The 70,062-nt window shown below is 46.0% G+C and overlaps 2 protein-coding genes across 10 annotated transcripts; both read right to left on the bottom strand.

The window, feature by feature from the left end:
* Window positions 1-10,652: 10,652 nt before the first annotated feature.
* CBX6 (chromobox 6) lies at window positions 10,653-32,491 on the bottom strand. Of its 2 annotated transcripts, none has more exons than XM_034776369.1 (5): window positions 32,340-32,491; window positions 32,180-32,223; window positions 31,901-31,966; window positions 31,707-31,773; window positions 10,653-19,783 (listed from the first exon to the last, which is right to left on the bottom strand). In XM_034776369.1, exons 1-5 carry the CDS (start codon window positions 32,406-32,408, stop codon window positions 18,818-18,820), a joined length of 1,212 nt encoding a protein of 403 aa, XP_034632260.1. In that variant the 5' UTR covers window positions 32,409-32,491; the 3' UTR covers window positions 10,653-18,817. The 2 variants fall into 2 exon arrangements, with proteins under 2 accessions (XP_034632260.1, XP_034632269.1); XM_034776378.1 differs by having other exon boundaries at window positions 10,653-19,729.
* Window positions 32,492-34,363: 1,872 nt separating this feature from the next.
* CBX7 (chromobox 7) lies at window positions 34,364-54,273 on the bottom strand. 8 transcript variants are annotated; one of them, XR_004646508.1, is made up of 8 exons: window positions 53,972-54,272; window positions 51,588-51,631; window positions 47,592-47,657; window positions 46,919-46,985; window positions 46,166-46,276; window positions 44,691-45,033; window positions 43,464-43,592; window positions 42,442-42,565 (listed from the first exon to the last, which is right to left on the bottom strand). XR_004646508.1 is itself a non-coding variant. In XM_034776317.1 (7 exons), the coding sequence occupies exons 1-7, from the start codon at window positions 54,038-54,040 to the stop codon at window positions 42,408-42,410; spliced, it is 855 nt and encodes a 284-aa protein (XP_034632208.1). In that variant the 5' UTR covers window positions 54,041-54,273; the 3' UTR covers window positions 34,364-42,407. The 8 variants fall into 8 exon arrangements, 5 of the variants coding, with proteins under 5 accessions (XP_034632208.1, XP_034632199.1, XP_034632226.1 ...); XM_034776317.1 differs by lacking the exon at window positions 43,464-43,592 and having other exon boundaries at window positions 34,364-42,562; window positions 53,972-54,273; XM_034776308.1 differs by lacking the exon at window positions 43,464-43,592 and having other exon boundaries at window positions 34,364-42,565; window positions 53,972-54,270.
* Window positions 54,274-70,062: the final 15,789 nt, after the last annotated feature.

The following is a 70,062-nucleotide window of genomic DNA, read 5'->3' as shown; positions in this document are numbered from 1 at the left end:
GGGGGTGCAGGGGTGAGGTTGAGGGTGGATTTGGGGTGTGGCCGAGGATGAGGGTATTGGGGTGTGGGAGGGGACTCAGAGCTGAGGCAGAGGGTTAGGGTGCATGGGGATGACGGCTCTGGTTGGGACTGGAGATGAGGGGTTTGGGGTGTTGGAGAGGCTCAGGGCTAGGACAGAGGGTTGGGGTGCGGGGGGATGAGGGCTCTGGCTGGGGGTGTGGGCTCTGGGGTGGAGCAGGGCTGGGGATGAGTTTGGGGTGCAGGCAGGCTGCTCTGGGACTGGAGCCAGAGAGGAGGACTCCCCACAGCCTTCTCCCTGCTGGCAGCAGCGAGCTCTGGGGTAGGGACCCCCCTTCTCCCCCCCGGCAGTACATTCACCCCCACCACTGTCACTGCACATGCTCCTAGGGCCCCTCTCAGGTCCAGGAATCCCCCTCGCCTCCCCTGTGGTGGGTGCCATGCTTGGGGGGGGGGGCTGCTATCACATGTGCGCTTCCTCCCCTGCTGCTGCTCCTCATTGCAGCCTCATTGGAGGTGGGAGATGGGGCTGCCCCTTGCCCAGCATGGGGCAAGAGCAGTGACTGCGAGCAGGGCAGGCGGCTGTACTGGTGGAGGGTCCCACCAGAAAATGAAAGGGTCTGATGGGGAAGGGAAGCCTGCCCTGGCAGTGGGGGGGGGGGCACTAGGACCCTGCGGCAGCAGTTAATGCAGATAGGCAGCATGGAGCTTCAGGGCAGAGACACAGGGAAGCTCTGCTCCAGCCAGATGCATGGGGGTAGCAAATGGGGGCTGGGGCACACTCAGGGGAGGCGCAGGGGGGCAGCAGGTGGGGCCAGGGGGGAGACCCGGCCCTGAACATTCGTGGAGCTGGGCCCCCGGACCCTCGATATTGCTGGAGCCAGGAGGAGGAGTCAGAGAGGGAGAGAATGCTCCATTTTTCTTACTGGTCCTCCATACCTGCCCGGCCTGTACAGGCTTACTTTCACCTCTGGCTGCCTCATCTCCATCTTGTCTTCAATCCCGCTTCTTGCCTCTGGAGGGACTTTGCTACAAACTGAAGCTCTGAACAAAGAACTGAATGACCCATCCCAGCTGTGGATGTACTCCAGAGACTTGATTTGAACCTGCAGCTTACCTGCTACAAGCCCGAACCAAGAACTTTGCCATTACTGTATGTAATTGATTCCATTTAACCAATTCTAGCTCTCATCTATATCTTTTTCCTTTTATGAATAAACCTTTAGATTTTAGATTCTAAAGGATTGGCAACCGTGTGATTTGTAGGTAAGACCCGATTTGTATATTGACCTGGGTCTGAGGCATGGTCCTTTGGGATTGGGAGAACCTTTTTTTCTTTTACTGGGGTATTAGTTTTCATAACCATTCATCCGCTTGTATGACTTCTAGTTAGTCAGTGGGGTGAAACTGAAGTCCTCTCTGTTTGGCTGGTTTAATGTGCCTTAGTAATGAAGGAACCCCAGCTTTGAGCTGTAACTGCCCTGCTCTAAGCAATTTGTCCTGAATTGGCACTCTCAGAAGTGTCCCTCCAAAGCCAGCATCATTACAGCATACTTAAGCAAAAAGCTAACATCAGCTGAGCAAAATTATGCAACAATAGAGAAAGAATGCTATGCAATTGTGTGGGCTGTTAAGCAATTTATACCCTTATATTTGTACAACAGAAGGTTCAGCATATTAAGAGATCCTGCACCTCTCATATGGCTGCATAGAGCTAAGGGAACCAATTCCAGGTTGCTTTGCTGGAATATAATTCATATTAAAGGGAACAAAAATGTAGTGCAGATGCATTGTCAAGAATGGGGAAGATGCACCCAGCAGTGTCTGGGACACCCCTTTCTGCATCAATTTTGTGTTGGGGGTGTGACGCTGGCAAACCAGGTCAGGTTGAAAACAGCAGACCAAATAACTTATGTATGAACCTTAAAAGTATCTCAGGAGACACTGCAATATAGTCAGGCCAATTGTCTCATTGTGTATAAGTAACAAAGGGGTGTGAAATGGGCTGGTAAACATAGGCCCATTCACTTGCGTTGATAATCAGGAGTAAATGCTAATTGTATTTGTCTTGTATTTACCTACATCTTGTTAGAAGTGTATCAATGTAACCAAATTAGCTTGTAGTTGCTAAATCCTTTTCATGTCTTGTAACACTACATTACTGTACTCAATTGTTTCTAGATCAAAAAGGATGTGTTGGCATTCAGATGAAACTAGTGAAGTACAAATTTTATTGTCCTCATCTCTCTTTGAAACTTGTGACTCTACATTGTGGACCACCTGCAAACCATCGCAGTAGCTTGAATGGCTATTACTAAGTGCATTTTCTTTGAATGGTTCATTGGATAAGGATCACAGACTGTGGGCATTTGTTTTTCATCAAAGCCCATATGGTGAGGATGACTGTCCAGCTTGTCAACCTGTTTCAACTATAAAAGAGAAACCTTGGGCATGAGCCTGCAGCTCTGATCTTTCTGGGTGCTGTCAGAGGGCTATTCCAGAAGCATGACAGAACTCCCCAAATCCATTTAGGAAAAACCCTGAGGAACTTATGAAAGAACATTACAAGACTCATGCAGAATTAGCAGACATTATGTCTCTGCTAACCACAGACACCGACTTTCCACTGTGCCGGGGAGGTGCTCGACCCCCGGCTCTGCCCCATACGCCACCCCCACTCCACCTCTTCCCTTAAGGACACATCACACCTCGCCCCCACCCCACCTCTTCCCACCCCATTCTGCCCCCTTCCCCGAGCGTGCCTCATCATCACTCCTCCCCTCTTCCCTCCCAGCCTCCTGCATGCCATGAAACAGCTGATTGTAGGGGGCAGGAGGAGCAGGGAGGGAGGGGGAGGTGCTGATAGGGGGGCTGCCAGTGGGTGCTCAGCACCCACCATTTTTCCCCCATGGGTGCTCCAGAGCACTCACGGCGTCAGCGCCTATGCTGCTAACAACTGGACTCCTATAGCCTGATTCAACTTTCCTGCTTTAACTTTTTAATAATTCTCATTCCTTTTCTTAATTAATAAATTTTCATTTTAGATTATTAAAGAATTGGCTTCAGATCTCACAAAATATAACACTGGAGTATATTTTGACCTGAGGTATGTGGCCAGCTCCTGGGAGTTGGAAGAACCTACTATATGTGATTTCTGGTTTTAATAATCATTTATCACAGAAATCCAGTTTGTCTGGGTGGTAAACCAGGGGCTGGGTTACTCACACCTTCTTGTCAACTGTTTGAAATGGGTCATCCTGATTATCATTACAAAAGTTTTTTTTCTCCTGCTGATAATAGCCCACCTTAATTGATTAGTCTCGTTACAGTTGGTATGGCAACACTCATTTTTTCATGTTCTCTGTGTGTATATATATCTTCCTACTGGATTTTCCACTGCATGCATCCAATGAAGTGGGTTTTAGCCCATGAAAGCTTATGCCCAAATAAATGTTAGTCTCTAAGGTGCCACAAGTACTCATTTCATTTGTTGCTGGTTTTGTTAAATCTAATTGTAGAATCTACCACCAGTGTGGGTTTATCTGCCCTATTTTCTCAGTCTGTCCTGAGTTTGGCATTCTCAGCTGTGACCTGCTCTAGGCACCATGACAGATGGTTACAGAGAAAAGCCTGGAACTATGAATTGAGTGCAACCTAAATGCTCAGAAACCAGGCATCTAAAAAGAATCACTTTAATTTTATTTATTTATTTATTTATTTATTTTTGCTTTAAGCCACTCTCATGATTTTTTGAAAGGAAGGGTCCTGACTTGTGATTTTTAACACTGGGGTGGGGAGATAGCAGCTCTGCAACCATCCACACCCGTAAAAAGAGATAAGCCAAAGGAGGAATGAACCCTGCTCTGATACACAAGCAGGACCAGTGGGAGCCATATATCCCAGTCATGTTGAAATGGGACAGCATTGAAATAAATTGATACGGCTAGGGGTTGTGTGGAATAGCACATACTTTACATATTCCCTATGCACTTATTTCATGAGCACCGGTTGTAAAATTGGTACCAGGGTATGTTAAAGTAATATTGCCAATGTAGGTTCTACAGCTTCCTGGCTAGCTGAAGGAAGGCCAGCTGTAGAGCTCTGTTATCTCTTACCACCATAACTCAGAAAAGCACCTTCCCAACTAGATTACCTACTTTGGAAAGGAAGAGGAGGGGGAGTTTTTGCAAGATGAGAGGGCAAACAAACCAGTGATGATTGTGGGATGGAACTTCCATCTAACAAGGAAGAGGTTAACTAAAGCAACTCAAGTTGTTCATCTTCTATGGTGATAGGGGTGTGGAAGGAGCCATCACAAATTAAACGGAGCTGTGCCTGGTCAGCGCTTGAATGAGAAACCAGTGGAACAGCAACAACTTTCAGCTAAGACTTAAAGCCAAAGTCCTGACCGCTTATAGCAAATAGGGGGTGTCTACACTGCAAAATTCTTTTAGTGGCAGATAGTGTACATACACACATAGCCCCCCAGCACAGGTATACATAGCGCTAGCAGCATAGACAGTAAGGCATGGATTAAGCTAGTAAAGACATATCTGAAGGGTGTAGATACATACCCGGAGTACATACTCTACACCAGGGGTCAGCAACCTTTCAGAAGTGGTGTGCTGAGTCTTCATTTATTCACTCTGATTTAAGGTTTCGCGTGCCAGTAATACATTTTAACGTTTTAGAAGGTCTCTTCCTATAAGTCTATAATATATAACTAAACTATTGTTGTATGTAAAGTAAATAAGGTTTTCAAAATGTTTAAGAAGCTTCATTTAAAATTAAATTAAAATGCAGAGCCCCCTCGGACCGGTGGCCAGGACCCAGGTAGTGTGAGTGCCGCTGAAAATCAGCTGGTGTGCTGCCTTCGGCACACGTGCCATAGATTGCCTACCCCCGCTCTACACTTTTGCTACTGGCCAAGCAGTGCCTCCTATCTGCACTGCTATTTTTAGCAGCACAGTATCCTGCTGCCTTCTACTACTGGAGCCTTTCACCTCCTCCGGAAGAGACTCCGACAACAGGGAAAGGTTCCAGTAGCAGAGAAAGCTCTAGCAGAGGAGGCACTGAAGGAAAAGGTTCAGGTTTTCCCCTGCCAGAGCCTTTTCTTGCTGCAGTGAAAGGCTCTGGCAGTAGAGAGTGGCTAAAGCCTTTCTGACACTTGTGGCTACATAGTGCAGTGTGAACAATGTGCTTTTTACTGTGGTGTTGCCTGTACAGTACACCCTGCTGAAAGTAGGGTGTAGTGTAGACGTAGCCTTAGATTACATAACACTTTTAATTCCCAAAGTAGTGTTACTGCGGGGTAGCAATCACTACTTAAATACCACCAAGGCACAGAGAGCCCAGCCCCCAGGTCAGGAATACTGATTGAAATACCACTCCAAGGGGATGGGGCAAGTCCACTTTGAAGAGGATTGGCTGAGCTGTGGGGTGGGGCACCAGGCAACAACCAGCCAGAGGGTGTTACTCTCTCTTGAGTCCCTCTAGTGTTTTTATGTTTTGTAACTTCAAGCAAGATTGATACCTATGTCCAGTAGCAAGGGTGAAGCCTGGGACATGGATCAAACTCTGCCTTCACAACTGGGAAACTGAAAGAGGCAATGCTATTATGATCAGTACCACCAAAGCCACCACCTGCAATGCAAGCTGACATCTCCCAGCGTTCTCACTCCTGAGTGGCGCTACAAAATCTAGATGGCTGGCAAGCAGCTCTATGACATAAATCTTGCATCTAGTCATCCAGGATGATTTGCCGAACCAGGACCTATCCTCTTACATCTGGTTGTGCAAGGTAATCTTTGAAAAGACACAGACTAAGGCCATGTCTGCACTACAAAATTATGTCTACCTAAATTACATTGGCATACAGCTATTACATCGCTTGTGCATGTGCACAGTGCTCCTTGTATGGATGCAGAGTGCAGTGCACCATGGATAGGTATCTTACTGTGCAACTCACCGCCATCCAATGCAGGGTGTTTTGGGAAGTTTTGCAGTGCCTCATGGGGCCAAAATGAATCATGCAGGGGTGACTGGGAGCATGGGTTCAATTTCCATAAGGCAGTGTTCTCCATCCCGTAATATTTCACACCTCTTTTCAAAATCCTCACACACCTGTGTCCCCCTCCTCACTGGCTGCCATCTCTGACAGAAGCATGGAGCCTGCACAGCTCTGCACTATTGTCATGAGTGTTGTGAGCATGGGGCACTTGATCCTGCAGCATTTGCAGAGCTGTCAGAGGATCTGCAGGAAACATGATCATTATTTGGAGCCTAGATTGCTGTGGGACATAGAAAGAAACCATTCAAGGTTGTTGGCAGCATTCACAGAGCAGCTACAGATGGTGGAGCGACGGTTCTGGGCCCAAGAAACAAGCATTGACAGGTGGGATCGTATTGTCAAGCAAGTTTGGGATGACGGAGCAGTGGTTGCAGAACTTTTGGATGTGCAAGGCCACATTCCTAGATCTGTGTGCCAAGCTCACCCCAATCTTCCAGCACAGGGACACCAGACTGAGAGCCGTGCTGTCAGTTGAGAAGCGAGTGGTGATTGGACTGTGGTAACTTGCAATACCGATTGCTATAGGTCACTCAGGAAATCCATCACAGGGGCAGTTGTCACGCAAGTGTGCAGGGCCATTAATTGCCTCCTACTACACAGGACTGTGACTCTGGGAAATGTTCATGACATAGTGAATGGTTTTGCAGCAATGGGCTTCCTGAACTGTGGTGGGCTAATAGATGGCACACATATCCCTATTTTAGCACCAAACCACAGAGTACATTGACAGAGAGGGCTATTTTTCTATAGTAATGCAAGCACTGGTGGATCACCAGAGATGCTTTCCTGATATCACTGAAGGCTGGTCAGGGAACGTGCATGATGCACACATCTTTAAGAATACAAGACTGTTTAGAAAGCTACAATCAGGGACTTTCTTTTCCAACTGGTGGATTATCATCAGGAATGTTGAAATATTACAGTGATCCTGGGAGACCCAGTCTACCCCTTGCTCCCATGGCTCATAAGGCTGTACACCAGATACCTCAACAGCACCAAGGACCATTTGAACCACAGGCTCAGTAGGTGCAGAAGAACAGTTGAACGTGCCTTTGGTCGTCTGAAGGGTCGCTGGCATTGTCTATTTACGAGACTGGACCTCAATGTAAAAAAATCCCAAAGATTATAGCTGCCAGCTGTGTGCTGCATAATATCTGTGAAGCAAAGGGGGAAATGTTTCCACCAGGTTGGAGGGCGGAGGTGGAGTGAATGGCTATCTGCTGAATTTGAATAGCCAGATACAAGGACTATAAGAACAGCTCAACATGGAGCTATATGGCTCAGGGAGGCTTTGAAAGACCATTTTATTAGGGGCCAGAGTAGCGTGCATTGCTGTATTGTGCTTTAGCTGGCCTTGCTCTTTTGCAGCCCAGTATGAATCTTGTAGTGAGTGCTGTGTGTGCAGTAATATAACATTGCCAATGCACCTTGTAATACTGTCTGAGAATGATGTGGGTTCTGAGACAAAATGAAGTAACAGGAAATTGGTGAGTGTCAGACATGCTCATCACCAGCCAACATATGTTGTGAATGAATAAAGATTTTATTCTGTAACATGAACCAGGCAAATTATTAAACATTTAGAACTTTATAAAACTTGATAAATTAAGGGAACACACTTTACGAAGGGGAAAGAACTGTCATTTTATATTTCAGGTGCACAAACCCCAACCATGTCTTTCACAGGTCAGTGAATGTGCAGCTGTGATTGTCTTTAATGTCCCCGAGATTGGATTGGTAGGGGTAGTGCAGTGGTCCTTGATGCTATGTGGAACGTAGTGGGGCGGTGTAAGGAGGTCTCAACATTGAGTTGTCTAGGGGCTGCAGAGGGAGGTGAGCCTGGGATTCTTGGACCTGCAGGTCTACCAGTCTGCAGGATCTGTTTGCTGCCTGAGAAGCACCATTATGCTCCGGTGCATCTCCCTATCCTCTCCACTCCATCCTTCCCCAAGCTGTCTGCAAGGCTCATCCTCCAAGCCCTGTTCTCATTCTCTGATGCAGCACAGACTTACAACATCTCCTAGAACATATGATCCTGAGTCCTCTTCTTTCTCCTCCTTATCTGGCTCAGACGTTCTGTGGGTATGGAGGGGGAGACCCTAAAGGCCACACTAGCAGCAGCTGCAGACAACACCCAGGGGTACCATTGTCAGTGTATTCACAACAGAAATCAAACCTTAGGATACTGGACTCACTCCCCTTGATTCCCAAAAGTTGTGAGCACTGCATTCTCACTTCTCCTTGGGACTGATACAGCATTGCGCCAGATACAGCACCAGCCATGGTGAGTATGGCTCGTGGGCTGGAGGGATGGTTGGGGAAATGAAGGAGGATAGCTCACAGCTATTAATATAGTTGTATAGGGCAATGGAACTGAATAGTGGCACTGTTGTCCACCGGCAGGGGTGATTTTAGCAAGTATCTCACTCCTGAAGGTAAAAGAAGCAGAGAGGACAACAGCTACTGCTGGCATCCTGATGCCACCTGGGCCCGTATGCTGCTAGCCTATGTACTGCAATGGTGCCTGTTGAAGTAATCACTGAGTGGCATGGAAGAGTGTTCTACTGCGGCGGAAGAAATAAGGCAGTGCTCCCCAGAAACTTTCAGCTGAGGAGTGCAGAGTACCTCCATCACAGTTTCATCACAATCTCTGTGGAGGATTCACAGGACATCTTGGAGAGTATAAACAAACTGCTCTGCATGGTCCCTTCTGCCTAACTCTAGAGGGGGATGAGAAGTGGATAGCAACTCTACGTCTTTTGGTTGTTTCACTACCTCTTCTAGCATAAATAAGAGAGTAAATCAACAGATGTGTCCTGCTAGTTTGGGGGTTCCATCACTGTAATTTCAAAGCAAACCGCATCCTTACCAGAGATTCCTTCCCCTGCACCAGGCTCGCTCTTGTTCGACTGTCAGAACTGGCTGGACTGCGCTGGAGTCAAAAACATATCCTGGCTCACTGTGCAGCTGGATCCCCTGGTTGCCTGTCCCCCATATTTCTCTTCGCTGTTTATGGCAGGGGCCTGTGACTTGGGCTCCTCCAAAGTATCCACAGGGCTCTTGGGTGTGGGGTCTCTCCAAAGGATGGCATGGAACTCTTTGTAAAAGTGGCAGGTCTGCAGCTCCGCACCAGATTGATTGTTGACCTCCCTTGCCTTCTGGTACGCCTGCCACAGCTCCTTGGCATTCATGTGGCATTGCTGCTGGTCCCTCTTCTAGCCCTTCTCCTGCACGCCCCAAGCAATCTGCTCATAGATGTCAACATTTCTATAGCTGGATCGGAGCTGTGCCTGCACTGCCTCTTCTCCCCACAAACCCAGGAGGTACAAAACCTCCTCTCTACTGCATGTAGCTGGCATGGGCAGATACACATAACAATGGAGTGTTGCTAGGTGTTTGCCAAGCTGAGCAACCAAGAAAAGGAATTTCAAAAATTTGTGGGGCTTTAAAGGGGAGGAACAGCTTCCTGTCCATCTGGCCCCTGAGAAGTGGAGTTCACAACGACGACCACAGTGATCACTGTGGGGCATTGTGGGACAGTTCCTGGAGGCCAGTAACAGTTGACATAAGTAACAGTATTTACATTGACACTGCGTCGACCTAATCACATCAACCTTGACTCTCCACCACTCAGGGAGGTGGTGGTGGTAAGTTGCCATACTGGGGCATTTATATCGGCAGGAACAAAATTTAAGTGTAGACACATCCAGAGCTAAGTCGATGTAAGCTGCCTTGTGTTGACCTAACCATATAGTGTAGACCAGGCCTTAGTGGCCAGATCTGGTGCCCACAGGCTCTTCTGAGCCAAACTGCAGCAAGCACTGAAGACAAAGGGAGGGGAAATAGATGATGAGAACAGACTTGTCTTGCCCCAAATCTAGATGGGTTTTTAATGTGCCTCTCATTAAGAATTTTAAATAGAAGGCAGGAGTTGGGCATTTCCACATCATAACGCTGGGATTGTTGTTTTGCTTTTAGCAGAAAAAGGGCACGAAGCTTCCAACTCCTCTTCTTCTAGTTATAATAGATTTTGAAATCCAAGAACTACGTATGAACCAGTATCAAGAACAAATAGCCGTCAGGTTTGTCCAGGTAGTTAGCAAGTCACTTGTTGCCACAGTCATATTGGGATTTCAGGTGAATGGATGGTTCCAGAGGAGAACATCGGTGTGTCTGTCCGTGTCCCCTGCCTCTGACAGCAGCAGTCCAGTTTCTTTTTTGGGCAGAGGCTTGGCTCTAGCTTTGTTCTTCATTTGTATTTGCTGCTGTTTTGTTTTGTTTTTAAATATGGAAACTACCTAAAGAGCCAAGTTAACAGCTCTGCTAGTCTGTCCCCAATTACTTAAAAATTAAAGGGCAAAAGACCTGTTAAGACCTCTAGTCCATTTTCCAACACTCCTCGTTAGACAAGACTGTTATCTGCAGTATATTCTCCTGTGCTTTGGCCAAGCTAGTTGTAAGTAACTTTGTGATGGGGCGAACACTGCTTCTCTTGGCAGGTTAAAACATCACCACTCACCTTTGAAAATCACAGTGAGTCACATACACACAAGGCAGGCAACAGGTTTTGGAATGTAACAATTTATTGGGGTTAATAATTTTCTTTAACTCCCCATTTCTGGCATCGATACAATACTCAAGAGCAGCAGAAAGAACAAAATGTACAAGAATACAAGAGTAATTAGCACAAACCGCCCCCAAACCCAGAGCAAACCATTTTTCCGCTGGAAATGCCAATGGGAGGGGGATCCTATCGCCCCACCCCGCATCCCATCCATCCACTCTAGACAGAGTTTAGCCAGCTGGGAACTGGATTAAAATAAACAAACGCAAACACTATATTTAAAAATGAAAATTACAAGACAAAAAAATATATAGATATACAATTCATTCGTGCATGATTCTTTAATTAAATGCATTTTTCAAAATAAAAAAGTTACAAGATATTTAGGTTTATTTTAAATTAAAAAAGAGTCACCACCTCCCCTCTCTGGGTATGTCTCCAGTTGGCTCCGGGTGTGTGATTCCCAGCTTGAGGGGACATACTTACACCAGCTCTCACTGAGCTTGCATACTAAAAATAGAATGCAGCCATCGTGGCACAAGCCGCAGGATGGGCTAGTTGCCCCGAGTACATGCCCGTCTGAGACCCCAGAGCGGCTAGCCTGTCCCGCAGTTCGCACTGCCACAGTTACACTCTGTTTTTAGTGCGTTAGCTCAATAAGAAGTAGTGCGAATGTCTCCTCGAGCTGGGATCACACAACCAGCTTAGAGGGTAGCCATACCCTGTATGCCAAGTGTGGGGTGGGTAGGGAGGGTACATGGGTTGCATCAGGACCATCACCATTATAGAAATTACATTAAAATCTCTCTCTGGGATAAAGAATAAGGCCCTGATCCTGCAAAGACTTATGCACATGCTTAGCTTGAAGCACCCAAGTACCTTTAGACCTCAGGGAAACTACTCGCCTGCTTAAAGTTAAGTACTTGCGTAAGTCTGCAGGATTTGGGTCTCAGCTTGGCACCTGGGGAGGTGGAGGGAAGAGGCAGATGGGCAAGCCCAAATTTCCCACCACCACCTTGCAATTTTCCACCCAACATTTTGTTTAAAAAATGAGAATCCTGTACTGTTAAAGGGGAAGAGGGGCATGGCATGTAGTTTAGCTCCAAAATTTAGATTTAAAAAATTATAATCGTAGATTTTATTTATTTATTTTCAGAACTTGAATGAAGTTTCCTCCCCCCACAACAAGGAAACCCACCTGCGAAGAGTCAGGGCTACTCCCGGGGAACCAGGAAGTGATACTGACCAAGCTATTTTCACTATCATAGCAGAAGTGCAAAGAAGAAAACTGCAATAATGGGGAAAATTTACTTGGATTTATAAAGATACATTTCCTGTAGGAGGCCCCAATTCAGAAAAGTACTTAGATCCATAACCACCCGCTTTAAAGTTTTGTGCATGCTTTAAGTGCTTTGCTGAACAGGGATGGATTTAAGCATGTGCTTCAATGCTTTGCTGAATCGGGGCATCATGGGGTTTTAGTTAACACAGGGATTAATGTTTAAACTACTTAACCTGCCATTGCCCCCCATCAAATTAATCTCTCTTGAATCACCCACCACTGCCAATATTTAAGATCACATTACTCTGATTTCTCTTACCGACGCTCTCCTTTGGGGTATCACCCTGTCTCTTTCCTCTACCTTTTTCACACTATTTCCCCAGTTGCAGCCATATCTCAATACCCTCTTCCCCACAGCAGTTTTAGATTGGCCAGAGAGGGCAAAAGTGGAGCACTTCACCCCCCAGACGGAACATGCTGTCTGTGCAGAAGATCCCAGACAGCACCCCCTTGAGGGACATGAGAGGAACATCCCTAACAGATGGAGGTATCCTGTTTGGGTGGAAGCATGTCTTGGATGCAGTTCTAGATCAAAGACAGAACTTTGGACGGTCTTGTAGGGTTTCATCCTGTGCTAGGCAGCAGAAGGTGGGAAGGACAGAAGAACTGCTAGAGGTACAACCCTAGAAAAACTGGTATCTTCCTTTGTTACCTGACTGAGATGTTGGGGGGGGTGGGGGAGGGAAGAGAGAGAAGGAACCAGGAAGTCCCCACTTCTTGTAAACCAATGAGGGCTATCTCAACCCTGGAAGTGTATAGCATGTTATAATGAGCGCATATATGACCACATAGTGTCAACACAACTGCCTCACTGTGGGGGAGGGGGCGACTAGGAGCAGCAGGGATGCCCAGATCTGATGTTGGATAACTGACGTGGGGAGGTTAAGTAGCAAATGGAAAAATAAGGGTGGGGAAGAGGAGATGAGAGATTCTGCTCCTCAGAAATGTACACATTGGACTTTTGAAGGAGGGCCAAAACGCTCCCTCGTTCAAAGCCAGAGTGACAATGCAATGAATTTATAAAATATCTGGGAAGAAATGAGTTGGTTATGAAGCAATACTCAGCCCTTCTATAGCTCTATACGCACATTACTAAATTTAGCCTCCCAGCATCCTCTGGGCATTGTCCCCATGGTACAGACAGCGGAATGGAGGCAAAGGGCAGAGAAGAAACTTGCACAAGGTCACAGGAAATCCAAGAACCCAGGAATGCCTAGCTCCCAGCCCCAAGAGCAACCCTCTGAACTATGATGCGTTTGATACAAGGATTGGGACGGATTATGTGGGGGATGCTTTTATAAATATATTTTTTTCATATAAAAAGTAAATAAGATCCCAGCTCTTGCATGATTATTGGGCAATCCAGAAAGCAGCAAAGCAAGCAACACTGGAGCAAAGGATACATCAGGCCAAACAGTGCAAAGCCTCAGAGTTAGAGGTGCAGGGGTGGGGGACGGACAAGCACTCCTCCAAAAGGACATGGAGCACTTAGCCAGACACCCATTCTTGGTTTGTTACACCTCCCTGGCCAAGCCCTGGCTATGGAACTGGAATCCCACACCCGCTGGCGAGAAGAGTCACCCCAGTTGGCTACACTACCTTCTCCTCCCCGCCCATACCACATCCACAGATGCCACTGTTGATGTGGTGTGGAGGGCGGGAGTGCGGGAAATGACTCCCTGCTCCCCACCCCAACCTGTACTTTAGCTTGGATATCCACAGGGAGTTCCCACTCTCCATCCGCACTGCTGTCAGGTCCATGAAGGAAGTTAGACTGACTGTTGGGAATATTGCAAAGCGCCTGAAACTTTCCTTAACAGCAGAGGCGAGGAAGGGGATTTAACTCCCCAGGAAGACTCAGCTCGGACAGTACCCATTTGGTAAAGGAGGTAAGGTACCTTACCTCCATCCCAGTTGGTGTGGGAGGAGAGGGGTGACTGAAGTACAAGAGATGCAGAGACACTCCCCCACCCCCTGAAAATACACAACAGTGGCTCACCTAAGATTAGAAGGCAGAACTCCCCACTGGGCCTACATACATCCTCCCATCCCTGCAAAGGCTTTGTATCCTTGTCAGCTCCATGCCCATATGCTAGCTTCATTCAGTAAGACCAGAATGGCGTGCTGGGCAAAGACAGGAGATTAGTATATATGCTCAGTTCAGGACTGAAGCTGTAGGTCAGGACAGAGGAGCACTGTCAGAGCTCAGGGGTAAAGAGTGGAGAAAATGAGTTCCCAAGAACAGCCCAGAGAAGAGGAAATATAGTTTTGTTTTGTTTTTTTTACTCAAAATGCACAGAGGACAGACATCTTAGAGTCCCATATCTAGTAACTTATTACATTCAGACCCAACGTCCGGTTCCCATCCTCTTTCCTACAATCACCGCAACACAGCAGATGAACAATATGCAGCAAAGAGACAGTGCAGCCTTGGCTGGGAAAGCTCCCTCCACCACTATGGGACAGTCACACCCCCCCAGTCCAGAAGAATACAATCCTGCTCTAGTAAAAACTCATCGATGCCACCCTGGCTCTTACCCCAACATGCACTTGATACACCCCAGCCTTCCCAAGGAGAGGGTGCTCCCCACTTGTCCGAAACTTCAGGTACACGGGGGGGTTTCTGCCTTCCCCTGAAGATCTGGTAGTGGCCATTGCCAGAGGTGGGACACCAAACTAGACTGGGCTACATCGGGTTCTGCTGTGGCAAATTCTGTATTTAAAATGCCATTTCCACTAAGCATTGAAATCAGTGAGCTGATAATAAGACAAGGAAGGGAGCTCTGCCTTGTTCTAAGTGAGCATTTATTCCGCTCTTGGGGTGGTTATCTGGCAAGAAAGGTGCAAGCCAATCTGAGATCTCAGCAGCTCCACTCACATGCCATTTCCATTTTACCAGCCTGGCCCAGACCCCATCAGGTCAGGATTTACCATTCTGCAACAACTTTGGCACCACTGTACCTGTGAAGGGGAGAAAAATACAGAGCCTCCATCTAATTTCTGGAGAGGGGGTGGGGAAGGGGAATGGTAATGCTGTTGGATGGAACTCCCTCCAACACTTGGGCAGGTGGGAAAGAGAAGGGTAAATTATATGGGTTTTCTCCAAAAAAGGACTTGCCTCTTCAAATCAGAAATTGCTGGTTACCCCAAGGACACCCTCCTCCAGTTCAATGAGCCAAATACCATCCCAGACACACACTTCAACACTACAAAATACTCTCTTCTCTAAGAACCATCTAATACCACTACAGTTTGTGCAATCACTGCATTTATTATTCATTTTTAAACTCTCTCTCCCACTATAGAAATTTCATTTTTTAAAAACTTCTCTTTTTTCTTTTCTTTTCTTTCTTTTTTTTTTTTTTTTTTGCAAAACTATTCATTTCACTTTTTCCACTTTCCATCATAAAATCTCCTCTAAAAACACAACAACAAGAGAATAAACATGGCACAGACACAGACTGTTTCCCTGGTTTGGGGGGAATGCTTTTGAATACTCCCCCCAACCCTATGCCCTCTCTGAAAGCATGGATGGGACCTCCCTTTTATCTTCCTGTAGGGAGGGAGGAAAAAATAAATCGGAGATGGAAGGTGAGCGTAACCCACATTCATACCAGTGTGGAGTTTTGTCAGCCTCTAGTGGCTGGACCACACAAAGATTTATGAGACTACTACTGCCTGGTCTTTAAGCTCAAGCAATAGAGACTCATGCTTTTAGATCCAGAGGTTCAGGGTTCAATCCCCACAGGTGACCCACCCAGGAGGGTGGTGACACAAGCAGTCAAGCTACTTGCCCTGTCTGGATTGCACTTCCTTCCTACAGAGAGATGATCTATGATACGAGTTCCTCCAAAGCCCAGTGCTCCTCTCCCCTCTTTATAATTCCAGGAAGAAGGGTCACCAAGCCCCCATGCAATCCTCCTGCCAATGCTCCAGAGGAAGGCGAAAACCCCTCATTATGAAAACAATCCAGGAACACCAAACAGACAGCAGGGGGGGGGGAGGGAAACCTCTGCCAAGTGAACATTTCTTGGCTAAAACATGTCAAGAGTTTCCTATTAAAGTTCCCTTTTTTCTCCCACTTAAACTTTTCAAATATTTCTGAACTTTATTACCACGAAACAAGAACGCCATCACATACACGCCAAGAGTAACCAAGCAACCTAAAAAAAAAAAAAGTGACTGGCTGGCATGCATCTACTCTGTAAAATAGTTCCTCTTATCTTGCAGCCTCATAAATTAATTCCTTTTTAAAATCATCTCTCTTTAACACAAGTCTCTTTGTTATTCTCCCAATATAGATCTCCCACATTTCCCCAGCCTGCTTGTTTCTGAAGCTGCAGCCATTAGAATAAGTTACCATGAAATAAGAGAACCCTGCATGCGCAAGGTGAAGGAAAGATGCAAAACAAAGCAAAGACAACAGGCAGGTATTAATTCACATACACACGTACATATCCAACAAATTACAGGAAGCCTTGGACTGATGAATGAATGGGGAAGTCTCCCCCACCCTGTAACTGGTTTTGAAATATGCTGTTGGATTTTAAAAGTTTTGTTTAAAAAACCCACAAAAGATGGGCAGGTGGGGGGGGGGTGTTGTGGTTGTGTGGGAATACAACTAACCACATGCGGGATCATCTCTCAGATTGGCTACACACAAATTGGAACTAAACTCGTTTGAATTCACACCTTTTTAAAATTCTGATGCAAGTCTCTGTGTGGACATTTATTTTGCAATAGGTGAGTTTTAAGGCTGGTCTACACCTAAAAATTAGATCGAACTAGCCACATTGCTTAGGGCTGTGAAAAATGTTGTGCCCTGTGCAATGTAGTTAGGTCAACCTAACCCCCACTGTAGGCGCAGCCAGGTCAGTGAAAGAATTCTTCTGTCAACCAAGCACCGCCTCTTGAAGCGGTGGTTTTACACTGACAGAAAAACACCTTTGTCATTGTAGCAAGTGTCTATGCTACAGTGACGTAGCAGCAGCCGTAGTGCTTGTAGTGTAGACATACCCTTCAAATCCAGGGTGTCTGCAGGCAAAACCACAAAAGGGGTGAATTCCACCCAATTTAGTTATTTTGGTGGCAGTGTGTGTGTGTGAGAAGAGTCCTTAGAGCTGAGTTCCTCTTTCCTCCCCGCCAGTACGCACACACCTGTAGGCATATTTATTAATTATGGATCCCACAACAGGCAACATCCCCCTCCCCCCATTTTTCCCCATGGTTATGGAATCAAGGCAGATACTCACTGCAACACTAATTTAGACTGAATTTATCAGCCTCTCTTCCCCACACCGCAGTGTTTCACAGATTCAGCAACAGAGGAGTGGGGAAGTGAGGGAGGGGTATCTAGCCACAAAGCTCAGCACTGACATAGAATTAAACAAGCCATGGAATGGCAAAGAAGAGCGCTTTTGCACCTTGGACAATAAGAGCATGTCTCAAGGAAGTGGAGAAAGCCACATCATTGCCTGCTTCCAATTACAGAGGGTGGTGGCGATTCCAGATCCAATTTCACACTGAACATGTAAAACCAAGGAATTGGGGGTGGGGTGGGGGGCAGGGGAAGGAGAGGCAGGCAGGCAGGCAGGCACGCACGCGCACACACACACACACAAAAAATGTAAGACCTGGTAATTCTTACAACAGGTTCTTAGCACCTTTGGTTGACAATTGTAGAGGCAATTTCAGATCCTGGAAATGGTTGTGGTGAACTCTCTCCAACCCACCCACCAGAAAGAGATGAAACTGAGCAGGAAGAGTAGCAGATCTTCCTTCGCACACACAAGGCCTGTGAAGTGATTCAGTGGAGCCACGGAGGCTTATATTTTCCCTGGGAGGTAAGACTTGCTGACCTCATCCGGCTGGGGTAATGTCATGCCAAGCCATTGCTCCTCCTGAATTGATGGACGGACGTGTGGCTTTCCCACTTCCATTAGAAAAGGCTTAGGAAGGGTACGGCATGCCTCAGACCCGAGCAAGTGCAAATGACGAACACGAGGAGGAAGATCCAGGCTGGAAGTGACAGGCCCAACAAAGCTGAGCAGACTGGAAGATCTGGAAGGGAAGGAGCAGAAGGGAGGAGGAAGGGCCCAGGTGGTCTCAAAGTGCCCATACAACTGCCAAGTTAGCACCACTAGTAAAAGCAAGAAGGAAGTGAGCCGGGGGCATGTGTTGTAGGGGTACAACCCCCCCACTCAGGCTCTGTTGCAATCTCGTTCTAGCCCTGATGCTTTACCTTCTGTTCCACCCCCACACACACACCCCGATAGTGTCCCTCTCCCAGAGATACAGCCACAGCTACTGAAGCTGGATCATAAGAGACAGCCATCCCATGCCACAGAGAAAGGAGAGGGTCAGAGCTGCCCTGGGAGAAGGCAGGGTGAAGAACTGGAGAAGTGGAAGAGTGTGTACACAGTGCAGGGCAGAGGGGAGGGGGTGGGGGGAGCACAGCCCCTTTCAAATGCCTTATCCATCTCTCCAGTAGCAGGAGCTTCTCCATATCTTCAGAAAAGATGGGGGGATCCTTCCCCACCCAGCCCCAACATACACACAACCTGTTGTCGTCCAGGCTCCATACCAGTTTGACAACATGTTCTTTGAAGACAAATGATCATTCCCCAGCCCAACCCCTCGCAGCTGTGACATCTGGGAACTTCAGACACCTCTGCCCTCCAAGTCCCACCACAGTCTCCGAGCAGAAAGAAAAAGAACCGGGGAAGGGGAGGGGGGAGAGTAGGAGAAAACTAACAACAGCCATTCACACCATGACTTCTTCCAGCAGAGCCTCCCCTACCCCCCCAAAGCAGGGAGCCAACTTCTCACTTGCTGCCTCCTCCACCCGCTGCCACCTTCTCGAAATCCTCTGCGTTGCAGAACTCCTTGATGGTGACGGTCAGGAGATTGCTGGTGACATCTGTGACCACCACGTTGGAGCAGGGGGACATCTCGGGGCGCCAGTCGCCAGCTTCCTGCTCCGGGTCAGAAGAGGAGAGGGACGATGAGGGTGTCTGGCCCCCAGCACATCCCCTAGGGGGAGAGCGCTTGCTGGTGGCCGCTGATTCCGGTGGGATCGACAGGTCTAGGACCTCCGACTCGCGCCAGTCAGGGATGGCGGGGCTCAGGGTCTCGGGAAGCAGCTTTGGGGGAGAATCATCTGGGTCGGAGGAGGAGTGAGGGGTAGGAGAGGGGCAGCCTGAGGAGCTGGAGCTGCGGGCATCATAAGGGGTGGAGCCCATGATCAGTGCACAGGAGGCACCTTGTGAGCCCCCTGCCTCCATCTTGCCCTCCAGAGATGTGGCCGGTGCAGCAGACGGCTTGTTGTACAGCGAGAAGGTGCCGAACTTCATGTGGCGGATCTGGGTGCGGAGGATGCTCTCGCTGAACTTCTTACTCTTGCCAATGACACGGTTTCGTGAGGGGATCTTTGGCCGGGCCAGGCCTCCTCCTCCACTTGCGGCCTTTCCACCCTTGTCAATGACCTTGAGGTTGAGGATGATGCGGCTGCGTTTGGGCTCACGAGGCTTCACCTTGCGGTTGATGATGCGGACGGTCTCGGAGAAAGGTGAGACTGGAGGACGTATGCCAGCCCCCCCACCCACACCCCCGCTGTTCTGGGGGTCTGGGCGGGGCAAGGGGCGCCGGGACATGCGATGGCATCGCCGGATGTCTTTCTTGAGACGGTGCACTGCGGCGCTGGAGTGCAGCTTGGGTGAGGAGGTGCTAGAGCCAGGCTTGACAGAGAAGTGTACATCCCCAATGTGAAGGGCCTCCGCCTGGGCCCGAGCCTGCGGTGGGGGGGGAGAGAGAAGAATGGAGTCAGAGATGACCTGAGATATGCCAGGCCTTGAATCGGGGGCACCTCAGCTTGGGGTGACAAGACCACATTAGAGGCACCCTGTACCAGAGAGCTACACCTCATTTGTATACAAAATAATATCTAAATGAAGAAATAAATGCACAGGACCCTAGTACTAAGGTAACCCAGTGGTGAATGGCTGCCAGAAGCCCTCTCAGTGCATGTTACAGCCCCTAGCTATGGAGCCTTGGCTCTTTAGTTCAAGCTGTAGCAGCTCCTTCTTTAGCTCCAGAAGCCCCCGTTCAATCCCCAATGCATCAGCCAAGATGGCAGCTCTGACACTTGCATCATCTTTGACAGATGAGAGAAACGACCTGCTGGTGTGTGTTCAGCAGCAATGAAAACAACCAACCAAGGAACTCAGAGCCATGGGAAAGGAACAGCAGACGTTGTCTGCAGACTGTTACTATCAATTACCATGAATGGCTCCTCCACAAACAAGGGAAGTTAGCGAAGGGCAGCCAGTCAGGTTCTAGGACTTACCAAGGACTGCACTTTGAGGGAGTCTGAGACTAGGTCTACACTATGGACTTATGTCGGCAGAACTACGTCGGTCAGGGGTGTGGAAAATCCTCACCCGAGTGATGCAGTTATACCGACCTTACCCCCTGTATAGACAGTGCTATATCTATGGGAGGGCTTCTCCTGTAGACAAAGCCACCATCTCTCAAGGAGGTGGAGTACCTACACTGACAGGAGAAGCGTTTCTGTCATCATAAGTAGCATCCTCACTAAGCGCTACAACAGAACTGCATGTACAAGCATTTCCTTGACCTCCCCCTTCTTACATGCTCCCCTGAAAGAGGAGCACAAAGGAAAGTGCCCAGGGAGCCTGGTGCCAGAGATTCTAAAGCTACGCTCAATTGTTATTATACCCTGTCACCAGGAGAAGGTGCCAATCATCCTAATAAGCATATGGTGGTTGTTGGTGGGGCTGAGCATCAAGAAGTTTATTTGGGGTGAGTAAGAACCAGAAAGCATGCTAGGCACTGTCTGAATGTAGGGAGCAGGGACTGTGTCCATAAGCTCACAATCATAGAATATCAGGGTTGGAAGGGACCTCAGGAGGTCATCTAGTCCAACCCCCTGCTCAAAGCAGGACCAATTCCCAACTAAATCATCCCAGCCAGGGCTTTGTCAAACCTGACCTTAAAAACCTCTAAGGAAGGAGATTCCACCACCTCCCTAGGTAACCCATTCCAGTGCTTCACCACCCTCCTAGTAAAAAAGTTTTTCCTAATATCCAACCTAAACCTCCCCCACTGCAACTTGAGACCATTACTCCTTGTTCTGTCATCAGGTACCACTGAGAACAGTCCAGATCCATCCTCTTTGGAACCCCCTTTCAGGTAGTTGAAATCAGCTATCAAATCCCCCCTCATTCTTCTCTTCTGCAGATTAAACAATCCCAGTTCCCTCAGCCTCTCTTCATAAATCATGTGCTCCAGCCCCCTAAATAAATTAATGGAGATATCCTATCTCCTAGAACTGGAAGGGACCTTGAAAGATCATTGAGTCCAGCCCCCTGCCTTCACTAGCAGGACCAAGTACTGATTTTGCCCCAGAGCCCTAAGTGGCCCCCTCAAGGATTGAACTCACAACCCTGGGTTTAGCAAGCCAATGCTCAAACCACTGAGCTATCCCTCCCAATCTAGAAGACAAACAAGATGAAGGATAGGGGAGAGGAATAAAGCAAGCAAACAAAGTCCCATCCAGACTATTAGTTGGTTAACTTCTTGTAGGTGTCATGGGAGAAATGGATCTTTAGGAAGGGTTGATGGAGAAGGTAATGGTCTGATGGATACTGTGAGAGGAAAGTCTCAGATTCAAGGTTCAAAAAGATATTGGACATAGAATTATAGGAGTGGAAGGGACCACGAGAGGTCTTGTAGTCTATTCCCCTGTACTCAAGGCAGGACTAAGTATAGACCATCTCTGACAGTTGTTTGTCTAACCTGCTCTGTCACTGGAGATTTTTAAGAGATTCCACAACCTCCCTAGGCAATTTACTCCAGTGCTTAACCGCCCTGACAGTCAGGAAGTTTTTCCTAATGTCTAACCTAAACCTCCCTTGCTGCAATTTAAGCTAATTGCTTCTTGTCCTATCGTCAGAGGTTAATGAGAACAATTTACCTCCCTTCTCCTTGTAACAATCTTTTATGTACTTGAAAACTAATGTCCCCCCTCAGTTTTCTCCAAACTAAACAAACCCATTTTTTTTCAATCTTCCCTCATAGGCCATGCTTTCTAGACCTTTATTCATTTTTGTTGCTCTTCTCTGGACTTTCTCCAAATTGTCCACATCTTTCCTGAAATGTGGCCCCCAGAACTGCGGCCCCCAGAACTGCACATAGTAGTCCAGTTAAGGCCTATTGAGAGCACAGCAGAGCGGAAGAATTACTTCTCGTGTCTTGCTTGCAACACTCCTGGTAATACAACCCAGAATGTTTGCTTTTTTGCAACAGTGTTTCACTGTTGACTCATATTTAGCTTGTGATCCACTATGCCCCCAGATCCCTTTCCACAGTACTTCTTCCTAGGTAGTCATTTCCCATTTTGTATGCGTGCAACTGATTGTTCCTTCCTAAGTGGAGTACTTTGCATTTGTCCTTATTGAATTTCATCTTCTTTACTTCAGACCATTTCTCCAGTTTGTCCAGATCATTTTGAATTTTAATCCTATTCTCCAAAGCACTTACAACCCCTCCCAGCTTGGTAACATCTGCAAACTTTATAAGTGTATTCTCCATGCCATTATCTAAATCATTGATGAAGATATTGAACAGAACTGGACCCAGGACCAATCCCTGCGGCACCCCACTTGATATGCCCTTCCAGCTTGACTGTGAACCACTGATAACTACTCTCTGGGAATGGTTGTCCAATCAGTTATGCACCCCCTTATAGCAGCTCTATCTAGGTTGAATTTCCCTCATTTGTTTATGAAAAGGTCATGTGAGACAGTATCGAAAGCCTTATTAAAATCAAGATATACTACATCTACCACTTCCCAGCTATCCACAAGGCTCATTACCCTATCAAAGAAAGCTACTAGGTTTGTTCTTGATAAAGCCACGCTGACTGTTACTTATCACCGTATTATCTTCTAGGTATATACAAACTGATTGCTTAATTATCTTTCCAGGTACTGAAGTTAAACTGACTGGTCTGTAATCCCCTGGGTTGTCTGCATGGAGATCAAGAATATCTGAAGTTATCATAATTAATGACAATGCAAATTTTGGAAGGGATGTTAAACCTCATGTTTTAGGATTTTAGCCTAGTGTGTGTGTCAGGGTTGGGGAGGGGGGAGGGGGAGGGGAAAGAGGAGATTATCTCACACATGCCTGCTGCGGGGTCCCTGCTCCTTCCTCTGAAACATCTGGTGCTGGTCACTGTCATAGACAGGATACTGGGCTAGACAGACCTAGGGCAAGGGTAAGGGATAGCTCAGTGGTTTGAGCATTGGCCTGCTAAACCCAGGGTAGTGAGCTCAATCCTTGAGGGGGCCACTTAGAGATCTGGGGCAAAAATCAGTACTTGGTCCTGCTAGTGAAGGCGGGGGGCTGGACTTGATGATCCTTCGGGGTCCCTTCCAGTTCTATGAGATAGGTATATCTCCATAATTTAAAATTTATTTTATTTAATCAATACGCGGACCATGGACCAAATCCAGCCCATCAGATGCTTTTGAACAGACTGCAAAAATCTTTTTATTTACTTATCATCCTCCTCATTTTACTGTGGTGTGAAAAATGTTTCTCTGGAATCTGGACCTTGACTATACCTTGACAAAAAAATAATTAACTACCCCTGACCTAGGGTCTATTGTAGTTCCCGATGCAATTCTTATGTTCCTATTCCACCCCTAGGTTCCGATGCAATTCCTGGGTTCTTATTCTCCCTCTAAAAACCAGACTTGTCCTGCCCCTTCAGATGAGATATTTGTTTAACGTGACAGATTAAATAGTGAAAGTGTAGAAGAAGAACCTGCTTTTCTCAGGAAAAAAAAAAAAGAGCTACTCTCCCCCCTCCTCCCCGATAAATGCATCTGCTAACGTTTGGGAAAAACGTTTTTAGTTCTTCTTAGTCCTGTAGAGCCACGACATCTCTGGGAGAGTGAGCTGGAATTTACTCTGGCTCGTGCATCAGCAACAGGATTGTCTGCAGGGAGCTAATTACATTTTCATTTGTAAATTGAGACAGTCTGATCTGAAGACAACAAACACGGAACCCTACAGGGTAATTTTACACTTGCTTTTCAGAGCAGAGTCACGCTTTAAATGGCGCCTTGCAAGGATAAGATGCCCCACCCCTCTGAAACAGACTCTCCCTCATCCCAAATAGAGTCAGTCTATAATTCCCTTGCCCCCAAAACCCAGCCCTGGCCAGAAGTAACCAGACCTTTTGGCCCCACACCCGTTATTGCCTTGCCAACTTAGAATCCAATGATTCTTGTACCATCTAGTGACCACAGTGAGAACTGCAGTCCCCGGGATACAACATCCACTGTCTCACCTCGTCCTCCTGACACACACACAAACACACACACAGAGCTCAGAACAGGTTCTGGGGAGCTAAGGTTTTAAGCTGCACTATTATCTCCTCTGCCATCACGCAGCTTGTACTGAACCTATAGCTCTCATCATGAGAATGGGAAGAACACGCTCAGAAACTCAGCAGCAGCACTTTAAAAGTCATCGAAGCGAGAAACCAAGACAGGGCCTATGAACCCACCCCAACTCCTTATATCTGATCCCAAAAGATTCCATTCCTACTGACTTGTCCCACTCTGCCCACTTCAATCCCAAGTTATGACAACAGCACAAGCTGCAGGAAGCCCCAAACCTCTCAAGCAACCCTGCCGTACAATAGGAGAAGTTGGGAATGGAGATTTGAGGGCACGTAGCTCATCTCTGGCTAATACAGGGCTGTTCCCTACAGTAAGCTCTCCAGTGCTTTGTCTAGTCTAGCTGTAACCAGCTCCAGTGATGTATGGGGGCTTCTACTGCTTCATCTGGAAACGATTTCACAATCTAAAGGCTCATCTACTCTAGATGTTTTATACCTGGAGTTAAACGATTATCAAATAACTCAAGGTGGTTAATGTGTTAAGGGGAGTGTCCACACTGGCCTTAAATGTTTATTCCAGGCCACAAACCTGTGTTTATCCTCGGCAAAGTTTAAAAATCTCTAGCACAGACAAATCCTAACAGATTTCACTGTCAGGAATGACGTCCTAATACACATCCAGAGTTTCTTTTGGCTCAGACTCATCCATTATTCCATGCCCTATGTGCCTTACACTACAGCACAGATATTCAGATTCCTAACCCAAAGAGCTTACAGTCTAGTAGGTTTCAATAGCTCTTTGAACCCAAATAAATCCTCACTCTTTTCCTCACCATTTAAATACATACAGATGGTTGTGGTTCTCTTCAGACATCTTTTAACCAAGCTATTCTGGTCGATATTTTATTTTGAATCTGTGTCTTGTCTCACACATCATTATCACAGCCCCTCAAGCATTTTTATTGCTCTTCTCTGAACTCCCTCCAGTTTGGGATTATCTAGTGGTGTGGTGCGGTGCAGGGAACAACATATCTTATTCCAAGTGAACTGAAGCCATACAATGAGGGATTATTAAATCCGTGATAACTGGCATGAATCCCTCTGCACAGCAAATCCATAAAACCCCTTGTCTTTTCTGCCACTACATAACACTAATCTGATGTCTAATTTGCTTTTCACTATCACACCATGGTATGTGTCTCTCTCTCTCTCTGAAAAGTATTTCTGCTCTCAAAGTTTCTTTTGCTCATTGAATACTTGTGTCCCAGATTACTTCCTATCCCAGAAGCACTTGTCTGCATTTTTCCTGGTTGAATCCATTTCTTATTTCCTGCCCATATTTTATTTCCCTACCCTCATGACACTTTGTATTTTCCTATCCTATGAATAGAATTAACATGCTGGTTTTCTCCTCTGATAGATTTACAACAAATAGGCTAAAATGGAACCTAACACTCCCTCCAACTCAATACGCTGCTGTTAATCATTGCTTAGTTTACATTCTTTGCGATGCTTAGCAATTCATGTTAGAGTACACATACCCAAGTCAGCTTGAATTCATTTTTCAAGTAAAGTTTCAAGAAACAATATCAAATGCTTTAGCAAAAATCCAGATGTTTCAACTACCGTGTTCCTTCCAGCCACTAGAGTTTAGTAATTCTACCGAATATGTGATCAAATTTGTCAGATATCATTTACAAATGCCCCTCCCTTCCCCCTGAAAGTTGATAGTTTTGCTGACCCATTCATTTTCTCCTCCCACTCCTGGCTATGTGCCTGCTTCCCTCTATACCTAGAACTACCTCCCAATCCCAGTTTACAAAGTCTTCTTCCCACTCAAATCTCTGCAAGAAACACACTTCTCCCTGCTGAAGGCTCAATTCTTCTATGGTGCTCATGAAGTGTAAAGGTTCATAGTTTAAGACAATAAAAGTTGATCCTTTCTCTGAACTTCACAAGTGCATCTTAAATGCCTCCTTCAGATGGTAAATTCCTTGGAGCAGGAACTGTCTTTACCTTTGTGACTTTAGTGTGGAAGATGTGCTCAGTGCCGTACACAGAATACCGTTTACTGATCATGGTTCAGTTTTCACCAAGATGAAACAGTCTGCAAACATCTAGAGATTTTGTTCTCGTTTAACAGAGAATGAAGGTTGACTTACAGCACAGTAATTGCTAGGATCACTTTTTTTCCTTCTTTCGGAAATCTGTATCACATTTGCTCAGCCCCCTAATGAATTCTCATCCACTAGCACCTCCCTACTTCTGTTCTTTTTTAAATAATATTGCTAGTGATCTAACAAATAATTTCATCAGTTCCTTCCCTTCACACTCTAGGACACACATACTGAAGACAGGGTGATAAGTACATATTCAAGTTCCCCACAAATCTTACTTTACCTAATTTATGTCAATAACTCTACAAATAGGAAGTAATAAAGACCTTGGATGCAACTCTTTTCTTGTTTTGATTCAAAATAAAACATTTCAGTAGCTCTGCCGTATTTACACGATTCCCCCTTTGTTTATTAGTGCATCTGCTTTGTCTTGTACTCCCCCCTCAAATAATATACACCGCTACCTCAATATAACGTGACCTGATATAACACGAATTCGGATATAACACAGTAAAGCAGTGCTCTGGGGGGGGGGGGGGGGACGACTGTGCACTGCGGTGGATCAAAGCAAGTTCAATATAACGCGGTTTCACCTATAACGCGGTAAGATTTTTTGGCTCCCGAGGACAGCGTTCTATCGAGGTAGAGGTATATTTATAAGAGCCCTTATTTCCCCTTTCACCTCTTGGCTAACATTCTGCCTTGTTTTACTGCCTGTCTATTCTGCAACCTTTAGCTGACAGAGCAACAGCAAGCTGTGCTCCTAAGCAATGCTACCATAAACTGTGTTTTCCCATTGGAGGAGAAATGAATGCTATGAGGGAACAGATTTCAATTTCAACCTGCTGAGGGGTAATTTATGAACAAGGAGATCAAAAGCAGAGTTTGAGGGGGGAAAGTTGCTTAACACCATGTTGCGCCTCCCTCCACTTCAGTTTACAGACCAAATTAGGTCTTGCAAGCAGCAAGAGGGAAATCCCCTATTGTGAAGGGCAAGTGCAGTCTATTACTGCACGCTCTCGATTACTACCTCTTCCTCCATTAACACCCTCCAATCATTACCTTAAAGTGACTGAGAATAGAAATCTCTGCAAGCTGAGCAGGAGGGTCAGGGACATGTCCTCCAATAGCACATGCATGACCTTAAGGAGCTGCATGTGACCCCTGAATTTGCCAAGCCAATAAAGCTGTGAGGAAAGAAGTAGGCCAGGGAGGTGGGAAAGGAAGACAAAAGTTGCATGCAAAGTGTGGGACAGTTAATGTGTCTCTATTACCCTGCATGAGCTTCCATTTTTCCCCAGACTGAACCTTATTGTTATTTCCTATCTATATATTTCTAAACCCTCAAGAAACCTGCTATAGACAAGGTCTATCAGAGATGTCACATTAATAAAGATTGGAAAGGACTGTCCCACATCAGCCACTCCAAATTCCTCTCCCAAAGCAACAACTTATGTTTTCCATAAGTTAGTCTCCCATACAGGCTATCGCATGCCATGATCCCACCCCCTGCAAATAAACTCATCCTCTGAGCTTGAGCTCTTCATCCATGGGAAAGTTTCACTCGAATATCCAGGGAATACAGCTAAACCTCCAACCCAAAATACTGCAGCTGAAGCCCACACTTTCAGTCCTGCCATCCAGGATGCAAGAGCTTGTTAGTGGTATCATAAACACAGGTGTGATATACCTTAGCGATCTGACAGAAAAGCCAAGCATTAGAAGTCTGACTTAAGGCACCAATGGCTAGATTTACAAAACAATCAGGTGCCTGAAGATGCAGATTGGGCACTTCTAAAAATCCCACTAGGTGCCTAACAGCTTAGGCACATAACTCAAATCAAAGAGTAATTCCTTTGTAAATCTGGCTCCAAATCAGTATTAAGGTAACTAAATAAATAAGCAAACGGAATTTCAAATCAGGGCACTTATTTAGATGCTGTAATATGGATTTAGAAACCTAACTTTAAACACCACATTTGAAAATCTTGGTCAGAAACATTATATATGAAACCATTCATTACAAGTGCGTGCTAGCCTTTTAAAACCAGTCGTGGTTTGGTTCCGTATTTAATCTCCATGCCTTCCAGTTCTAATCAGTTGAGTTTGCAAATCAAAAAGAATATTGTTCTAACTGCCAGCTCTGCAAACTCCCCCGGGGACCCAAGAGTCAAGTTTCTCCCCCATGCTTCAGAAGTCCTCATCGGCAAGAGATTCTGCAGTCAAAAGAACTGACAACATGTTTAATTTGTGAGACAGAGCAGAACCCTGCTTCTCCTCCTGTAGTGGCATCAGTCCTGCAGGATAAACAGGAGTCAAAACCTTGGCTTTGGTAGTCAGAAAGACAGGACTTCAATACAAAGGACTGAAGGGCCACTTTTAGCAGATTTTTCTAACTGAAATCACATTGAACAAGTCAGAGGTTTTCAGTAACAGTCAAGTAGATTTCAAGAGTTGGTGGGGAAAAGAATTAAGGCAAGTCAAGACACCAGGGAAGGAATATTGTTAGTTGTGGTGGTGTTTAAGAAATTATAGGAATGCTTATCTCTTGAAGTGTCAATGATTTGTGTCCCCCACCCCCAATATTTTTTAAAAATAGAAAACCATTAACTAGAAATCTAATCAATTTAGACAGTAAATTAGAAGTAAGGTAGATTCAGAATCTGCACATGTTTCTGAGATGCCCTGCCAGCTTTTTGTGACTTTACAATCACATTTTGCTATATATAGCATTACACATTTAAATTTTTTAACAAAATGTTTCCCTTCCATGTTGCTGTGTCCCACACAGACAGAAGAGGAAACCAACTGACCATTCAGAGAAACTGATTAGAGTTGTCAAATACTCAATGTAAATAAAGAAGCAAAAATTAAAATGTTTCTTTTCAGATTTCAAGTGTTACAAGTAATAGTAGATTAAAAAAATTCAAGCAGAAGTGTTATTTTTAAGTCAATGGTGTCACCCTAAGCTTTCCTCTGCATTATTGGACTCCCAAATGCAAGAAGATCTAAAGTATAAGTGTCAGAGATAAAAACTGACTATAGAGTGAAACTGACTAGTTCAGTTTCACTGAGTGAAGAGTAAAAAGAAACACACCCATTAGTGGGGAAAGCAAACAGATTTTTATCATTTTCAGTTTTTAATTAAGGCAAGAGTAATAATGTAGGTAAGGTGTGTGTGGGGGGGGAGAGGGCACGAGGGGGGGGGGGGAAATGTTCCAGTCACCACCACTGCTTCCTAAAAATTTTCAAAGAGCTCCCCAATTTGTACCAGGGCATCCAGAAAAACCCAGGAAGATTCTCCCCACAATTTTTAAACTATTTCTGTGGTCCTCCCATATGCTGTATCCTTCCAAAGCAGATAACGGGGGCATCCTATTGCAGTGGTTCTCAACTTTCCAGAATACTGTACACCTTGAAGGAGTCTGATTTGTCTTGTGTACCCCCAAGTTTCACCTCACTTAAAAACAACTTACTTACAAAATCAGACGTAAAAATACAACACTGTCACAGCCACTATTGCTGAAAAATTGCTTACATTCTCATTTTTACCATACAATTATAAAATAAATCAATTGGAATATAAATATTGTACTTACATTTCAGTGTATAGTAGATAGACAATGATTTGTTTATACTGCTCTGTATGAAATTTTAGTTTGTACTGACTTTGCTAGTGCTTTTTATGTAGTCTGTTGTAAAACTAAGCAAATATCTAGAGGAGTCGATGTACCCCCTGGAAGACCTTGGAGTACCCCCAGGAATATGCATACCCTGGTTGAGAACCACTGTCCTATTGCACAGAACTTTGAGTGCTGCCACTTAGCACTTCACTTATGTTTCAAAAGAGCTTTGAAGATGTGAAGCCTCTCAACACTCCTGTGAGGCAGGAAAGCAAAGTATTAACCCCATTTTACAGATGGGGAAAACAGACACAAAAACGTAAAGTCACTTGCCTAAATTGCATGAGTCAATGCCTGAGATAGGAGTATTAGATGCATTACTAAATCACCCATCAGATTAGACCAGACTTGAGAAATTCCTGACTCCCCATGCAAATTTGTTTTAAATACACTGAATGATATTCTGGCACCTCCATTCATTTATGATCCAGGATTGGGATTGTTAGGGGAGCAATAATGCAATAAATTTGTCTGCAGGGTGTCAGTCAGAGAGCAGAATATGCAAGTGCACCGCCAGCGTTTCTGCCGCCCTAGGCGGCGGAAGGTCCCGCCCCCCACAGAGGCAACGGAAGGTCCTGCCGCTGAAATACCGCTGCGGTTGCCGCCCCACAAATTGTAGCGCCCTAGGCGACCGCCTAGGTCACCTAATGGGTTGCGCCGGCCCTGAGAATATGGCAGATACTAACTCTTACAGGAAAAATCTGTTAACTTCTGCTACAAAGGTCACCACCACCAGATTTTAAAAGGAGAAAATTGGGGACTCTGCCCTTTTTTTTTTTTTTTTTTTTTTCCCTTTTCAAGTCTTCCCTGTGAGACAAAACATGACTATGCATGAAGAAACAGATATGGAAATGACACTGTCATTGGGGATGAAGTGAAGTCTTTAACTATGCCATGAAGAGGTAGAGTTACTCCATGAATTCCAGAACAAGCAGCGAGCCTCAAAGGACCACCAATATAGCACCTGGGGGTATCTAGCATACTGACATGTGAAGAGGAGGGGAGGCAGCATCAGGACCTTTGTCATAGTTAAAAAAAAAAAAAAAAAAATACAAAACATTTTCACAGCCACTAAGTATGCTGCTATATTATCACATACAGACCAAAGGGGGAGGGAGAGGGGGGACAACGACGACGAATGAAGTACCACTGTGGTGGGGAGAGAGAGCAGGTAGATGTGGGGGACAAACATCTGGGAGTGGATGCGGGGGGAAGGAAAGAAGAAGACTGACAAGAAGAGAACATCCCCACAAACGTGCTCACACACCCCAGCTTTTACTATCCCATTGGTGATAATCCCTCCCTACTCCAAGCAGCATCTCATGCACTTACAACTAAATAAAAGGGGGGGACTAGAAGTATCAGATCCCCAGACTAAGGAAGGCCCAAGTCATTTGAGAGTTAAGTACCTCCAAGAGTCGACAGGCAGCAGGATTTTGGATACATCTAACTGGGCCTAAGTTATTTAAATAAGAGTTACCTTCAGGAGGAAAGTTTTAGGCTTGGGTCCTCTCTTCTTGGGCCCATACAGCTCACGCTCTCGTTCCCTTTAGGGAGTCAAATTTTAGAAAGTTAAACTTTTTCTTAAGAAAAAAAAAAACCACACACACATCTATTTTTTTGGGGTAGCTCAGATGTCAAATAAACAAATGTGCTTTCCCCTATTAAACTCACTTCTGCTCAAAGGCTGCAATAAGTCGGGAGTCCAGGATGTTCTCTTCAGGTTCCCAAGTGCTGTACCTGCCAAGGCACAACAAAATAAACAAAACACGAACACCCGCATAAAAAAGGAGAAGGTGGGGGAGGGAGAGGAGGCAACCCCAGAGTACAGTTTGCGTGCATGGAAAAGGGATGCACATCTCAGAGCAGACTTGGGGAAGAACCCTTTACACACACATATATACACACGCGCGCGCGCACACACACACACGGAGAAATACTCAAACAACTCACTTGATGGCCCAGCCTTTCCATTTCACCAGGTACTCGATGCGCCCCTGCAAAACACAGATGGCGGGGGGAGGAAAGAGAGAGGGAGGGAGGATTAGCGAAACGGCCATTGCAACAAACCCACGGCAGCGGGGGGCCGGGGCCAGGCTGGGCGGCTGCTCACCTTTCGGATCCGCCGCTTGATGATGGATTCGGCCGCGAACACTCGCTCCCCCACTGCAGACAGCTCCATCTTGCTCAGCAGCAGCACCCACAGCCCATAATAATCCCGCCCGCTTCTCTCTCCTTCCCTCCCCCTTCTCAGGCTGCCGCCGCCGCCGCCGCCGCCACCGCTGCTGCTACCCGGGCTGCACCGGCTCGCGCACGCTCGCGCTCGCTCTCCGGCCGCGCGGCAACACGTGACCTCCCTCCTCTCTTTCTCCCCCTCCCCCGTTCACCGTTACCAGGGTCTCCCCGGCGGCGGTTGCTAGGACAAAAAAGGAGGGCGCAGGCGCGCGGGCTCTTAAAGGCACCGCGCGCGCGGGCTGCAGGGAGCGAGGCGGGAGCTGGGTCACTGCTTGGGCGGCAAAGCGCAGGGCCGGGGAAGAGCCCTGGGGGTGCAAAGAGCAGGGCAAAGCACAAGGGGGTGGAGTGTAAACGCGCTGAGAGGGGGGACAGTTTTAGATATACAGCCCCCCTCCCTCCGCTCCTGGCTGTTGTGAACTGGTGGCCAATGAGGCTGCCTTCCCACCAAGAGATCCCGGATCCCAGGGTCAAGGGGGCAGGTGTGTGGACAGTCTCTGCCCATCCCCTCAGTGCAGTTAGAGGGACCTGCCGACAGCACGTTGGTCCGGAAAGGTCTGTATACAGCTCACCATAACAAGACTAGCCCAAGTTATAAGTAAGGCATCAAAGAACCAAAACATGGGTGGGAAAGGATGGAAACCCTCATGCTTCAGGACATAAACTGCCCACTGACGAATGGAGGCCAGGAAGAAAGTTTCTCTGAGATCAGGTTATCGTATAACACCCACTGCAGGGTTTCTTTCCCTTTCTCCTGAAGCAGCAGCTAGTGCTGGCCAGTGCCAGGGACAGAATGCTGCACTACATGGACCACTAGTCTGACCCACCCTGGCAGTCCCTTTCCAATTGTCCTTTTCTCATAGTTAAAGCCCATTTTCCTACTGCACAGAGACCTAACCCTGTTCCCTTGAACTAGCCAAGGTTCTAGTTTGATTCTTGAAGCATAATTAGGTCCCATCTGCTCTGTTACACTGATCACTATTCTGTTTGAAATCAATAGGGTGCTCAGAATTAGAGCTTATCTACACACAGTTGTACCGCTATAACTATACCACTATTGGTAAAGCAGTGACAGCCACTAATGTGGATGTAGTTATAGCTGCCTAAGGGTGCTATACTCCTACAGCTTATTCCCATATGGGAAGGGGAATAAGCTTTGCCATATATGTATCTTTATGCGAGTATAATTGCATTCATGCTAAGAGTTGTACCATATAACTTAATTATTTCAGTTAAGTGTGTGAATCTGTATTATATTGGTACAAAAACTGTAGACCAGGACAGTGGGTGGGTGTGTTTCACCTCAACACAAAGAAGCAGAGATAGTCCTAGGCTCAAACAATGCAAACGACCTCTTGAGGTCCTGCATTTTTAGAGGGTCCTCCCCCCCAGCAGCTTCCACTGATTAAGCAGTTTTAAGGCCACTTCAGGCTTTTTTCCCCATAAACAGCTAGAGAGGGGGAAGAAAAAAATCAGTCTCTATCCCAGCAATTTGGAATCCAGTCAATCCTAAAGTAGTGTGTGCACAGAACATTTGGCAGCAAAGACTATGGATTTACTTTTAGGTGCCCAGTAGGTGCATTCTGTGTTGTACAGAATAACAGCAATATAGGACTGAAAGGGATCTTGAGAGGTCAGCTTAAAACTCACTTTCCATTTTTAAAATTAATTAAAAAAACCTAACCTGCTTGAGATGGTCCAATAAGGGAGGTGTCAGAAAATGCCCTTACTGCCCTCACTAAACACGATCCCTCTTCCCTGTTCATCATACACATATGATTTCCATCTCTCCTAAGCCAATAGCACTACTGCACATTCATCCCATAGGCCAAGAGGTCAGCAGAAATAGAAAGAACCGAACTGCAGGATTAAGGGGGAAATGACAACACAGAAAGAAGCCATTAGTTAAATGTCAGTTCTCATATTTAATATTTTTAATAACTTTGCAACATTTACCACATAAATCATCTAAATAAATAGATGCTGTACAGTCTCTTATCCATATCAGTACAAAAATAAAACCACACTTTGCATCAAATTGTAACTAGACCTGTCCTCCCATTTGTATTACAATCTCCATTTACAACAAGCACTCACTCAGAAAAGGCATTATACTTAGGGGTCTTTTGTTTGTTTGGAATTGATTCGTTCCCTCAGCCCCCTCTGCCCAAATACATTCAGTTAGTCTGTACAAAAGCTAGAAGCTCATTCTGTGCAAAGGAAGCTTTCTTGTGCAAAGACTCAAATGCTCTATCATGCCAAGAATAAAAAATAAAGTAACCTTCCCCAACACCATCCTTGGTGGAAAACAAGCATATAAAATAGGCAGTAAAGTCACACAACAGTCTTAGAAGAACCTAGATCAAGCAGTGCAGGAGCATGGGAAAGAAGGTCGGTGCTGAAAAGCTGGGAGGATTGGGGTTTCTCCAAACACAGGTGCCTGCTACTAAGTAAAATGCCCTACATAGCCAGCTAAAATGTTCAATTTAGATTTTTTTTAAGCCTAAACTTTGTGATTTTTTTTTTTAAAAGCAAGTTCCTTTGCACCTGTTCTGTTGGACGTGAGGTGAGACAACAACCCACTGGAAGAGTCCAGCCACTGAAAACAGCTGTTGGGTTATCCCTACCCCAAAGAGGTACACATGCCTCCCATCCCCAATAAGCCACTAAAGTGCAACTTGTCCAGAAAAGGGAACTAAAAAGATGTCTCCAAAACTAGAGATTGAAGAAACCTATTGGATCACATCTCAGCCATCTCTAAACACTGGGACTACTGAACATGGGAACAGTACCAAATAATTCCCCTATATACAGCAAGTGGTGGGGGAAAAACGTGTTCTGAAGGTGGATGTGGAGTTTTAAAGTCTCCTCCCCTCCTTCATTGTACCCTTCTTCACTTGGGATGCCTGGAATGGCAAACCAACCCTACAACCATAGAAGGGATGCCAAGGGCTGGCTGGCAGCTGTGGAAAGGAGATAAGCCCAATAATGGCTTATCTCATCAGTGGTCTGAAATGGATACATCTTTCCCTTTTCAAATGCCTCTCTTTTAAAAAAGAGGCAATAAGAGTACTCAGCGCTCCTAGTGCTTTGCATCTTCAAAGTGCTTCAAACATACTTAGGCCTTACTTACTTAAGAAAAGCCAAAAAGCAGACTAACATTTTTAGATTTCAGAGAGTTTTTGGTGCTACCTCTACATTTCTGGTTAACACCCGTCCAACCCCCTCCAAAACCTTAATCCCAGTCAACCCTCTGGCACTAAAATGAGAAAGAACAGATAGATTTTAAAAGGTCAGGTTTCTGACCATCACTCAGTGCCCCCCCACCCACCCAAATGTGTCAGTCTGGCACTTCCAGCACCCACACAGTTGTGGGAGGGGAGCATGCCTCTTCTCTAAAAAGACAGGCAGGGTAACAAGTAGCCCACAATTAATGAAAGCAGCAAATCCTCTCTAAGCCTGAGCTTTCTATCCATCCCATTTGGCAAGTACAGTAATTCAGTCTCCCATTCAAATACCAGCCACTACCAGCTTCCATTATTGGGCTTAGTCACTCTGTGCTACTTCTGATCATCCAGAAGCCATTTCCCATTCAGAAATCTGTGAAGTGGCCAAATCCCCAGGAAACATTCCTTATCTTAAGGAAGAGTCTGAAATAGATGTTAGAGGAAGATATGAGATTCTGAACGAATGCTATATCTGCCCTTCCCCACCAGTGACTGTTCTGATGAGGTTGGCAGCCTACCCCCTGCTTTAAAAATGCTCGTCTCTTGGGCAAGTCCCACAACCACCTCCACCTACCTAATAGCTTAGGTTTCAGCTGAGTGGTTAAATAATTTGGGACAGCCATTCTCCTTTTGTGTGAAGGCTACAGCCCTGGCTTATGGGCATTTGAGCTCGGCAGGGCAGAGGACAATATGGACCCTCTGACATGAGAGAGAACTGATTTTAGACCACTGTGCTCTGGCAGATATTGGCTTGAGAACATGTACAGTGCAACAATCTGTCCCTATCACCTGCATTTGCCAATGGTACATTTGCCTTTCTAATAACTGCTCTGATCTGAACTGTCATTCTCCTGCTTGGCTCCCTCCCCCACAAAGATAAGTCTAAGCTTTCCCTCCCCCTGAAAGACCCAGCTACTTAACACAGAAGCAAAGGACTCTCTCCACACATGCTCACTTACTCAGTACCCATTCAGAGCACACAGAGGAGTGCCAGTTAATCCTTCTAAAATGCTGATGCAGGGCAGTGATGTCCTAAGGGGGAGAAGGAAGTGAAGAGATAGGAAAATTGTGCATCTGAATACACTGGGCTACACTGAACAGACATACTCCATTTCCTAGTTACTCCATGCACACCCCTGCCCCATACACATCCCCATCTAACAGTCTCATCTTTTCACTCAGATGAAAAAAAGTGAACAAATCCGGGGCAAAACCAATAGCTGTGACAGGCTGCTGTGGAGTGCACAGAAGGAATTGGCCAGCTGAACGAAGCCATTAACTACTGTCAGAATTGGAACTTACAAAGGATGGGAGCAGAAGTCTCCAACAACAAGAAAGGTTTTGGATTCTGATTTTATTAACGGGAAGTATCAGCATGATGCAGACCCTGGGAGGGCCTTGGGAGTTAATGAATGCTCCCTGCATCTCAATGCACTCTTTTCCTGAAGTAACAGGCACTCTACCCAACAGTCTGTCCTGAACAGTCTTGCAAGGGCATTTTTGACAGTGGGGATACGGTACACAGATCCCGCACAACTCTGGAGTCCAAGGAATGCCAGATCCTACAAGTTAGGGACCCCATTCATTGAGCAGCCCCCACACTGTCCCAGGAAGCTACACTGCCCTCCTTCCTAGGCTGCAGGAAGAGTACATTGAATAGGAACAGAAGAGAAGGAAAAATATCACAATTTTTAGAAAGAAGGTTTGCTTCTTTCCTACTTCAAAAGCATGAAATTAATGTTCAGCAAAGGGGCCCTGCTTTAACCATCAACCCTGGGCTGTTGCCCACAGTCATCAGCACTGTATTTCCTCACCCCAATCTTTGTTGTGGTGGTTTCACTAAGTATCTCCTATTAACAGCCTGCCTGTTTTTCAACCTGCATAAGGCCACACTCTCTATTCCAGTTAAACCGTCAAACACAGTACTAAGCGTGGGGCTGGGTAGAGCAGGAAGCAGTACTGGGGCCCTGGGCCCCAGGAGGTCAAAACCAAGTTCACACATTCAATCAAACACACCAGAAGAATCTTTCAGGACAGTTTCACAACACTAACAACAAAACAACAAACACCCTGTTCTGATATGTTAATCACATGTTCGTTTCTATCTCAGGCTCTGACTTAGTCAGGGTCACTTCACTGGCAGACTTGGGTTTATTTTGGCAAAAGGAACTGCATTTGGGTGTTCCCACAATATCCTGTATGCCGTTGAAAACAAGAATCAGACTTGACACATCCAAGGGCCCAAGTCATTACAGGAGAATAAGGGGTGTGCTGGAGACACAGGGCTACTAAGGGTAGGACTACACTGTAATAAAAGACCCGGGGCAGCAAGTCTCAGAGCCCAGGTCAACTGACTTGGGCTCATGCTGAGGGGCTAAAAACAGCTGTCTAGATGTTCCTGCTTGGCTGGGCATGGGAACATCTACACTGGTACATTCAGCCCTATAGCGGGAGCCCAAGTCAGTTGACCTGGGATCTGAGACTTGGTTCTGGGGAGTTGTTTTTTTGCAGTGTAGACGTACCTTAAGATACCACTAATCATTTGTGGTTGGTGCTCTGAGGAATCAATAAAAATACTGGGGTGTGGGGATGAAAGGTATTGGGGGGAAAAAAACGGTCTTCAACAAATGTTTGTACAGTGCCTAGCACAATGGAGTCCCGATGTGACTGGGGCCCCTACGTGTGGTCATGATACAAACAATACATAAAATACCACTATGAACAGATGAAACAAGCATCGCCTGCCCTAAGAACTGCTGGCAAGTTCTTACAGTGCAGTTCTGTTCTGAAGACTGACTCTATAAGAACAGTCCCTTCTTACTCAAGGGACCTGCTTTTTGTGCGATTCTGCTGGCTGAAGTCAGTCTGCATTGCTTCAGCCTTGCAGTCAACAAAGCTATAGGGGAGTCAGTTGGATTCTATTCCGGCTCATATTTCAAACAGAACCATTAAAGTAAGCTCCAACTGGACTCTATTTTGGCTCTTGCATCAAGCATAATAGCTAGTGAAGCTCCAGTTACAGAACCTTTGATTTTCATGATAGCAGCCAACAAGGCCCCCGTATGACTTTCAGATTCCAGGCTGAGTTTGCTGTTAAGACTCTGCGCTTGTAAACTGAGCACATTTGATTTGAAAATCATTGACATTCCACCACTCTGGAGCCCACACCACCATTTCTCCAGTCACTTTTCAGAAGAGAACCACACTTTACAGAGACTAAAAACAAAAAAACCACTCTGTTAAGAGAGCAAGATTGATTGTTACAATATGCAAACCTTGCTAAGGAGGTGTCCAGAAAAAAAAAAAAAAAAAAAAGCAACCCGATAGATACATGTTTCATTTCCTACCACAAAACATCCTCTCCCCCCTTGTTCTCGCCACACCACCAAAAAAGCCAACCCACACATCAGCAAGGTTCTGCATCTCAACCGGAAATGGATTAACCCCCCCTCCCCCAGTGGCTTGGGCATAAGGTAGTACGGCTACCAATATATCTCCTTAATCATTTTAGGTCAGGAAAGGATATTAGTCATCAGAAGCAATACAAGTAAACATCTACAAAAGGGTTAAAAATGAAGCAGTGGGTGAATCCTGTTTGCAAGGGCTCCAGAGCTTCCACTTACAGTCAAGTTTGCAAAAACAGTGTTCTTCAAAGAAAATGAATGTCAAGACAGAATTCTTTGGTCTGGAAAATCTCAATGGGTGCATAGAAGGTGACACCAAGGAGAGAGAAAAGCAGAACGGAAGTCTGGTGAGAGAAGAAGCCTTTTTCTTGCCCTTTGCAGGATTTCTGTTGCTTCCCAGATTTTGGCCAGGGCTGGAAACATCCACAAACAAAAGAGTTTTTCTTGCAGTATTTCTGGACTAAATTGGGAAAAGTGCATAGAAAGCCATACCCACATATAAAAAAAATAAAAGTTAAAACCACTCTTCCAGATCCTACAAAGGTTTGGAACGAGGAGTTGGGGAATAAGTTCTTCAAACTCAGGTGCCTAGGATTAATCTTCTACATCTATAGTCACCTGGATCAAAAGTCACCCTGATTTTCAGACATGCTGTGGACCTGCAACTCTCAGGGAAATCAGTAGGAGATGCAGGTGCTCAGCACCCTTTTTTTGAGGGGAGGGATGGAGAAAGAGGACACTTCTATGTAGGTGATTATATATGCATTTAGAAGCCTAACGCTAAGCAACCACGTTTGACAAACTTTGTCCTGAGTCTATGTTTATCCCACAGGTTGCACTGTTTCTATTTTTTTTTTTTAAGATTCAGCACTCCCTCTTCTCCTCTGACACCTTCTCCCACCATTTAAAAAAAAAAAAATCAACTCAGGTTCCTCCCTGACCCCCCTCTCAGAATTCATCACTAATAAAAACTTGAAGCTGGGACAGTCTCCTGCATCCCCCCACCTTGTGTTTATTTTGAGGGACAAAAATATTTGCACTGAGACACCTGAAATATAGGGTGTATCAATCTGTCCTGCAAGTACCATGTAGTACCAATCTTAGTATCCTATGAGCAGCTAGGGCCTATTAGAGGTAAAATGTGCTTTTAAAGAAAGCTTAGGGGCAGTCCTTTGTAAAAAGCAAGTGTTTGCAGGACTCGAAGCATCAGTGTTGCAGAACTCCTAAGTTCCGCAGGGGGACTAAACCCTCCAGGGGAAGAGCTGCAGAGAAACAGCATTTAGGATTTACACTAACACTTAGCTTCAGCTCTGTAGGAAAGTAGCTTCAGATAGCACAAAACCAGCAGATGAAGTCATTTTTTTGGGAGGGAATTAAAGGAGGGGAGTAAATGAAGGAAGAGTCAAGTCTGCACTGTATCACACTGCCCCACAATTCCCCCCGAGGCCCTAGCTTACCCTTCTTGCTTTCCATAGGGAGAGAGAGATTTTTAAGTTTAAAATAAAGAAGGAAGAGAGAGTGAGCGTGCAAGAACAGATCCTAAACTATCAACTTTGAAGATACAGCAATTCTTAGAAACCCCAAAATGTCACAGGTAGAATCCAGCACAAATCTCCAGGCGTTTTTAAGTGCAAAACCAGGCAGGCTCTATAGAACTGCAGGTGACTTTCCTTGGCGAAGCTTTTTAAACCCTCAAAAGGGAAACTCCCCTGGTAAAGGGAACAAATAAGCATGAGGTCACAGATATTGTAAGTTACCGGGGGGGGGGGGGAATATAAATAGGACACTCAATCCAAGAGTCCTTATCACTTTAGAGGATAAATTAAAAGTTAAAAAATGCTAGAAGTCTAGTAGACTCCTCCCAGCTCTTATGCTATTCGCTTTTGGCCTTTAAATTTGATCAGAGAGCAAAAAACTACCTAAAAGTGGAAACTGACCAGCTAAAGTCCAGTTTCACTGTCTAGTTCTCATGCACTAGGCCTCTGCCATTATCTGTGGATTTCCAGCACTTCCAGGCAATGTTTCAATTTCTCCGTGAGCCCTTCTTCCCAAGAAGAGAGCCACCCTTTCCACTGACTTATTAATGCATTTTCAGGACAATATTTATAACTAGTCTGGGTTTGGTAAATCTTTTAGTACAGGGGTTCTCAGCCTGGGGGGGGGGGGAAGAGAGAGAGAGCGCGAGTGAGACACACAAACACCTTTCCCTTTCCATATTTCTCGATCAGAGAAGGGTTCTGGGAAGGTCTCTGGATAGAGAAAAATGAGTACCACTGTGTTAATATATACAGTTATCCTCCTAAAGGGCCTTTATTAAAGGCTTGGAAATCCAAAGTGAGTATGTGTAGCTAATATACCACAGCTAGGAGGTAACAAAGATATGCGTTACAGCAGTGGTTCTCGAACTTTTGTACTGGTGACCCCTTTCACATAGCAAGCCTCTGAGTGCGACCCCCCCCACATATCCATTAAAAACACTTTTTTATCTATTTAACACCATTATAAATGCTGAAAGCAAAGAGGGGTTTGGGATGGAGGCTGACAGCTCACAACCCCCCCATGTAATAACCTCACAACCCCCTGAGGGGTCCTGCCCCCCAGTTTGAGAACCCCTGTATTACAGGATCAATGGATCACGCAGAGAGGGAAGATATTCCCTTCATTCTTCATGGAATCACACTGTAACCATCGGCCCCGTTCATTATTTGCAATGGAGTTTCCTACCTTCCCAGGCAAACAGATTACCTGCAATACCGCCACAGATAAAACATTAGGAAGGGAGGAAGCTTGTAAGAGACTTCAGCTACCTAAAGTGATTGGGTCCATTACATCTCACTGTAGTAGCTGGGCGGGAGGAGGAAGATGGGGAGGGTGATGTCCAGAGGAAGCATCTTTACCCAAGGGACAACAACTGCAAATCAGGGAAGCAACCAATAGGTCCAACCCCTTCTACATCTCCGTGTTCTCTTTCACCCTAAATGCAGCTGCCAAAACTAATAGAGCAAAGGGACTACATGGAGAAAAAAAGTTCTCAAGATGCCCTACCAGGGGAGTCTTTGCCAAGGAAAGGGGTATCAGTTTCTCAAACAGACAAAGCAATAACAGACAAGTATAACAAACAAAAAACACATTGCCCGTACATTGCCTTTTGTTTTTGCGTATCTGAAGGGGAAAAGAAAAATCAATGAGACTTCAGTTAAAAAAAAAAAAAAATCCTCTGTAAACATTTTAAAAGAAACATTTTGGATTTTTTTTTGAAGAATGAAATAATCACCCCACCCCCAAAAGAATCTGACTAGGAACATTAAAAATGGAGATTCAGAACTGCACACTTCGGTCTCGGAAGAAGCCCTCGGCCACTTGTGCTTCTCTGAAGGTCACGGTAATGGAGTTCGCCGTGATGTCTGTCACTGTCACTTCGCTGGGGGACAAGGTGGGGATCCAGGGGAGGCTGCCATCAACTGCATCCACACCTACTGCAGAGGGGGAGGTGGATAAGAGCACGTTAGAAAAAGAATGAGGGCCTACCAGAAGAGGAGCATCCTTGCTGGCTATGGGTGGGTGACATCAACCTGTGCCAAGTTTGCACATGCTCCAAGGCACTGTAGGTGTCTAACGCCCCCCCACAGAAAGTAAGGGGCAGAGGGAAGAGGTGGGAAGATAATAATGGGACAGTGAAGGGTGAGGGAAAGAAGGGGGAGCGTCAAGAAGAACGACAGACAGACACACAATCAACTGTGCAGGCTGATACTACAACAGCTCCCAACAGCACCACCATGCTTACAGGTCCATCAGCATGTTCATTATACATTTCCCACCCTCTTTCCAAATGGGAATCAAAATATCCCACTTTAGGGGGAGTATCTGGCAACTGGATCTCAGCCCACTAGATCTCCTGGTTAGTGCACGTGTTCACTGCAGTGTAAACTCAACCCCCACCCCAACCAACCAAAACAACAAACAAACAATCAGAACTAATATTTTTTCAAGCTCATCCCAGATACCCCATGTTCCCTGGGCCTACGGGGGCCCTAACAAACTGAGGATTTTCCTCCATTGTACCTCCAAATCCAGCCAAGGGAAGGGCTGGATGTGACTCTCTCCAAAGCCCATCAATGCCACTCCTTTGGGGTCCAAAGGATACAAGAGTCTCCCTCTTTACTCCCTCCCCACCAAGGGGAGGAAGCTAAAAACATCTACTCTCCCCTGGAGCTCCTAATCTCTACCACTCAAAGTGAGGGACCCAAATACCCCCCACTTCCACTTCCCCACAGTGTAAAAAACTCAAGAACAGATTGAATAAACCCCGCACCCAAAGAGAGCCACAAAAATATATGGAGAGGGGAGGGAAACATCCCCTCTCTATTACTTTACCTGTACTGCACCCTGTTGTCCCACCTGGGTATGGAATGTGGACCCCTTAACTGGGCATTTCCTGGCTTCTGTCTCAGATATCTGAGGTGTGTCTACTCTCACCTCGGAAAGAGTCCATTCACCCAGACACTAACCGGAATTCCGAACGTGCACACGTCGAGGGGAGAATAGAAAAATAGTTTTACATTTCTCTAGCACCTTTCATCCTTCAGATCCCAAACTGCTTTACATACTGCACAGCTAGGGATCACATCACCCACCATCAATATGCAGCACGACAGCCATTCTGCATTAGTGGCGCTACAGGGCAGTCGTGGAGGGGGAAGTTGAGTACTTTCTCCAATTGAAACTAGAAGGGAAAGTTTAGATCACCAGAATCTAATTAGCCCCATGGCCCAACCTAATTCTAACTTGGGTAACACCTTGCTCCTACCAGGAGTGCCATGACATTGACTTTACATCTCATCAGGAAAACCGCACCTTCAGAAGCTCAACCTATGCAGGGGTAGTGGTTTGCTACTGACTCTGAAGGATATGACTCCTGAGATGCCATGAGCCCTCCCTGCAGCTCCCGGGATTGGCCTGGAGGTCTGCCATCCACTTACTGCCCTACTTAGCTTGTGACATTTGATGAAGTTCCAGTGACCTCTGCACCCCACCCTCAAAACAGGTGATTTAGCACAATATTAACGTAAAGGGATTTTGGGTGGAAGAGAGGGAGGGCAGGGTTCCCATCGAGGCATGTGTGCAAATGTCAAAGTGGCACTACTAGAGGATTATGAGTATGTGAATTTATCCCTTTTAAGGTTCCCTTTATCGGGGTGCAGGGAAGAACTATATGCTGGAACATGACAAGACACAGTTTCTCACTGCAACAGACAGCCATGTCATCTCTCTGGAAAAGCAGAGGGGAGGAGAAGCAGCACTAGCTTTCACATACACTCTGATACTATGATGATGGTCACCAATATAAGAACACATAGGTGGCAACACCACAGAAACAGACCTATAGATTAACCGAGTTATTCATCCAGACAACTTGCAGAGGTGTTTGGGGACAACCTTGCCAATTATAGCCTTTGCACACATTGTAAAGAGCTGACCCAAAACCACACTCCCAGGATGCAGTAGGCAAGGAGGAAGAGTGTGTGTGTCCAGTAAACAAAATCAAGAGAGCATCACGCTCATGCCCCTCAATTCACAGTCAAATGGGGTCCCTGGCCTTACCTTCTTTGCTAGCATGCTGCGTCGCATCCCAGTCATTGGGAGTTTGCCTAGTCTCTAGTGCCACTGACTCCTTCAAGAAGAACTCACGCCTGTGGTTACGGCTCTCCAGGCTTGACATGCGTGGAAACTTTTTCCGCGACAGCCGGAGATATTTCTGGTTCTTGCGCTGCTTCCGGAGCGGGAATGGTAAGACGCCTCCCCCACTCTTCTCCGATAGCTCTGTCTGTCCTGGCTTGGCCCCTGCCAGATTGCTTCCTCCTCCTCCTCCAAATCGCCGTGATAGAGAGAAACAGAGCTTCTCCTTTCCCTTGTGGGCACTCCTCAGGTCCATACCATAAAGCCTCTGTGAATGGGAGTGGAGCAGAAAGGCCAGTCATCCCAGAATATCAGAACTAAAGCACTTGTGTGTTTCAATGCCCTTGCAGGGACAGAACCATGCTAAGAGGAAGGGGGATAACTGTCTACAGGTGCATAAACGCCTAAGGAGGAGAGAGTTGTACAGCAAGGTCACTGAGCAGAGGGAAAGCTTGAGATGAATGTATCAAGTCAACCATCCCAACAGCAAGAGCTATTACTGTACAGCAGGGGTTCTCAAACTCTAGGTCGGGACCCCAAAGTGGGTCACGACCCTATTTTAAGGGGGTCGCCAAGGCTGGTGTTGGCCCTGTGCCCCAGCAAGTCTGAAGCCCAAGCCCCATCGCCCAGGGCTAAGCCCTTGGGCTTCAGCTTTAGCCCCCGCACCTGGGGCGGTAGGGCTCGGTCTTTGGTACCCCCTCCTAGGGTCATGTCGTAATTTTTCTTGTCAGAAGGGGGGCACGGTGCAAATAAAGTTTGAGAACCGCTGCTGTACAGAATAGTCTCCTGAGACAGCCTGGTCAATCCCTGGGCATTGGTCTAGGAGTCAGGAGATCTGGGTTCTAGTCTTGTGTCTGCCACTGATCTTCTAAATTACCATGGATAAGTCACTTCATCCCTCTGTGCCTCCATTTCCCTTCCCATCTTTTGTTTGTCCTCTAAGGTCTCCAGGGAAAGGGTGGTCTCTCACTATGTGATCGTCCAGTGCCTAGCACAACAGGACCATGATCTTGACTGGAGCCTCTTGGCCCTACCATAATAAAAACAAATACAAGTTGGAAGCTTAATTGCTTGGAATGTTTAAAATTGCGAAAACATCCTGGAGAAGAATACCATGGAGAGGTCTGCAAAAAGGAAAGGCTAGCTGAGCCAATAAGTCTTTCCTCTCTATCTCTCCTTCCTAGGATCACCTCCATGGCACAGCAGTGGGCAGAGACATTATGGTTACTTGTGCAGGGTTGCTAGAACTTTGCTTCCATGTGACTAATGGCTCTGGCATTCCACAGGGCCAGGGCCCAGTTTGAATCCAGTGAGCACACAAACAGGTAGCATCTCTTTTATGGCAGAAATCTAATTGTTTAGGTACTTACATGGCCCTGATTGCCCTGCAGGGCACCTACCTCCATCCCTTCTGCACAGTGGAACCCACTTGCCCTAATCTGATTCCTCCACTGCCACAACGACCCTCTACAGGCCATCTCCATCTGGGCCTGAGCATGGTTTAAGTTTTGCTGAAAATAAACATTAACATGGAGGCACAAGTTTCACCGGAGAGCTGTTTACAAGACAGAATATCCGAGTGCTGCCCAAACCTCCTCCATCCCTCACGCAGGGATAATCTCCAGCAGAGGGATGCTCTCAGTGCCCTCTCAGAGTCTGAAGCAGCAAAGAAAGGGGGCTTGTGCACATTAGAACAAAAGGTGTTTAACATGCTAGCTGGCACACTGTAAAATCTTTGCGTACACAGGGCACACTAGTTTTAACATATGCTAGCCAGTCGCGCTCAGGTGGCTAGCCAGTTTCTACCACTGCTGCAATGTCCACACTGTTATTTTTATAGTGTGCTAGCATGAGCCCTGCCAACACAAGTTTGCATACTCAGTCTGGGAGTGTGGGCACACCCTCAATGGGAACGCCTTGGGTTCATCTCAATCCGCTAAATGGGTTAAAACTGCAGCTTGCCTGTCTACACTAGGATTTTAAAATGTGTTAGCTATTATGTTTAAAACCCACCACTTTTCTTCCTGGTATGGACAAAGTCAGAGGATACACTATTGCAACCAGAAAGTTAACTTCACCCTGGAAGATCCATAGATGCAGTAACAAAGGGGCTAAGGATGGGAGAAGACACGCCAGGAAGAGTGAAAGGTTACCTGTAATAAGAGGCGTTTTGGTTTAGGGCCTCTCTTCCTGTATCCTGATGCACGGTCTCTCTCTTCCCTGCAAGGAAAAAACAAACAAACAAACAAACAAACATGAGACAAGATGACAAACTACAATACAGAACAACATAGCACAAGGTCCAACTAGGGCTTCCACTCTCTGTATCTAGCTAGTTCCCTTAATTCTTTCACCAAACCTCACTGGCCAGCATCATGAGTGAGGAGAAAACCCCAGAGCTGCTTCTCGTGGGAGTAAAAACCTTGTTAGAAAGGAAATTTCAAAGGCTCAGTTGATCTAGGTTGGGATATGGTGCCTCTAGGTCACCTGTTTATATCCAGCCCAGATGGCAATGACTGGAAGTTATTCACACTAGCTCTCCAGCAGCTTTTGGGCAATGAGAGGACAAGCGTCCTTCTCACAAAACCACCATGACTGGCACTGACTTCTTTCCTGCCAGTCTCAGCAGAGTCCCAGGGCTGAATGGGCCATGGAGAATGAACCAAACATTCCCACAGGTGGCCACCCTTGATGGCGATTGAGGCATATTGGCAGGACAGCAGAGATGCTTATGTCATTGCTGCTCATGCTATTCCCATTCTGTGCATACAGGACTTTTTTATTTTAAGTTTTCCTGGGGGGAGGGGGGAGACCAAGCCCTCTTACTTCTCTTCATAAGCCACTACCAGGCGAGGATCCAGGATGTGATCCTCCGGCTCCCATGTGCTGTATCTGAAGAAATAAAAACGAATATATTTTAAAAAGACTTCAGTGAAACATCTTCTTTGCAAGGGCTGCTACTGGCATTACTGAGGCTCTGGAACCTGCCTCCCATACATAGATCATTCCTCAATGGCAGGTCAGGGACCAGCCACACCATTTTTAGAGCTTTGGGAACTTCCCATCACCCCTTTTCACCTATACATACATACCTCCCCCCCCCAGAATCAGTCTAAACCCTACATCATCCACTCTTTGTAAGAGAATAGAGAGGGCTTCCCGCCACAGGCCCCCTCAAAACCTTTCTTAAAGTCAGCAGGAGCATCATAAACTACTCCCACCAATGAAGGCTGAGCAAGTCTGCTCTGCAGTGCTGCTCCCAACTTAGGGAGCAAATCCAGCTCTGCCCCACGGCAGAGCACTAACCACTAAGGCAATGGGCCTGGGTGGGCGGGAGGGATTTTCAAGAAAACAGGACACTCGAGATGAATAGATTCCTAAGCAGAAATATATTTCTTCACCTGTGTTATTAACATATCTCGGATTATTGAAGCTGGAAGGATTAAAACAGCTGAATGGATTTTTCACCACAGATGCTGTTTGTTTAAAAAAAAAAAAAAAAGGACACCTAGATTTGGGGCCTAAACTAAGCTGACTATGAGCCTTCAGACCCTTTTGCTATTTCTTATCCTACTAACTCCTCCTATATTGGTGACAAGACGCTGATGGACTAGCTTTTATACACCAGTTCTAGATTTGGATAAGAAAAAAAGGGATGCATCATATTGTTTTCAGCAGCACAGAAGCTATCTAACATAAGCCAGGTGTTGGGGGGGGGGGGGAAGGACTGGAAATAGTACTTCCGAACTTGGCACCCAGAAAACAGAAGCTAGCCTTGCAGAGCAGAAAGGTCATCAGCCCATCTTCCTCCCTTACTGTTATGCAGCTGAGACAGGAACCAGAGGTTAGGTGAGGTATGTGTGGTATCAGTGAGACATTCTGACTATGGGGAAGTCTTTAAAAAATGCTTTCTGAGAAGAGCTAGAACATGGAAGAGCTAAATGCAAGAGAAAAAACAATTCTGGAAGGGTTACTACTCACAAAGGTCATGTTTGACTGGGGCTGGGGTGTGGTATCCATCTGGAATGCCCATCCCAACAGGGAGGAGAATATCGCTCTAAAACAATATGTTCCAGAGTGATTTATTTTCTGGACTAAAAAGGTCTATGACCCATGCAGCAGAGCACACACTCATACATTCCTGAAGGGGGGAGAGAAGTTTACCAAAAACCACATGCAGGGCAGTGGTGTTTGTACAAACATCTCTGCAGCAGAGCAGCAAGCCAAAATTATTACAGAACGGTCTGGTTTTTGGATGAAGAGGTGTACATAATGCATGTGGTTCTGGAACATTCACTCCTGATGCGGAAGAGAGTATCAAGATAGGGTTTCTAGAATTATCCTCAGGAATCTTCCCTAATGTAGATTCCTCAACAAGGGAGAAGGATAGGTATGAAACCCAGGAATTCTAAGATGTACTTTATTCTAGAAGGTTATGGACAGAGCACAGGGTTAAGAACAGACAGGCCTTCACCATTCCCTGTTAACTGACCCTTCCCACCCTTGTCACTCCACCCTCACCAATTCTCCCGCATCTTTTCACCCAAGCCTCCTGCAGCAGTCTCGGTATCTGCAGGCTGCCAAAGTTAAGATGTTATTTGTGCAGAGGAAGGTTCCTTTCTCTCCCTTCCAGAGATTTTGGCATTCGTATTTTACAGAAGAGGGAGGGAAAATCAGGCAGAGGATTCCTTTTCTGGTGGCAGAGGAGGAGGGGGATTTGTTACAAAAAACCTGATGGGTGTTTCCTTTCCTCTGCAGCTCAGCTCCCTGCTCACTGCAGTGGCAAAACACTGCATATATATAAAAAAAAACATGGTGCAATTTGCACCACACACACATACACAGTCCAGGCTGCAGCAGCAGAACTGCAGAGAGCACACACTCTGGAAAACACAGATCACGTGATCTCTCTCCCCCCCCCCCCCCCCCATCTCAAACAAGTTGTAAACAAGCTTGTGGCTGAGTCAGATCTGTAACCCTTCCAGTCCCTGCCTGCAGCAGCACAACCCAGAGATTTGATAGGTGTGGCAAATTAATGAGGGAAATTTGAGAAGAATATGTGGAATGCACAGGAAAGGAGCAAATGCACTATTTGTACCTGACCCTTTACTCCTTTCCATCAACACCACAGTGAGAGTAAATGAATAATGGGCAAGGAGATCAGAAACGGCAAAACACACACACACAGAGGAAGAGAAAACCAAGATGGGGAGAGGGATGTGCTGGAAGGCTAGGATGTAAACACCTAAGTATGCTGCACACCTCTGCATGCACAGAGCATTCAGAGATCAAGGATAGAGACTGGTAAAAGGAAGGAAGAGAGTAAACAACTGAAGCATTTAGGTTTCAAGCAATGCTAGCCCTGGAGAGAACAGGTTTCAAAAATGAGATACCAATCAACAGGGTTTGATATTTTTATGTTTTGAGGTGTCATGGCAGCAAAACAAGGAATCCTCTCCCCTCTGAGCCAGGAGGCTGTCAGGGTTCAAATGCCCATGCTAGGATTTTGTTTCGCTGCGGATCTCAAGGTCTGGGGGAAAGAAAGGAAGGAAGAAAGAAAGAAGGCAAAAGGAGGTAAGTGCTGCACTGTCCTTCAGAAGAGATATTAGACCAAACTCAGTCCACCCATTCCTGCTGGCTAATGATCAAGCAGAAGTGAAATGCTTTCCACAAGTGCAGTCACTGCAGTGGTGCCTAACGGGACAAACACCAATGTTCTGTGCTTCTAGCAGTGCAGACATGCTCCCAACTTGAATGCCTGAATACACAAAGCTGAAGTTAACTATCTGAAGTCAGCAGGCCCACAGAAAATGGCCTTGGTGCTAAACCGTACTATAGATATTGGTACTCAAGTGTACAGGGTTAAATTCATCACAGAATTTATAGCCAGGAAGAAAATTTTTCCCTTCCCACACCAACCACAGAGATAGGGACTGTATACACTTGTGTGCGCGCACACACACACACATACACACACACACACACACCTGGGAGGTGGGGGTATGAGATAGGGCATTTGGGAATGTTTCAACTTCTTTTTAGAAGAGTGAAGACAGATGTCCATATGGACTGCGGAGGACTAGTCCATTTAGGCAGGCAGTTCATATAGTAATAATTTTACATAATCCCTTTCATCTCACAGCATTTTACAGATTGTTCCCTGCCGAAAAAGTCACTCCCAATTGAAATGCAGCCACTTCTGGGGAAGACTAAAATAACTACTAAAATAATTTAGGAGAGGAACAGAAATATACCCTAACCAATGGAAAATAGTGGTATTCCTCAAAAGGCAACACAGATTCCCTGTGTTGGACTGTAACCAGTAAATCTGAGTCAGTGCCTCTTCTCTTGTGAAGGGAAATCTTTAATGATAAGAGGTAATGCTCACAATTTGTGTCTTATCCAAAAGGAAGCACTTCTAGAGGCAACCCACCCTCTAATAATATGCTAGGGGGTCTTCTCAGTACTGACCTGGAAGGAAGAACACCTCCTACTGAATGTAACACTTAAAACCATAGCACCTGGGTTTCCCTTGGAGTTTTCCTATGTAAGATGGATGGATTGGAAGTAGTCAGCAAGTAGACAGTTTCAGAGGGGAGAGGATAATCGAAAGAAAAGAGAGAGGCAACTGAGGGATATGGGCCCATGCTTCAGCCTCACATGTATTAAGTCAGTCAGGAATATGGGTACATAGTGTGTGTTTGGGGCTGTCTGTCTTTTTTGGAGCAAGGCACAAAAGAACATATGTTAGTAACATGGGGAGCAGAAATACAGCCAAAGCCATTACTGACAAGTGGGGGGGAGAGGCGAGAAGATACTTACTTTGGGGGCCATCCTTTCCACTTCACCAGGTATTCTACATTACCCTAGAGAGAGAGAAGGGGGAAAAAATGATAAGCCTTGCAACCCAAAATGGGTCCTACAGGAAGAAGAGAAACTGTGTCAAGAGAATGCCCTTTGGTCTGCACTGGCAACAGTGCGCACTGAAGAGCTTGTTCCCCATCACTACCTTTAAAAAAAAAATTAAGCCTTTTCTTCATTAAACTGAATAATCCATAGGTTTCTCAAGCACATGCATGTGTATTCCTGGTACTCTCAAATGACCCTACTATCAACCAGGGAGCACAGCTCTGCAGGTGCTTCGAAAGTGACCAGTACCAGAAGGTGGAGCCCCAGCAACCCTCCAACAAGCAGCCCACATGTGCACAGCTCCATAACTCATGAGCAACCCTACAACAAGTCCGCATGCATAAACATGATGGGAGGAAAACTCATGCCAGGAATGGAACAAGTGTCTGAGGGGCTAATTATAAGAAGCCAGAAGAAATACAAAATTTTAGAAGCTATGAAATGCCTCTTTGGCATATCCCCTTCCAGTTGCTACATGCTTTGCACAAACACTGTCCCCTCCATCCAAGCCACTCAACCTTCTGACCTGAACAAACAGCAATTCAAAGCTGAATTTAAAGGTATCCACTTACTTGTTCACTATATAGGGGGGAGAAGGAAGAAATGGGAGAGTATGGAAATCAATTCAAGAGCCCTGAGGAGCAGGTGTACAACTGATATGATCTTTGAGAAATGATAAATAACAGCATGATTTTGCCCTTAGAACTCTTCCTGAAGTGTGGTGTGTACACACATACTTATGGAGGCAGGGCATGGAAAATGTAAAAATTAAGATACACTTAACATACACAATGGGTTGTAGGGGGAAGGGAGATCATGCAATTGGTTTCATTTTCTTGAAGCGGGGGGGGGGGGGGTGTTCAGCTTTCAAATATGTGAAAAAATACTGCCTTATAAGCCATTGAAGGCTCTCACGACATTTCACAGGTGTTTATGGTTAATCCTCATAATAGCCCATGAGGTGGTTAATACCCGCTTCATCCCCACTTTACAGCTGTGAAAACGGAGTCACTAAATTCAAGACCAACATTTTCAGGAGTGTCCACTGATTTTGGGTGCCCGATTGACACATCTCGGCATGAATTTCAGAAGTGCTGAGCATCAATAATTCCAATTCAAGTTAATGGGAGCTCAACACCCCTGAAAAAAGTCAGAGCCCCATAGCATCTCAGAGCATTCAAAACAGTACACAAAATTAGTGGCAATTAAAAAAAATAGGCCAAAATAACTTGGTTATCAAAAGGTCACCAAAAGAGTCAGTGTCAGAAGTAGAAACTCAGCTCCTTCAATTCCCGCTTCTATCATTTAAACACAATGCCGTGCTTTCGCATACAATGATCCCTCCCAGAGTCCCACATCAACATTTCAACATTCATTGCACTATGCCTTATTCAATCACCCCATCATCTACAGAAGTGCCCATTCAAACCACAAGTACAGCTCAGCACCCAAGAGTCAAGACGGTGCAAAAATGACTTGTCTAAGGTAGCAGAGGTGATAGGATAAACATGCAGGCATCTCTCCCATTTCCATCAGTGCTTCTCTCCCCATACCCACATTTTTCCAAAAAGAAATGAACCCTTACTGCAAATTAAAATCTCAAGGAATTGAAGATATACGCCACACTTAAAAAGACTTGCACCCACAGGCATGAAGGATCAGGAAAGGGAGGTCAGCAAATTTGGCAAGGTGGCCTCTTCTTGAACAGGCCATTACTCATTTAAGGGGAGGTGGTAAAAGGAAAAGATGACCTAGTTGTGGGAGGTGGAAAAGGGGAAGAAGAACGGGCAGGGATCCTCTTTCCCCTACAACCTCACATCTAGCTCTTCTTTCTCTCCATTCCTGCAGGGAACAGCATGCAGAGATGCATGTATGGAAATGGTACCTGTCCTCTCTCTGGGAGGTTGGAGGAGTAGGTGATGGTGACCCCCACCATACAGCTCTACTTGTAACATGGTGACAGAAAAACATACCCATGCCCTGCAGCACTGGGGCTTGACGATGATCCCCCTCACGCCCCCTTCCCGCAGCATGGTGCTAGTACCCATCACCACGCCCCCCCTCCCGCATGCAGCATGGGTGGGGGTACATACTGATGCCCCCATACCCGATGCCTGCAGCATGGGGTGGGAGGTAGATGCCCGTGTCCGTCACACCCCCTACAGCACAGAATATGTACGAGAAGGCACGACAGGGGAGATGGGCCTCCTGCGCCCCTTCCCTGCAGCGTGGAGCTCTGGAGCCCCCCGCACGGGAGGGCGAGGTGGGAAATAGATGCTGGTGCCCCCCCTCCTCACCTTCCTTATGCGCTTCTTCCTGATACTCTCCACCGCAAACACCTGCTCCCCGATAGCAGAGAGCTCCATGCAGGGGGAAGGAGGAGGCGGCTGCTCCCCGTACCGCTGCGGGGGGGACCGGCTGCAAGAAGGCGGCGGGTGCGGTGGTGGCTCCTACTGCTGCTGGTCCCTGTCTTACTCACGCTCACACACCCCCTCGCGCTCAATCACGCCGCCGACAACGTTCCATTTTAGAATCTGCGCAACATTTTCCCAGGCGCGCGCGAGCCCCCCACCCCCTTCCGCGGGCGCGCGGGCGCGCGCCTGGCCGGGTCCCTCCTCCCGCCAAGCGGATCGTGAGCGTGAGATATATCCCCGGCCTTCGCTCGCCGTTCCCGACGGGTCTCTATTTGGCGCTGCCTAGACGGCTAAGGTTGAACGGTGGGGCCTAGACCAGTTTTGTCTGCACAGCCCGCCGAGCCCGGAGCTCCTTTTCTCCCAACCTCTGTAGGAGGAGCTGAGGGAGTGAGAGGCATTGGGCTCCTCGCTGCCATGGGTTCTAATCCCAACGGTACCCCCTCCGGGAGACAAATAGCCCTTGTCTGTAGCAGCCTGAGGGGCAGATGCAGTGTTTTCCTTTCATAACTGGGAGGGGAAGGAGGTGGTCTCACCCCTGTCTTTCCCCTCCAGCAGTTCTCATTCCCTCTGAAAGCCTAAGAGCAACATTGCTGAGCTCTGTGGGGATTAGAGCAGGGTAGGGTTTTTTGCTATTTAAGAACAGACCTTAAATGAGGAAATGCAGTGCAGTCCCTGGATAGTGCACTGGACTGGGAGCCAGGAGACCTGGGCTCTGTTCCCAGCTCTGCCCCTGATGAGCATGTGGAAGTAATGCTTTCTACCATCTCCAGTGGGCTAAGAGACTCATTCCATCTTGGTGCACAATGATCTGACTTTAGATGTTCAGGCTTTGGTCACCTCTCAGATGGGCTACAATAATGTGATGTAGCTAGGCATGAAGCCTTCAGCTCTCAGGAAACTCCAACTAATATAGAACATTGCAGTGCATCACCTCAGCAACACAGGCAACTGTGAGCACATCACAACTGTCCCCTGCTCTCTACCCTGGCTTTTCAGAGAATATCAAGTTGAAGGTCTCAGAATTTATCTTCAAAGTGTTCCATGGCCTGTGCCCAGGATATCTAAAAGACAATCTAAAGATACAGGATGAAGACCACGGTTGACAACTTTGCTTCTCTGGCACTATGGAATCTCTACCACAAGGGTAAAGTTTGTGCAAAAGACAGAGCTTTCTCAGGGGTCAGTCCAAGAATGTGGAATGAACTCTGAGGGCCATTACAAACCTCATCACCTTCTGCTCAAAGGCCCAGGTGCATTTCTTTGACCTTACCTTCTGTAATATAAACACATAGCTGTGTGTGTGTGCGCACACGCACGCTCTGGCAGCTCCCCCCACTTCCTCCCGACCACTGGTGGGCCCAGCGGATCAGCATCTCCCTCTCCCTCCCAGTGCCTCCTGCCCACTGCGAACAGCTGTTTGGAGGCTGGGGGACACAGCACTCTCGGAGGAGGGAGCAGAACTGGGCGGGAAGAGGAAGGGTGGGGGTAGAGCAGGGGTGGGGCTTTGGGGGAAGGGGTGGAGTGGGAACAGGGCCTGGGGCGGAGCCGGGGGTCAAGCACCCCGCGGCACTTTGAAAGGTCGGCACCTGCCATATGTTACTATTTAAAAAACCCTTCCAAAACATTCCACAGGACACACTTCTCGCCCCAGAGAAAGGATGAGAGAACAACCACCATATGACAAATGTTAGTAATGTGCTACTGGAAGGGGCTCAGATACTACAGTGATGAGCGCAGTATAAAATGTATGTAGAATAGAATAGACCTGCTGTGTGATTTTAGGCAAGTCACTTCTTCTCTTTGTGGTGCTATTTCTGTAGTAGGAGGATATAAACATGCAGAGCCATGCTTTAAGCAGCAAATGGAGAATTCCCTAACCAGGAAGTTCCCCCACTTATTAAGATCCCTGCTTCTACACATCCTGGTCCCCTCTGGTAACTGTGGAGGACCAGGAACTCTATAAGATTAAAACCTAAATTATAAACCAATGTGTATACACATAGCAATTCAAAATAAACTTCAGTTCTTTAAAACTATTTACACTTCTATGTTCCCCTTATCAATTGCATTTAAATAGTCTTGAACAGTATTCTAAAGATCAGGTCTTTGAGGGGGTTTTGATCAGTCTTCCAGATATGTTCTCACTACTGTTGAGTTTGTGCATGGAGTTCCCTGTGGAGGGGGCTCACTTCCTGACAAAGTACCAGCAGGCATAGGCACCGACTCTGTGAGTGCTCTGGGGCTGGAGCACCCACAGGTAATAAATGGTGGGTGCTGGGGGAGGGGGAGCAGGGGCAGGAAGAGGTGGGGTGGGGCCTTGGGGGAAGGGGTGGAGTGGGGGCAGGGCCTAGGGCTGAGCCAGGGGTCAAGCACCCCCCAGCACTTTGGAAAGGCGGCACCTGTGCTAGCAGGTCCCAGATCATCTCTTAATTGGGTTGCGAAATACTGAAAATGAACCAACTCCCTCCAGAGAAATCCTTTTGGAGTTTTCACTAGTTGGAATGTGGGCGATTGAGAAGTTCAGAACAGTTCCAGATGTCCGAGAGCTTTCGAGCCAAACTTTGTTCCCTGGCTCGAAAGGTAGTGCTTTTGTTCTGTGCTGAACATTGATGTTTTCTTGCTGCCAAATTTTTATTTTGGCATCCTATTTTCAAAATTCCTGCAGGTTGGTCTACTTAGGTTTAAGTTGTATTTGTGCCACAGATAAAGGCATCCTTAGTCAACTTCCCATGAGAAATTTTGCTGGAGATAGTCTTGATGCAAGTGGTGTTGACTGATATGCCAGGAATGCTTTATATGGGTCCACTGATTTTCAGTGGCAGATTATCCAATGGGCCCACGAGGCCTGTGCCCAGGGCCCCTGGCCAATTGGGGGGTCCTGGAAAAATGGGCAGAAATCCAGCAGAAATCCACTGTGGGGCGCCGGAAGCCCAGAGAACTGGTTGAAGCTGTGTGGCATGCAGGAAAACCCCAGTGCCCCAACCTGGGTTCCCGGCAGAAGTGCAGGACAGGTGGGGTGGGGGAAGCCCCAGCACTCCGACGCTGGTCCCCAGCAGAAGCATGGGGTGGCAGGGGAAGCTCCATCGCCCAGGCCCCGGGACTGGAGGAGCTTTCGCTCCCTGCCGTGGCCTCAGGACTGGAGGAGCACTCACTCCCCGCTGTGACCCTGGGGCCGTGACGGGGGACAGAGCTTCTCCGGTCTTGGGGCCAGAGTGAGGGGGGGGGGGGGGGCAGAAAGGAGAGAACGGGGGGGGGGGCTGCTGTGGGGGCGGTGAATCGGCCAGGACTGTAGGCAAAACGGACAGGGCTGTGGGGGAAGGGACAGAATGGGATGGGGCTGTGGGTGGAACAGGGGCAGGGCTGCAGGGGAAGGGTCAGAACGGGGTGGGGCTGTGGGCGGGGCCGCAGGCGGAAGGGGTGAGGCAGGGCCATGATTCCGGCACTGGGGCCACCCCACTTGCTCTGGCCCAGGCCCCAGGAGACCTTAATTCGCCTCTGTCTACACTGCTCCTTCCACCTCCCCTGTTGGCTCTGGGGGTAATGTGGACTACTAGTATCATGTTCAAAATCAAAGTCCTGTGAAATTCTGGGAATGTTTCAGAGGTAAATTGAGGGTCATCATCAGATATGAGGATTTCAGAAACTCCATGACTTGCAAATATTGACTTTATTTTTGGATGACCTTTGCTGATGAAGTCTGCGTACGTATAGCCAAGTCAAAGGCCTGGTCCACACTAACCCCCCACTTCGAACTAACCCACTACGCAACTTCAGCTACGTTATTCACATTATTCACATAGCTGAAGTCGAAATATCTTAGTTCGAACTTACCGCGGGTCCAGACGCGGCAGGCAGGCTCCCCCGTCGACTCCGCGTACTCCTCTCGCGGAGCAGAGATGGCGAGCACTTCCGGGTTCGATCCGGGATCGATTTATCGCATCTAGACAAAACGCGATAAATCGATCCCAGAAGATCGATTGCTTACCGCTGGACCCAGAGGTAAGTATAGACGTACCCAAATATATCTGGAGAAGTAATCAACTACAATAATGTATATGTGTCCTTTCCAGAAAAACATCTGTGACTATCCCACCTCCAAGGTCTGTCAGGTAGCTCAGCAAAAAATAATGGTTGTCAATTGGGTTTTTTTTTCTTCCTCTTGTTACACTGCAGTCCTCTACTAAGGTCTGAATTTGCCTACTCAGACTGGGCCACCATACAGATTGCTGTCCTTGTGCCCTGCACTTGTTTATACCTGGGCATACCTCATGGATTGTGGAGAAAGAAGAACAGGAGTACTTGTGGCACCTTATATCTCTTTCTGAAGTACTGAAGGGATAAGAATGAACTGGCCTTTGAGAAACAGGCCCTTGGCCATGTGAAGGTCATTTCAGTCCTGTCAATATGATAACAGATCTGTTGGAAGTCGACTCCTTTAACTCCACTCTCTTTGGCAACATCGAGTCATTTTCTGGCAAGTCTGAGTCTTTAGTTGTTCATCTTTAATTTACTGAAGTCAGTTGGCAGATGCTGGAATTGCTGCCAGAACAGGGTCAATGTAGACTTTGATATCTTTCTCTCAAGCCTCTTCTGTTGGTGGCTGCTCAACTGGGACTCTAGATAGAGTGTCTGCTGCTATGAGTACTTTCCCTGGTATGTTGCAAGAAAATCACATTAGCCGCAGTCAAAATCTTTGAATCCTAGGTGAAAGGTCATCCAATGGTTTTGAACCCAATAGTGCTACTAAGGGCTTGTGGTCTGTTTCTGTGTTAAAATTCAGGCGAAACAGATATGCACTGAGCTGTTCATAGGCCCACATGACTGCTAGAGGTTCCTCTTCCATGTGGGCCTACCGTTGCTTGGTTTCTGTGAGGCTTCTTGAAATGAAGGCAACTGATCTTTGGTCACCTTTTGTCTGCTTTTATGTCAGCACTGTTTCTAACTGATATGAAGATATACTGCTGCTACAATTGTTGGGTAGTTTACAGAATATTGTGCCAAAACAGGTAGAGATACCTATAGTTCATTTATTTTACTACATGCATTTTGTTGTGGCTTCCCCAAATACAGATATTTTGACCATTAAGGAGCTCTTTTAAGAGTTTTTTTAGATGAGCTAAATCTGGTAAGAATTTTCCAAAATGACTAATCATGCCCAGGAATCATTTTATAGCAAAAACGTCTTTGGGTTCAGGTAAGGCGAGTAATGCCTTCAGTTTGTCTGAATTCAGCTGAATTCCATTTACTAATGATGTGTCATATCTGCTCCTTTCCATGTTCACATTTCTCATTTCAGAGTGAGGCCAGCTTGTTGGCAGCATCTCAAAACTGCATGTAGTCGCTCATCATGTTCATTTTTATCTCTGCCATATACTAACCCATCATCTGCATGGCAAAGGGTGCCAGGCAAACCTGACATGATCTGAGAGATTTTCTTTTGGAAATGTTCTAGTGCTGAAGATATGCCAAAAGGAAGATGACTGAAACAGTACCTTTCAGATGGGATGATGAATGTATTAATTCTTAGCAAGGGGGATTTGCCAGAAGCCTGCTGTAGCATCTAACTTTGAGAAGACTTTGGCTTCTATAACTAAGCTAATTTCTGGTTAACTGAATGAAGCATGTATCTCACTCTGCACATGCTTTTATTAATTTGTGTGAGTTCCACACAAATCTGGATTTTGTCATTGGGCTTTGGTACTACAATCATCCCTGGACTCCAATCAATGGGTTCTTCTATCTGGAAAATAAACCCTATATGTTCCATTCTCTTTCATTCTTCTTTAACTTTCCCTAACAAGAGTTTAGTAAGGTGACCTGGAGCTTTGAGAGCAAAGGGAGTTGCTGATGGCATCAATTTTATTTGGTACTCCCCTGACAGCTTCCCTAGCCTTGTGAAGATGTGTGGATACATTTCCTGAATAGTTTGCTTTCTGCCAGTAATGCATTCAATTTCTCTACTAGGTGTAGTCCTTGTATTGCTGGCAATCCTAGTAGGGGAATTGTCAGTCCATGCATTACATATATTTGTTGAAGAACTTTCTGTTCTTTCTCCAGTTTCCCAAGGAACTGGCCACAGATATCCAATGCAGTGTTACTTGGAGAATCTTATTTTGTCTTTGCTGATCTCCATCCCTGGATCGATTATACTCTTCTTTTGGAATTGCAGTGACTGCTGCCCCAGTACCAATTTTAAATTTAAGGGTTTGGCCATTTAGATTCATGCTTGCATAACAAAGTTTGTATGTTCGGTTGAGGATATCGCCCCTAGAAGTATGGACTCATTGTCATCTGATGATAACGCTCCCTTTTGGATTGTTTCTCTGCTTCTGGTGACCTGCATGCTATTGCAAAATGTTCCCTTTTATGGCATTTCCTACATTCTGCCTCTTTACACTGTTGCCATCTGTGGCTTGGTGTCTTGCCACATCTTCCACAGCTTTTCCAATCTTCCCTCCTATTAAGGTTTTTTGGTTTCCCACTCTCTAATTGTGCACTGTTCTTATGTTTTAATTTGGTCTGATTGCTACTTTCACATTTGTGCCTTTTCTCTTTACTGTGTTAATGTTGTCTGATGCAGTCTCCCCTGTGCTGCTAGCATGCAAGTCACTTTGCTGTTGCTTTATGGTTTCTTGTATTCTCAGTTTTGCTATATGTAAGCGGGGGAATAGTCCCGCTATTGTGGGGAACTTTCCTGGCTTATAAATTACCCCGGTGAAATGGGCTAGCGAAAGGATCTGAGTCCTCGCTCCCACTTCCTTTATCCAGAGGCCTGCCTGACCTCAAGGGCTCCCCTTCCACTTTCCTGTATAGCAGAGTCCTTGTAACCCCAAGGTTGGGCCCAGGATTCCTGGGAGGCTCAACCCCCAACCTTGTCATGGTCACTTAGGACAGGGGCTAGGGTGTCCCCACTCTGGAACAGTGTTCCCTCTAATTTTTCCCACCCATGTGCGGAATGAATTTTGTTATGTGCACCAATATGGATGTGTGGTGGGGCTGGGGATGAGGGGCTCAGGGCTGGGACAGAGAGTTGGGGTGCAGGGGAGGGGTGAGGGCTCCAGCTGGGGGTGCAGGCTCTGGGTGGGGCTGGGGATGAGGAGTTTGGCGTGCAGGCTGCCGTGGGACTGCAACGGGGAGAGAGGACTTGCCCCCCAGCAGCACCTGGGCTCGGGGGGAGAGGCGCCTCTCCCACGATCCCAACCCAGCCTGGCCCGGACCTACTGCAGCTGTGAGAGAGGCGCCCCTCCCCTGGCCCCAACGCAGCCTGGCTCGGAGCTGCCAGGCTGGGGCCACGGGAGAGACGCCTCTCCCCTGGCCGCGGCAGGTCCGTGGCTGGGCTGGGTTGGGGCCGGGGCTGGGGGAGAGGAATCACTCCCGCCACAGCCCTGAGCACCTATGCGGCGCTTAATAGGCTGCTGCGCGGCCCCGCAGCTTAAAGCAGGGGTGGCCAACCTGAGCCTGAGAAGCAGCCAGAATTGACCAATGTGCATTGCCAAAGAGCCACAGTAACACGTCAGTAGCCCCCCTGTCAGCTCCCCCTCTTGCCCCCCTGCCCCCAGTGTCTCCCACCCGCCAGCAGCACCGCCGATCAGCACCTAACCCCTCCATCCCTGCACCTCCTGCCCGCCATGATCAGCTGTTTTGTGGTGTGCAGGAGGTTTGGGGGGAGGGGAGGAGGAGGAGCAAGGGCTCAGCAGACTATGGGGAAGGGGCGGGGGCCTTGGGGGAAGGAGTGGAGTGGGGCCGGGGTCTGGGACAGAGCCATGGGTTGAGCAGTGAGCACCCTGTAGCACAGTGGAAAGTTGGCGCCTATGCAAGGAGCCGCATATTAACCTCTGAAGAGCCTCGTGGCACCGGAGCCACAGGTTGGCCACCCCTGGCTTAAAGGGAACTTAGCTCAGGGTGCTCTCTCCACTCTGGACGCTTCCCTGACCCACTGACCATTGCATATAGTTCAAGCAAATACAATTTATTAAAGAGCAATCAGTTTTTAAAAAATAAGGAAGAAATCGGAAAGGTTAAAGGAAAACACGTCACCCCCCTCTGTGGCATGGGGACGTCACAACCAGCCATCTCTGGAACGTCAGGGCAGTTCACAGTCTGTTCCTCACACGTCCCAGGCTTCCTTCTCAGGCCCTGGCTGTGCTGCAGGGATGCTGTGAGTTGGCCACTTGCTTTGGTGGTGGCCACATGCTGTCAGGCTCTAGACAGCAGGACCCTTCTTCCCAGCACCAGCCCCCCTTGTCGGGGTTACGATCCCCCTCTAAGTCTGGCCTGTAAGGCCTCTTGGCTGGAGACATCTCCCTGTGCTGGGCCTGCTGCCCAGGGTCCCCCTTCTCTCCCCAGCTGCTCACCGCACCTAGCTCTGGTCTGCTCCAGTTCCAGCACCAGCACTGCTGCTGCTCTGCCTCCAGCAGCCTGGGCTGCTTTTCTGACCCCTCTGGCTGTGATAGCTGCAGCTGTCCTCCCAGGACAGGTCAGCTCTCTGGGATGCTTCTGTGGCTCTGCTCCCAGCACTGACCTGCTCCCTGGGCTGCTTCTTTGGTTCTCTCTGGCCGCGTGGCTCTGCTCCCCAGCTCAGCTCAGGCTCCTGCTCCCTCCTTAGCTCGGCCCCACTCTGTTCCAGGCAATTCCAGCTCACACGGAGGACAGGACCCACCCTGACTCCCTCATTAGCCTGCCCACCCTGTCAATCAGGCTGACCTGGAACATTGGTCTCTCCCCATTGCTCCTGGGGACTGTCAGTCTCAGGGTCCTGATTTCCCATTGACCCTTCTCCTTTCTTTTGGTACTGGGAGCTAGTCAACCAAAAAAACCCCACTGAGTTTAGTAAGGGGCCAACAGTCCCCTTACATATAGCTTTTGCTAGTGTGAGATATGGGTCTAATTGAAGTTGTGCTGATAAACTGGTGTTTCTTATACCAAGAACTAGCCTGTCTCTTACTAGTTCTACTTCTAACATTGCCTATTTGCAATGTTCAACAAGCAGTAATAAAAGTCTCAACTATTTCCCCTTGTTCCTAGCATCTCCTTTTAAACTGGCCCTTTCATACATAATATTCTGTCTGCCTACGAAATGGGCATCAACAACCTTTTTCATTTCGAAGTATTCTTTCTTTTCCTCATCAATGAGGGGTAGAGCCTATAGGATAGCATCAGCATCCAGGGCAAATATCAGGGCATTTATCTGGTATTCTTGTGCTTTCTCTATTAAACCAGAAGCCATCCAGAGTTGCTTAAATCTATGGATCCAGTAAGGCCAGCTGCTTGAGTTGTTTCCAAAATCAAATTTCTCTAACAGAGTCATTTGTGCTATGGGCTCCATTGAGACAAATGGAGACTGGGCTCTGCCTTCTTCCTGCTGCAGCTTTCATAGGTCTCCTCCCTGATTTTCCACCTTCCCCACACACTCACCACTCTGGCAGTCGGGGGTGGGTGAGTGGGGGGTTCTTTCTTTCACTCCTTTAAAGAAAGGGATTCACAAGCTTCTGACACCATGGAGTGTGAGGACATGAACACAGAAAGCCATGCTTTAAGCAGCAAATACAGAACTCCAAGTCCTGACCAAGAAATTTCCCCATTTATTAAAATCCCAACTGCAACTGGTCCTCTCTAGTAACTGTGGAGGACCAGGAACTCTATAATCAGTCCACAGTTTCCTCATCTGTAAAATGGGGATAATGATACTTTGATACTTACCTCCTCTGTAAAGAGTTTCACGAATTATGGGTGAAACGCATTATATAATACCGTAACCTAGGTCTTGAGAACCTGCCTGTTCCAGGTGGATGTCTCAGGTCACATTTTCAAGAGATAGAGACCTTCTTGTGCAACATGCACGAAGATGGGAGCACAATTACCACACCAATTGGGTATTTAGATGTCTGCATCCATTTGCACATACAGTTGCAGTAGACAAAGGTATATGCATTTTTATAATGCAGGCCTATGCATTAAAAATCTGCTCTTTAAGTCTCGTGAGGCATTTTTCATAAGACTAAGCACTTATGCCACCATCTTTAGCCACCTTTCCTCCCACTGTTGTGCAGCGCACTTCTTGATTGCTGCCTAGCTGTAACTTCACTTCTTTGATGCTGTATGAATGTAAGTTTTTAGAGGACTTTGGTATGAATTCTGCTCTATAAATTTAAACGTTAGAGAAAAGGACACCTATGTGAGGAGCAGATTAATATACAGAGTGGGGTAATTTGTAGGTACATTTGAACTCCTCAAAAAAGTGGGGGAGGGAAATTTTATTTAATTATCTGCTTTAAATATGTTGCATTTGATCTATTTCATTTGAACTTGCCAGCTAGTTTTTATATTTACTGCAGCTACTTGCTTGTTCAAAAACTTTGCACAAACAGCATAGTGTCTAGAGGTTGTATTCTTTTTGCTGAGTATTAAGTAGACACTGTCAATTTAGAAGTAATTTTAAAAAGTTTCTTATCACCATGTAACAACTTAGATTGTTAAAATTAGAACAGAAGTTCTTTCACCACCAATATTTGATTATTTTTCGAAGTGCATGGTTAAATAAGACTTTACAGTTTCACATTTATTTTGAGTCCGTTTCACTTTCTCATGCACTTGCACAAACTGCAATATTTTTGGGTTTCAGATTCCACAGAGAATGTTTTAAAGGGCATCAGTAACTTAAATTTGGCATAAAGTTTAAGTTTGAGGTAAACAAGTTTTCAGAAAACAAAAGATGAACAAATTGGAATCATTTGTCTGAACTGCAACAAAGCCATCCCATTTTTAAACAATTTCTTATGTAGTGTTAGAAACCAGAACATTGCAGCACTAGTATCCTGAGAATGAGAATAAGAAAATTGGCATAGTTCAGTCTGAGATAGAAGCAGAAAAACAAACAGCATGTGAATAGCAAGAACCAAATTGAATTTTTAAAATGTCAATGTTTAGTAATCTAAGCCATTAACATAAAAGATTTACAGTTTGAGTTTTAGTAGATGATATTCCTTGAATTTAGAACACACACAGTTTTCGTTGATATTTAAGAAATATTTTGTGAACATTTTTAATACTAAGTTTTCTAACTTTTTTTTAAACAACCTGCATTTGGGGCCTGACCAACCTGGCAGTGTTGCTATAAATTAGGGTAATCCAATAGAAATGGTCACATTTGACCCCATTAGAATAATTTATTTATCCACAATCACAACCCCCCCAAATTAATAGTTGCCTAAAAATTTAAGTTTAATGAATGTCACTTATTATATCACTGGTATTACAGGTATTGAAATGGCACCTGTATCTCTCACCTGGAATGACTGCAAATTAACTCTTGGCACCAGATGACATCAGTGTAGCAGCGAAGTTCCAGTTTGATTCCAAGACAGCACAAAATGTGTAAGTTGGCTGTTTTCTGTGTGATGCTTATGATGGTGAAGAGCCTGATCCTACAACCCTTGCTCAGACAAGTAGCCTTTATTCACATGAGTAGTTCCACCGCTTTCAGTTAGACCAGTGGTTTTCAACCTGTGGTCTGCGGATCCCCTGGGGGGCCACAGACTATGTCTAAGGGGTCCACAAAGGGTGACTATGAAAATAAAGTTAGATCCCAGAAAAGTCATTCAGTTTTTCTGATCAATCAAAAGTATGTGAATACCCCCACCTACAGGTCAAAACCCAGAAGTGTTACCGTAGAAGCCAACAGTTTAGCACCCTTTCTCACACTGCATCAAATGCCATGCCAAGCACCTGCAATGTTTATAGTTTAATTCTGTTCAGTTAGTTTTCAGTCTAAGACTTCTATGGTAGTGGTCCACAGACCACAGGTTGAATTTCTAAAAGGGTCTGCACCCATGAGCGCCTCCAGCTTTTCTGCCGCCTTAGGCGGTGGAAGGTCCCACCCCGAAATGCCGCCCCCCACAGAGGCGGTGGAAGGTCCCACCCCAAAATGCTGCCCCCCACAGAGGCGGCGGAAGGTCCTGCTGCCGAAATACCGCCGTGGTCACTGACCCCCAAATTGTTGTGCCCTAGGCAACCGCCTAGGTCGCCTAATGGGTTGCACCGGCCCTGTCTGCACCTCTGTTTGAAACTTTTTAGGGATCCACAAATGAAAAAAGATTGAAAACCACAGGCTATTTCCAAGGGAAAGGATTGCTGATAGGATTCATAATCCTTATTTAAGACATCTAATAGATGTCATTTGTGGTACATCTTTTTGAATTCTAGAGATAAACCATCTAAAGAATTTTTTTTGTCAAAAATGTTCACTCAATTTTGTCTTATACGTCAGAGAAAGTAATTTACATTAGATTTACATTTAATGTCACTGGAGTTGCTATTCATTGTAGTGTAGTAATGGTTTAAAGTAGGATTCCACTTTTTCTACCTCTGGTCACCAGAGGAAAATTAAAGAGGAAGGGGAAGGAAAATAATGGTTTTTACAACTTGAATACCAGGTAATGGCTAGTAAGATTCAGTTAATAGTGACTAGGGATAATTAAGACAGATAACCAAGGTGTTCAGATCCTGCAGTCTATTTTGGAAGTGCTTGAAAAGCAATTTCATGATAAAATATTATTTCATAGCATATCTAGGACAGGTAGATTTGAGATTTGTTTTTGATGATTTAAAGTGCTGTTACACTAAAATACCCGGTGGTGTAGGATCCCAGTATGCAGGTGGTTTTAAGCTGTTAAATACAAGAACAATTCAAAGCAAATATTATTGTAGAATCATAGAAATGTTAGGCTGGAGGGCAACTTTGAGAGGTCATCAAGTCCAGCCCTCTGTGCTGTGGCAGCACCAAGTAAACCTAGACCACTCCTGACAGATGTTTGTCTAAACTATTTTTTAAAACTTCTAATGATGGAGATTCCACAACCTCCCTTGGAAGAAGCCTGTTCCAGAGCTTAACTACCCTTATAGTTGGAAAGTTTTTCCTAATATCTAAATATCTAAATCTTCCTTGCTGCAGATTAAATCTATTACTTCTTGTCCTACCTTCAGTGGACGTGGAGAACAATTAATCACAATCTTCTTTATAAGATCCCTTAACATATTTGAGGACTGTTATAAGAACCACCTCCCCTTTGTGCCCAGTTTTTGTAACCCTTCCTTGTAGGTCAGGTTTTCTAAATTTTTATCATTTTTGTTGCTCTCTTCTGGACTCTCCAATTTATCTACATCTTTACTGAAGTGTGGCTCACAGAATTGGATACATTACTGCAGCTGAGGCCTCACCAGTGCTGAGTAGAGCAGAAGAAATACCTCCTGCGTCTTATGTACAACACACTGTTGACTCATATGCAAGTTGTGATCCATTAAAATCCTTTTTAGCAGTACTACCAGCTAGCCAGTTATTCCCCATTTTGTAGTTGTGTATTTGATTTTTCCTTCCTAAGTGTAGTACTTTGCACTTGTCTTTATTCAGTTTCATCTCAATTGAATTCAGACCAATTCTTCAATTTGTCGAGATTGTTTTGAATTCTAATCCTGCCCTCCAAAGTGCTTGTAACCCCTCCCTGCTCAGTGTCATCCACAAATTTTGTAAACATACTTTTCACTTCATTATCCAAGTCATTCATGGAAATGTTGAACAGTACTGGACCTGGGACTGATCCTGCGGAACCCAACTAGATACACCCTTTCCATTTGACAACAAACCATTGATAATTACTCTTTGAGTAATAAAGAGTCCTGTGGCACCTTATAGACTAACAGACGTATTGGAGCATAAGCTTTCGTGGGTGAATACCCACTTCGTTAGACGCATGTTGGTATTCACCCACGAATACATGTGTCTGACGAAGTGGGTATTCACCCACGAAAGCTTATGCTCCAATACGTCTGTTAGTCTGTAAGGTGCCACAGGACTCTTTGTCGCTTTTTACAGATCCAGACTAACACGGCTACCCCTCTGATACTTGACTACTCTTTGAGTATGGTCTATCCACCAGTTGTTCACCCACCTTATAGTGATTTCATGTAGACCACATTTCCCTCGTTTGCTTATGAGAATGTGGGACTGTGTAAAAAGCCTTATTAAATATCAAGATATTTCACATCTACTGCTCCCCCCCATCCACTAGGCCAGTAACCCCGTCAAAGAGGGAAATTAGGCTGATCTGGCATGATTTGTTCTTGAAAAGTCCATGCTGGCTATTCCTTATAACTTTATTAATCTCCAAGTGCTTAGAAACTGATTGTTTAATAATTTGTTGCAGTTATGCAGTATCTTTCCAGGTATTGAAGTTAGGCTGACTGGTCTGTAATGCCCTGGGTCCTTCTTGTTCCCCTTTTGAAAGATAAGTACTATGTTTACCCTTCTCCAGTCTGCTGGGACCTTATCTGTCCTTGAGGAGTTCTCAAAGATAATTGCTAACAGTTCCAATATTGCTTCAGCTGGCTCCTTAAGTACTCTGCCAGCTTGAATACATCTAACCTATCTAAATAGTCTTTAACCTGTTATTTTCCTATTTTGGCTTACTTTCCCTCCCCCTTATTGTTAATGTTAATTAATACTTAATAATTAATTAATATTAATTAATAAATTCATGGAGGTTAAGTCCATTAATGGCTATTAGCCAGAATGGATAAGGAATGGTGTCCCTAGCCTCTGTCTGTCAGAGGGTGGAGATGGATGGCAGGAGAGAGATCACTTGATCATTACCTGTTAGGTTCACTCTCTCTGGGGCACCTGGCATTGGCCACTGTCGGCAGACAGGATACTGGGCTGGATGGACCTTAGGTCTGACCCTGTATGGCTGTTCTTATGTTCTTAATTGTGTTGAGTATCTGGTGACCTTTTTAGTTAAGACTGAAGGGAAATATGCATTAAACACCTCAGCTTTCTTGATATCATCAGTTATTAGCTCTCCTTCCCTGCTAAGTAGAGGACCTAGACTTTCCTTCATCTTTCTCTTACTCCTAATAAATTTAAAGAACCTTTTCTGAATGCCTTTTATGTCCCTTGCTAAGTGTAAATCATTTTATGCCTTAGCCTTTCTGAATTTTTCCTACATGCTTGTGCTATTCTTTTGTACTCCTAGTTAGCCATTTGCCCATGTTTCCAGTTTTTGTAGGATTCCTTTTTGATTTTCAGGTCATTAAAGAGCTCTTGATGAAGTCATATTGATCGCTTACTATTCTTCCTACCTTTCCTTTCCATGGGGATAGTTTGAGTTGTGCCTTTAATATGATCTCCTTGAGAAACTGCCAGCTCTCCTGAACTCCTTTATCCCTTAGATTTTTTCCCCATGACACCTTACCTACCTGTTCTCTGAATCTGTTCAAGTCTGCTTTTTTTGAAGTCCACTGTCCTTATTCTGCTGCTCTCACTCCTTCCTTTCCACAGAATCATTATCTCATTCAAATTCATAAACCCAGATCCAGAATCTCTTAATCAAAATCCCAGCTAACTGCTGTGAGAGTTTTGCTTGAGTAAGATAAGAATAAGGACTACAGGCAGGATTTAGCTCATAGTGATTACCATTTTAAATGGCTACTATTCTTTGAAGAAATGATTTAACTTGCAGTTGATGCAGACACTGATATTAATAACTAACATCTATTCCTGGTCAGTTGCACTCTACAAAACCTAATCTTGGAAAAGAAGTCTGCGGCAATGATCAGCATAGGTAGCCTCATCAGAAGTGAGTAGCCTCCCTGAAGGAATGCCGTTTGACAGAGCTCCAAGTAATGACCTTGCAACAGAAGTAAGGTTTGGCAACCTGATAGCACTGTGCTGCCATTGTCCCGTAATGTCACAAGAGTTGGCAACCATTAAGAGCTACACTCAGGAAGCCATTTACAATGCATATCAGCAACTTTACTGAACTTACATAGTTATGACCAATGCTATATTCTTATCAGTAGGTGGCACTATTTATATATGTCTGCCAAAACAGGTGTATTTTGTATGGAACTCTCGTAACAGCAATTCAGGGAGATACATGTCCTCACAAGAGCTGGAGGGACCACACAGTAAAACAGTTAATTGA

Source organism: Trachemys scripta, chromosome 1 (genome assembly GCF_013100865.1).
Source record: "Trachemys scripta elegans isolate TJP31775 chromosome 1, CAS_Tse_1.0, whole genome shotgun sequence".
NCBI lineage: Eukaryota > Metazoa > Chordata > Testudines > Emydidae > Trachemys > Trachemys scripta.
The sequence above is the reverse complement of the archived record's forward strand: the minus strand, read 5'-3'. Positions and strand labels throughout refer to the sequence as shown.

Bases quoted from the DNA above. Each gene is read 5' to 3' on its own strand.
- CBX6 (XM_034776369.1), bottom strand. From the start codon at position 32,408: ATGGAGCTGTCTGCAGTGGGGGAGCGAGTGTTCGCGGCCGAATCCATC. The intron at 32,224-32,339 runs GTGAGCAGCCGC...TGTGTTTTGCAG, and splicing joins TCAAGCGGCGGATCCGAAAG to GGGCGCATCGAGTACCTGGT. The intron at 31,967-32,179 runs GTGAGTTGTTTG...GTGCCTTGGCAG, and splicing joins TGGAAAGGCTGGGCCATCAA to GTACAGCACTTGGGAACCTG.
- CBX7 (XM_034776308.1), bottom strand. From the start codon at position 54,040: ATGGAGCTCTCTGCTATCGGGGAGCAGGTGTTTGCGGTGGAGAGTATC. The intron at 51,632-53,971 runs GTGAGGAGGGGG...CTCTCTCTCTAG, and splicing joins GGAAGAAGCGCATAAGGAAG to GGTAATGTAGAATACCTGGT. The intron at 45,034-46,165 runs GTAGGTGCCCTG...TCCCATTCACAG, and splicing joins ACTGTGCAGAAGGGATGGAG to AGGCTTTATGGTATGGACCT.